This window comes from Enoplosus armatus, chromosome 9, assembly GCF_043641665.1.
Source record: "Enoplosus armatus isolate fEnoArm2 chromosome 9, fEnoArm2.hap1, whole genome shotgun sequence".
NCBI lineage: Eukaryota > Metazoa > Chordata > Actinopteri > Centrarchiformes > Enoplosidae > Enoplosus > Enoplosus armatus.
The window spans coordinates 23,110,534-23,181,687 of record NC_092188.1 but is presented as its reverse complement, the minus strand read 5'-3'; the positions used below and the strand labels follow the sequence as shown (position 1 = coordinate 23,181,687).

Sequence of the window (71,154 nt, the reverse complement as noted above, 5' to 3'; positions counted from 1 at the left end):
ATAAGGGGTTAACAATTTGGGACCTTGCAAAGAATTTATACTGTAGTTATTCTTTAAGTGCTGGGTACCGATTCGATTATTACAGAGCATGTAGGCTCTGACCCACTGAGCAATGATCTGGACGTTTTTGGAGGCAATTCTGAAGTTGTCGAAACGCCGAAAATGTCTCCTCCCTAGCAATTGTGCATTACAGCTCCTCAACGTCTCTGTATCTACAGACTTGGATATATTAAACAGTGGTAGCCGTCGCCCCCATTGCAACTTCTCGTTTTGGCCACCATTTCTATCAGCTATGACGAGATTGCAGCACCAAAGTAATTGCTGGGATGAGGCAACGCGATCAGACAGGTTGTTTGCAAGCCAGAAACCCCTTTTTATTATCTACAACAGACGGTTTGGGTAATGATTTCATACAGTTTGCCCAATTTCTCACGCCTCTTGTTTTCAGCGATGTTGCTACGTCCTCAGATCTTGGTGAGTGCAGTGTTGTTGTCACTGATGAGGATGACGGCTGAAACCAAGAAAGCGAGACTCAATTTGTAATACGGTATACCCGAATTGTCTTTGGAGGAGTCAGAGACCTTCAGAAACCTGGATACTGTTGCGGTGACATACAGGGAGCCGAATAGCCGCGGTTCTCTGTGTTTCATGTGAAGTGTCAGTTCTGATGAAGTATACGTGCGAAGGTTACAGCCGCTGATGTTCTTCCCGCAGACAGCTGAACTTCACTGGGACTGAAGGGGTCAACCGCAAAGTCGACAGGGATCCTGCCTCTAATAACGGGCTGGGAGCAGACTGAAGCGGTTCTGGTGGTTTGTGTGCTTGTCTAAGTAGGAGACACCACACGCTCTCTATAGTCAGTCTACGCAACAGCTGTGTTCGAAAGAACAAGGCAGGAAAAGCCGATGAGAGTGCGCCGATGTGGCCGCATGTGTGCATGCATGTATACTGTGTATCTGCGTTTGCTCCTGGATTGTGGTCGTCGGTTTATTCACCAGTCTGAGCTGATCCACCCACACACACACACGACACAGTGAGCATGTGCGTACGCGTGTGTGTGTGTGTGTGTGTGTGTGTGTGTGTGTGTGTTTGCTTCTGGATTGTGATTGGCAATCATTAACCGAAGACACATCTGCTACTACTGTCCAGTTCCTCCTCATCAGTACTGTCACATGCTCTATTTGAGTGTGTACGTTGTATGTGTGGGTGTGTGTGTCTGTGTGTGTGTGTGTGTGTGTGTGTGTGTGGTGGAAAAAGTATTCAGATCCTTTCACTAGCTGTGAATTAAAAGCAGAACGTAAAAGTAGCCACATGAAAATACTCTGTTGCAAGTAAAATCCCTGCATTAAATTCAACTTCAAAGTTTGACTTGAGTGAAAGTACATAAGTATTATGAGAAATTTGAAGACAGTAGTAGTGTTTCCGTAAAAAGCATTTTTGTGCGCATTTTGAAGTATCGCATGAGAAAAGCTGCGTGGAAACTGCAGTATAAAGATTCAATGAAACTTCCTCAATTGTGCAAAAATGGTGCAATCAAGAGCATTAATGTCGGCTCTGTTCCATCTGAGTGTCTCAGTGAGCCAGCGTGCCCAATACCAGGACCCGGAACACCCAATTGGAATGCAGCCTCAATTAAGTTTATTTCAAGTACACCTGCGTTTCCAGCACAGAGTCAAGGCAGTTTTATTTATGCGGCCCAGTATCACAAACTGGGGGCTCTACAATCTGTACAGAATACGACATTCTCTATCCTTAGACCCTCCATTCGGATAACACCCCCACCCCCCCAAAAAAAAAAAAAAAGGAAATGAGGATTTACTGAGGAAATGTCCAAATCGCCGCCGTGCCCAGATGCCCCCTGCCCAGTCCCAACACGATGATGACTTAATCCCCTGCTCATTCATCACATCATTTCGTCCCCACCCGTCGCTCCTGACCCGCCCAGTCACTCCAGCATCACGGTCGTTAAACCGTTGCTTGACCGTGACATAAAGAGCCCACCTCCGCCCATGTTACTACACTCCACGGGGGGGGGGTTTGCGCTGCCCTTGCTGCTGCTGCAGAAAACACATTTTCATCCTGCTTTGTTTTCTGTCTCTTTCCGTCTGAACACAGGATCTGTGTTGCAAAATAGCGACCAAGTGTTGCCGTGCAGAGAAAAGCGGAATACATTAGCATGCAGCAAATCATCCTCCACCAGTTTAAACAGGGAACAGATGGGGGCTATTTGAATCTCAAACGTTACGGAGCCTATACCTATTGAACCTACACATCCTGTATAAATCATACAGAATGTATAACTACGGTCCCGGCCCAGAGCACACTGTGTCTTATTCAATGTGATGGCTGGTTAAACCCCACTCTTAAAAACACATGTACAAGAGGGAGGAAACCTTGTCTACACAGAAAGCATCCAGTGTCCGTGCCAACAGAAACTCAGTGTACCACAAGAGCAGTCCTCAGAGGACCTGCTGCCAAGTTTGCTCTTGGTCGGCTAGAGAAAGAACATGAGAGGAGTGTGGATCAGTTTTCTCCATGTTAGCTCTGTCATTCGCTGAGGATCCGGACGTATGGAAGTTGCACAGTGACCGACAGTGGCACTGACGGCTATGCAACGCTCACTTCACCGCTCCAAATGAGCAATACTGAGTTTGCGTCTGGTCCTTTGGTTTTACAGCCCGCAGCCATCTTGGGTTTGTCGGCATCTGAAGAGCAAAAGTTGAAAAAGTAGGAGAGCGGACGGTGAAGAAGACCTTTCTCGCTGAAAGAAATGAACTACTTTTACTGTTTACTGTAATTTATGTTAAAACTAAAAAAAAAAAAAAAAGTATTAGGACTCTGACACTGTCAGTTACTTAGTTTAATAGACCCTTTCCCCCAGCATACAAGCACGGGGTGTTACTAATAACATGAATGATGGCTGCATGCCATTTTGTTTTGGTGTGCAGGTGTCAGGGCCCTTGTGCATGTTGGTTGAAAATGTCTGCTGGGACAAGGTCCATCGCAAACTGTGTCTTTAATGGTTGTCTACATGCGCCGATCCCGTTGTGTTCCGCCAAATTGTTCGACCGATTTGCGACGACAAAGTCGGCCTCACTCTGTTACGGTGCTCGTCGCCGTGAGTCGATATAACTGGCCGAAAACACATCAAAGAGAAGAGAAGAGAAGAGAAGAGAAGAGAAGAGAAGAGTTGTGTTAATCCCGTCTGGTTCTGTCTTCCTCCCTTGCGGTGTGATTGCAGTCAGCTGATGGTTATGTACACAGGGCTAATTGAGCTTTGGTTTGTCTTTTCTGGTTAAAGCGAGTGTTTGATCTCCACTAAGCCTTTGACCACTGTCACGGCTCGCTGCCAGGGGAGATGGAGCCTCTTGGTCAGCAGCACCAGAGGGACTGACTGTGCTGTGTGTTGTACGGCGGCGTGCAGACATACGGGCGAGGGCTGTGACTGAGCGACGTGCGCGCTCTCCGTTAACGCCGGCGCTAAATGCCCACCAGTCCCGTCTGGCTATGTAACGCGGGCTTGTTGTGTGGCACCTTGCAAATGAAGAGGTTTTAACATTTGTTCTATGGCAGGCAAACGCATTAGAAAATGCAATATACACAAAATACTACACGTGCAGTCATGGGTTGCCATATTTCAATAAAGGAGTTAGAGAAATAAATCAATTGATCAAAGGCACAGGAAAACGATAGTGGCTGAAACTGGCCAGGTCCAAATGAGATTTTGCGTAATTTGCCACGGGTCTCTGGTTTGTGTCTCAATGTGTCTAACGCCCAAATGGATCCAAGTGGACTCACTATCAGCCCTAATGTGTGTAATCATCACAATTGGCGGCACATCATGCTGCCGGTTTTCTCTCTCTATCGGGTCCAATTTCTTTTCATGCATTTTCGGATCTGGTCTGAATGTCCCCGGGGTTCTTTTGGATCACAGATGTGTAGGTTCAAACGTTTGGACCCGTGAAGATCTCTAGTTTGAACCCTTAATAGTGGCATTACATCAAGGGTTCACCCCCCCCCCCCCCCCCCCCCCGTCCACATATTTCTAAGTGCTTTTGGTCTGGGTTTGTTTTTCATGGTTAGGCCCTTTAGTTCCAAAATAAGACAGATCTCGTACGGTGACGTTTCAGTTTCACCACTTCGTGTTTGTCCCCTTTCTGTTTGGACATGACAATGCCCTCGTGCACGAAGCCAGCTCCGTGAAGAGACTTTTTTCTTTCTTTTTTTTTGCCAGTTTTGGTGCGGACTTGAACTTGAACGAACTGGCCTGCGCAGAGCCCTGACCTCAACCCCCATCCAGTTCCAGTTCATCCCAGCGCCTTTGGGATGAACCAGAACGCCGACTGCGAGCCAGGCCTTGTCACCCACCATCCGTGCTGGACCTCATTAATACTCTTATGGCTGAATTAGGAGCAAATCCCTGCAGCCCGGTTCCAACATCTGGTGGAAAATGTGAAGCCAGAAGAGCGGAGGCTGTGCTCGCAGCACATGAATGCCCAGCGGCTTTGGAATGAGACGTTCAGCTATCACTTATGGGTATTCGGGGTGTCTACATGCTTTTGGCCATGCGCTGTGTTTCTCAGTAGATTTATTCAGATTCATCAGTAATGTACCGTCAGGCAAAACAATGCAACTTGTAAAAAAAAAATTGCGTTTATTCTTCCCCCCCTTTGGCCAAGCATGTGATTTACAAGTGTGTTTATGCAGTAATATGACCGCGTTTATGTTTATGAAGTCGTGCCCACGCTGTCTATATATCGCAGCCCGGAAAACACATTAAATGTGTAGGATCAATTATACAGAGGCTACTTTCTGTAAGTCCACCCATTCTGCTGAATTATGGCCACGCGTACAGTCTTTTTCTTCACACACACACACACACACACACACACACACACACACACACGCGCATACAGCAATTGCTTCACAGGCAATTTGCAGCCAATGACAAATCCATAAAGCACTCGACCAAAAGTGACATTAAACCAGCCCAGAACAGAGACGCACAAACACACAGGAACCGCACAAAGGAATGCGCATTCCATCTGTTTTGCAGCGACTGCAGTGGGAGAATGAGGACGAGGGAAGAATGAAGGTTTTCAGGCCGTGATTGGAAGAACATGTCGGAGGGAGTCAAAAGAGGATATATATATCGTGAGGACACACACACACACACACACGCACAATTTATTGAGGAAGCATTATTTCCTGTTTTTATACAACAACAAAAATAATTTCTCATCACAATTACAAGCATCAATCACTCTCACAGCCGAGCGAGGACCATAAGGACGAGTGAACAAGAGAAAGCCCGACATGGCAGGTGACTGTTGGCTCTGCGGCTCCGACTGTGTGCGCAGATCAAATGGCGTCCATTTCCTCCGTTGGTCTTTTTCAGAAACCCACCCAAACCCGAAACGCTGCTGACAGCATCCCTGCCTCTCGACATACTTTCCAGACCGCTGGGTTTCATTAGAAAGAGAAGACGCGCCCCAAAACAAACACTGCCCACAGCCACTACTACCAGCGCCGGTCAGCAAGGGGAAATAAATTCTCTCTTTCCTGTTGGGAGGGAACCTTCCGCAGCAGCAATCTGGCGGGTCGAGCGTAGGGGAAGCGTGTGAGGCGAAAATGCAGAACCGTGATGATATGTGGCGAGATGAAATGATATTCACTTTCCTCTCTGGGTGTTTTCCTTCGCCTCTCACGTCCCACGCGGGCTTCACTCCGGGGCCCCAGCGCGGGTGGGGCGTTCAAGACGTTCGTTCTCATCTGCGATTTTGACATTTTGCATTATCGGTTACTATTGTTTCGCACCTGGAATTTCATCAGAGCTCTGGCTCCAGAATCAGAATCTGGTAGCTCTCGAGTAACCGGGGGTACTTCCACCTGACGGAAAAGAGTATATATATATATATATATATATATACATTATTTCTTTTCACTTTCACCCAGCTGAAATATGCAGAGATTTCCGATTGCGCAGGTTGCCTTGAATGCTCCGTAAACACTTTAGTGTTTACTTGTTGATCTATGCAGGTGTGACAATACCTTTCAATACAACATGCTGTCATACTCATATATGCAATAATCTTTACCAGCAAGTGTTTGTTTTTTGGGGGGTTTTTTTGCCCGGGGGTTTCGTCCCTCAGGCTACATCAGGCTGCCCTACCCCTGAGGGAAATGGGCAGACACTAGACATGGCCGATATCTTCTAATTTTTTATTTAAAGTCTGACATAACATTCTTCTATAAAATGCTTGAACATAAAAGACCGCCTTTTAAAGTAAAGATGCACCTCGAAGGGATACATGGCAATTATGAGTTTTAGTTGGTTTTTCATTTGTTACATGCTCTTTTTTTCACTGACATGACTCATCAGCCTCTGATCTGTGATATGTCTGCTTGGACGTATGATCTAGGATCATATGAGCATGATTCCCAAGCACAAGGTCAGTTGTTATTTAAAGTCTGTACTTATCTGTACTTTTTTTGTTGTTGTTGTTGTTGTCCTAATTTAAACTCTGGGTCAGCCCCGAATACAGACGTTGGTCGTCTCGTTCCTAAAGGCCTTCTTTTCATCTGCGCTCCTCTTCTCAGCAACCGACAGATGAATGATTATCTCAAGCGAGCGAAGAATCAAAAAAACATAGAAGAGGAGACATGTAATCCAGTGTAATGCCAACATGCAGTGTTTAATTAACCACTACTCATTCCTATAACCCCGCCTGTACACTCAGGAACAATACAACACATCATTCTAATGCGTGGAGATCTTTTGCTCTTTTGGGGCAGACACGTTAGCGATCTAGAGACCCACACCTCTTGGACTCCGCAGGCTGAGGCTGTGACACGTAACTACTCCGAAGGGAAGCTGAGCTCCATGTGTGCTCTGCGACAGCCGCAACAAAGGCTTGTCTCTCATCTGTTTCTCATGAGGGCACTGTTTGATCCGCTTGTGAACATTATGACGGCAACACGGCGCTGCGTGTTAGCACAGTCCGCCCGTGTTTTAGTGTTTGTGCGTGTGCCGCCGGTGGACGCCGTTCGTGTTTGCTGGGAGAATGTGAGAACACGTGACATGCAATTCAGACAAATATAATAAAAAAAACAACAACAGCAACAACAACAAGAAGAGGAAAAACCACCAAAAAGACACTGATGGACGCTGCCATGATATATTGTCTTTCATTCGTACTTTTCAGTCTCAAACTTCAATGTCGATGCCAATGAACTGTCTGCACAAACCACCTATTGCAGTCCAAAATCGTTTGAGAAAATCAAATCAAAAGGCAGAGATCATTAAAGGCAAACTCAAAACCCATGAATTACATCAGCCCACCCCAACACCCCAAATTATAACAATTGAATCCTGCAGAATTGAAGGCAGCGTGGGAACAGCCTCCCCTCCCTCCTCTCTCATCTCCTGCCTTTCTCCCCCCCTCCCTCCTCTCCGGGGGTTTTGTTCTGGCTGCAGACGCAGGGCTGCTGCAGAGGTTAGGAAGTAGATTAACAGCGGCAGCGGGGAAATCACAGGGCGGCACCGTGCACAGATCATGTTCTGCTGACTGATGAGCCCCTGCCTCCCTGCAGCTCCACTGGTCTCCGTTGATTGTTAAACATTTGCGCAACCTGCAGCGTGCACACACATAAAGCTGTCTTTCATGTTATTCTGCATCGGCACCTTTCCTTTTGGGCCTCTATATTTTCCTTTTCAATCTTCCTTCCTTCTGCCTGCACTGAAAGTATCGAGATTTCTGTCTCTCAGATCAAAACATCTCTTGATTTTAACTCAGCACCATGTAGGGCGAGTGTTTGAGCAGATGTCCTTCTGTGTGTGTGTGTGTGTGTGTGTGTGATGGCTTCGCCGGCTGAGCACAGAGCACTCCCGTCCTGCCAGCTTGAGAAATGAGAGGAAGCATTTTACAAGTCGTGCGGTTGCACTTCCACAACCCGCCTCGTGCCGTACATCTCAGCCACCACGGCTGAACGCGGCGATTGTTTGGCACCAAGAGAAGAACACATCTTACCTTCCAAACAGGACAAGGGCCGTCATGTATACACCTATCCACGTCAGGTGAACGTAGTTTCAAGAGCGGCCAGAGCCCGTGTAGGGAGGAGGCTGGGGTCATTAGTTACATGCATCACATAACGTACTTATATTAACCCAAACCATGATCCTCTCCGAAAACCTAACCAGGTAGTTTTGTTGCCTAAACCGAAGTGGATCTGCGTGAGACTCCGACCAACCACGTGAGGAGACGATAACGGCCCCTTTCAACCCATGTCTGTGAGGCTGATGACCACTGACGAGGGCCTATTGATTAGCAGCGACTCTTGTTTGTGATCTCTTGGTTGCTCAATAACAGGCTTAAGTCTACTCGGGTGAAAAAAATAAATAAATAAAAGAGAGAGAGACGTCATCTGATGTCACCTGCGACCACAGTCACACCCTTTAACACAGGAACGCACTTTGCAGAGCAGCGTGAGCTGTCAGGGTCGCCCTAACAGAAGGTCTGACCTCTCTTTAACTATGCTGGTAGGTTTATCGCGCATACACACACACACACACATATATAAGCACGTCGGCTGATTCCCCTTAATGTCCGTCAGCTGTCTTTTTTTTTTTTTTTTTTGTATCCTTTTGTCTCCTCTCCCCGTTTGAACCACAGGCAGCTGGAATAACTTGAGCCGGGGGCCAGGCTGGTCACACATGTTTAAGGTCTGTGTGTGTGTGTGTGTGTGTGTGTGTGTGTGTGTGCAGGCATGTTCATTTGTCAACACACAGTGTGAGTGCAAAACTATATCGTATGCTCTCTTCTCTATGAGTCAAGCCTGAAAGCAGACCACCATCAGTCTTGTACTTCCCTCCCATCAGGACTCGCAGCAACACAGCAGAGGCGAAAAGGCCAAACCTCTAAAAGCAAAGCTGAGACGTGACATCTGATGTCGGAGGTACACCACAGACACACATTCACACAGCCCTCAGCCAGGGAGGAGGAGGGGGGGGGGGGGGGGAATCGAACGGCGCCCAGCGGCCAAACCGAGGAAGGGAGAGGGTTGCAGTCCAGGCTCAGGTTTAGTTAACACTGACTCATTCAGCAACAAAACAAAAACAAGCGCGGCCTCGCCGCAGTGATCGCACGGCCATTTCCCCAAGAGTGTCGGTGTTCATTAAAATCGTCTCGGTCGTACCCTGAAGATCAAACTCACATCTGGCCAGAGACTGTGTACACGCGTTCCAACAAGCTGATTAATCCTGGATTCGCGATTACATAACACGCGCAACAGTAACGATCCGGATCGTGACTGCAGTCATTTTCAGAATCATAACCAAAAGCATTTCACAGATGGAGCCCAGACACAGAATTGCTTAATAACTGAGTTTATTTAATGACTTTATTTACAACATAACTGCCTGCTAGGAAATTACACAACCCTAAAGCCTGTGCTTTCTTACCACAGACACAATCTTCCTTTTTAATTCAGTGCTTACTCTGGGATAAAAGGTAGAATAAGTTGCCCACTCAGTAACCACGGCAGATCTTTTCGCTGTTATATGTTTCACTCTGATACAGTATACAGTAGGGGAACCCCAGAGTGTTCCATAGACAGGCAAAAAAGATGGCTCCTACATTTTGACGAATCCGTGCACACGAGGGGAGTGAGGCGGTGTTTCGTGAAACAAACTGATACGGCGCGTTGTGAGCTGTGAGCTTTCTACCTCTGGAGAACATGTTGCGCATCCTCCTCGGATAGCGCTCCACTGAAATGAATATTACTAATCAAATATGCAAGAAAAAATACGCCGAAATATGTGAACGTTCTAACGTCTGCCGCGTCGCCGGTATCAGGAGCGACTTTCATTATCTCAGATCCCTGATCCAAATTTGAAAACTTTACAAATGAGAAGAAACCAACCGCTGGACCTCCGTCCGTGCACGACGGGACAATATCGTCCATCAACGCCACAAAGGAAATGAATAGCTGAATGTTATACATCAATAGAATAAAAGTGTTTCTCATTTCAGATACAGAAAGATTCTTGCAGTTCACAGGTTCGCTTGAATCGGAACTTCTTTCTAGGTTCTGAGGAACGAGGGCCTCTTCTCTTTTCCTTTTCCTTTCCTTTCGCCAGTCCTCTTCCCCCCAACTCTTTACCTCCACCTCCACCTCCACCCTCCCGCCTTGCCTCTCGCTTGAAGTGAGGGAGAACAGTTTTGACAAGCGCGCCGTTTCGCTGCGATTTCAATCCATTAAGCTTAATGATAATAGCCCTTCATTTTGCATCCAAGCCCCGAGCTTCCTCCCGCTCCCCATTTGCTGTGAGTGATGTAGTGTTTGGCACTAAGTACTCCAATCTATCTCTGTCCAAAAGACCCCGCCCTTCTCGCAGCCTTTCCCCAACAACGCCTCGCGCTGTGCTGCTGACGTCCCTCTTTCCTGCGTCCGTGCCAGGAAAACCCAGATAAGTGATGAAGTAGAGGAGGAAAAGCAGGAAGAGCCGAAAAGAGATTATGTCGAAGGGCCTTTCTCCTCGCTGACGTGCAGGAGCCTGTTGTGAACAGTTGAACAATGGCACGTTGTGCGCAGATAAAGATGATTCCGTTCATATTTGACGTTTCTGTTTTTTTCTGTCAAACACGTTATTCACTTGTGTCATTAAGATGATGTTCTAAAATGATTTACTGGCAAAACTGCTTATAACCTGGATGCAAATGTGACCTGTAAATTGCTTTGCGGGTTGTTAATGCACTGTGGTTTTTGTGTGTGTGTGTGTGTGTGTGTGTGTGTGTGTGTGTGTGAGCGAGTTGATGGCATGTGCAGTGCAGTACAATGGAGGCACATTCCATTCTTGCGGGGGCTGGACGACTCCTGCAAGAACAAATGCTCGCCTTCTACGCTGACACACACAGCCTCACACCCACACACACACACACACACACACACAAATGCAAACACATGCATAACCGCGCACGCGCGCACACTCCGCATGCTCCCCCGCCCACTCTTATCAGCTGTTATTTGTTCCCATGCTCACATTAATCCTGTAGCCTTACACTTGCTGCTGTTAATCATTAGGGACTAATATCTGAATGGGCTCCGGGGTGAAAACAACAACAGGAATTATGAGGACAGTACCAACAAATGAAAGTGCCACACGTGTTTTTTTTAAAAGACCGTGAGCTCCTGAGTTTATAACGCATGTCAAGGGCTGATGTGTTACTTAAAGGTCCGGTTACAGGGACAGCCGGGTGGGCGGTAATGGGAGAAATTCAGCATTAACAGTGTTGCATGTCAGGGAAGGATGTGGTGTTGTGACACTCACATTAGAAGCTGGATCACAGAGGTGACAGGTCTCCGTTACGGGGGCCTTGACACACACACACACACACACACACACACACACACACACACACTATGACATTGCCATGAAATTGAAGTTAAAGGAAAACTACAGTTTGTCACGACTTGGGTTTAATTTTTGTCCAAAAAGCCCACTATATACGTAGGGGTCACCGTGAGGTTGCCACGCAGCCCTCAGAGATGCCGGGAAGGCACTGCGCCCATCCCGCACATTAAACCACACTTTATGCTTTTTAAACAAACAAGATATTACATGTTGATTGGCGAGCTTTAGAGGTGTCTGGAGGTATTTTCAACGAGTCCTCCTAGTTGTCTCCTTGCTGTAGCATCATATTACTATACAGATACGAGAGAGGTATCAATGTTCTGAGCTAACTGGCAGCTGGCAAGAAAGCCAATGAGGGTATTTCCCAAACTGCTAACTACAGTAAGAAGAGAAGGTCAAAGTTGAGGCAGGAAGTCAGTCTGTAGGCTGTGATAAGACAGCTTGGTTAGTCATTTTACTGTTCGTCTACATGCTCTTTCTCTGTGCTCCGTGCAGTGTTTCCCCGCAGGGTTTTGTCATGCAAAAGAACAAAATGAAGAGGCTAGATCTATGAAGTGCTCTAGAAAAACAATTTAATCATAAACACATTGGTCGTATTGATAGGAAGTACGGCACTGAAGAAACTTTAACCCATGCCCATCTGCTGTAAATGGTAAATGATAAATGAGCTCACTTATCTCTCGCTTTTCAACCTTCACGGTTCCCAAAGCGCTTTACAGCTAAGTCTCATTCACCCATTCACACACCGATGACGACCGAGCTGCTGTGCAAAGGTGCTGGTCTCCATCGGGGGCAACTTAGGGTTCCATGGCCCCCCTGGACAGGTCTCACCCTCGTGTATAAATTAGACTGAGACTCGAAAACAGCTTTTTGTTGAGCTATTAAAGGGACCAGTGAGGCCCAGAGCTCAGAGGGCTGCTCAACACTCGGAAGTTCTGATGTTCGCAAGTTCTTACGTCACCTCATTTTGGCCTATGGTCCCTACAGCCACGAAGGAAACGCGTTTTATTCATTGTTTGAGACAAAAGTACAAATCTATACAATTAACCGCTTTAGATAGGAATGAAGGCTACAACTACGCAAATAAGACCAAAGTTGTGATTAACCAAAATTAGGAGTGTTTCCCAGCTCATTATGATGGCCGCAGGTTTGTCCGCGTGTCTCAGAAAACACAGAAACACGTCCGATACACAGTTCCTGCTCTCCAGTAGTTGCCAGCTTGCTCCGATCCCAAAGAGATCTGATCAGAACATTACAGAGGAAGACACGATGATCCCTGGATTACTTTTTCAGGGTTCCTGTAGAGACAGCTGCTGGATTACAGTTGGACCTTTCCCCAGAAAGGCGGAGCGGAAAAGGCCTCTCAAACAGAATTCAAATTGTTTGGTCACTTAATAAACACCGTGAGCACGTAGGTTTCATTCCCTCCAAACACAGCTCATTTCACCCCTACATTTTAGTATCAAGAAACTGCACCATGCTCCCTGTTATTCATTTTTTATTCTCCATCCTCTTTACCTTCTTCTTCTTCTTCTTCTTCTTCTTCTTCGGCGCTTCTCCTGTTTCTTGGCTCCAGGTCTTGCCCTTCCTGTCAGCAACATTCCATAGGGCATAACAAGCCTCTCCCCCCTGCATACGATGATGGCTGTTAAGAAAAACACTCTCCTCCACGGACAAACACTGCCAGCACACGTGGTCAGGGTGTAAAATCGAACGTTGTTAGTCTCTGGGTGAAAAGAAATAGCTAAAGAGTCGGGGATTGTGCTTGAAAGATTGTACGTTGAACTTTTAACGACCAATGCCGATCGTATGGCAGTTTTACAGTGGCGGCTTCGGTTACATCCTTTACCTTTGATTTGTTCAGGTTTCCCCATGCTAACACCTGTGCTATGAGTGTGTCTTTGCCCCCCCCCCTGGCCACCACCTCCAAGCAGGACGTTTGGACGTGTTGTGTAGCAGGGACAGGGTGGTCTTTCCACTTCCTCTGCTGCTCCCAGATGATGCATCATTCATTCCTACTGTGTGACAGTTACTCTGTCAGCTCCATATACAGTATTCTCACAGGGGACCTTTCAGCTTTTTTTCTGCCTCCGTCTGGATGTCAGTTGCAGAATCACCTTTGTATGTTTCTCTGCTGCTCTGTCGACTTTCTACAACATGTGCGCCTGGCAACTACAGTATCTTCAAGGTTAGGGAAAGATGTGTTTAAATAAACTATGGTTAATGTATGGTTAGGGTTAACGTTTGGTTAAGGGTAGCGAAAGATCATGGTTATTGTTAACAAAAAGGCAAAGGATGATATTGCAGATTTGTGACTGAACACAAACCTTGCTCTTCGGCCGTCCACATAAAGGGCACAGCACTTCCTGCGATGGATCTGTTGGATCGTACCATTTTCAGGCTGACCCTGGCATTACGTAACCATCAAGAGGCTCTTCAGCCATGTTTGTGGCAGGTCTCTGGAGATGGCGTGTGCGTTGGTAGGTTGGTCTGTCGGTCTGTCGGTCGGTCCGCCAGTTGGTCAAGACCTAAATATCCACATATTTATGGGATGGATGACCATGAGATTTTAACATCTTTGTATTCTGTCCTCATGGGCTAAGGTTAGCAAGATGCTAAACCAAACAAAGATGGTGAACATTGACTCTGCCTTTGGTAATGGCCATCAATAATAGCATGTTTCATGTCATTTCATTATACATTCGGTAAACGTAACTGCTAAACATCATCTTGTTAACACTGTCATTGCGAGCATGTTAGCACACTGACTTTAGCATTCAGCTCAAGGCAACACTGTGCTCAACTGCAGCCTCTTAGTCTTGTTTGCCCCGCCTGTCAAACGCCTTGGTTGAGAGCAAAGTCAAGCTTGCACAACACCAAGGTTGCCATAAGATTTCATTTGGATATGTTTCCTATTCTGGTGACCCCCCCCCCCCCCCCCCCCCCCCCCCGACCTTTCTTCTGGCACTGCCATCTGGCCAAATCTTTCACTTGTGCACAGGGAATGTCCAAATCTAAGCGGAGTGCTATGAAGTTTCCTAAGCACATTCATGCTCCCCAGAGAACGAGCCCATGTTGGTCATTTTATGGGCTTTACTCTAGCACCATCCTCAGCGCAAAGTGTGTCAACTGTGCACAAAAGACATCTCATGATCTATTAGGCATTGCTGAGCACAGTCATGGCCCTGAGGGGACAAATCCTTTTTTGGATTTGAATGACTTCATGACAAGGGATGCTCGAAATGGAATTGAACAGAGTACAATCCCTTTCAGTGTCTAACTGTGTCCCTCATAGTGTTACAAGAGGAGTCATTTGACTGAACAATGCCCGATGCTCGTTCCTGGATGGAGGGTACCGCTGGGTGGGAGAAGAATTAGGGGAGTGGGTGGAGGGTACTTCCCTTTAGCATTAATAACTGCTGAGTGAGGATATGATGAAAGGGTCTTGAGTTTCCACTGGGGCCAATGTGAAAGGAATGACCTCTATATTCTTACGGGGAATGATTCAAAACAGCGCAATGAACAATGGACAGAGAGGCAAACCATGGGGGGGGGGGGGGTTTGGGGGGGCGAGGGCAGAAAAGCGAGCAGTGATGGCAAATGTCAACTGAAAGTAATAAGAGTCCATTGTTGGGACAGTAATGAGCTTCTATTGTGCAGTCTTACATAAAATTACCACTTAGGCTTTTTCCAGTAATCCATAAGGGATGTGGCAGATTGATGACGAGTTTAAGATGGGAGAATCTGTGTGTGGACAAGCTGCCGTCAACAACATATCACGTCTTCCTCTTTTCCCTGTACTCTGGTTATGGAATGAACACTTCAGCCCAGAGCCATATGCTGCAACATTAGCCCCCCCCCCACCCCTCAATCCACGAGACAACAGGTGGACAGGCACACACTGGGAGTTTCAGCACGCTGCAAACGGCTGCTTTCAATTAGCGGTGTGAATGTGTGTGAGAGACTGGGGTTTACATACGCGCCCATTTTCGCAACCCCACGTGTGGTACTAATCACCTCAGGATGTGTAGATTAAAGAGTGACACAATTGTGTGTGTGTGTGTGTGTGTGTGTGTGTGTGTGTGTGTGTGTGTGTGTGTGAGAGAGTGTGTGAGAGAGCACTGTAGGAAATGCTGGTGGAAAACAGAGCTGTAGAGTCTCTTTACAAGATCCTACCGAGTGAGAATAACAACACACAGAAAGCTGAAGGAAAATGTTTTTGTTTTGCTTTTTTAAATTCCTTCGAAACACTCCTGCTCCCTAGACCTGTTCAGAACCTGAAGACAAACGGTGACAATATGGCATGTCGGGACTAGTCTGGAAGAGTGAAAGAGAGTGAAAGAGAGAGAGAGAGAGAGAGTGAGTGAGAGTGAGAGTGAAAGAGAGAGAGAGAGAGAGAGAGAGAGTGTATCGTTCTGTTCGTTTCATCCGCTTTGTCTTCATTTTTTATGCCCCATGTTGTGTGTCGCACATTTCCTGTTTCATTTTTTTTGGTAGCGCTGGCCTCTCCTCCTCCTCTCCATTCCAGGCGCTTGGCTTCCTGCCCTCGTGCGTTTCCCCCCCGCCCCGGCCGGTCTCACCTGCCCCTCATTAGTCACTCACCTGGGTGTGCTCCGTCCGCGTGCTCCCCTCCTTGGTCTTTGTCCTCCGTGATATTATTTGGGTGTTTTTCTGTTTCCTTTCACATGGAGTGTATGTTCATTGTGTGTTCAGAGATAATAAATATAGCCTCAGCCTTCATGTCAGTAGAGTTTACTTGACTTGAGAAGGCAAAACATCATCGCCAGCAATTGTGGTAATCACTTTATCAACTCACTCATCAGTAGGAACGCCCACGTTCTCTGCTTCCAGCTCCTCAAAGCTGACGGCCAGCTGCTTTTCTCTGTTTCATATAATTATATATTGTAAGTGTTGGTTGGACAAAACAAGCCACGTGAAGATGTCTCCTTGGGCTCTGGGACATTGTAATGGGCTTTTTTTTTTTTTTTTTACTATTTTTAGGCATTTGAAAGCCTTAATTGAAAAATGACTGACTGGTCAAGACAATTGTTAGTTGCAGCCCCTGTTCCTATAGCAAACTATTTAGCAATGCGCTGAATTATTCAAATAAAACTGGAAACCACGACTGAAGGAGCGTTATATATTCTAGCTGATGGATTGATGGATATTTGCCCCTTTTAAATATTTGCACAGACTGAAGCGTGTGTGTGTGAGTGTGTGTGTGTGTGTGTGAGTGTGTGTGTGTGTGATATCATCATGAGGTTAGGTTTCTGTGTACATTCTTTTACTCATGTCCACAGCTGTTCTCAACATTCCATACTGGAGTCTGCTGGACTTCCAGGAGCTGGCACTAACACACACACACACACACACACACACACACACACACAGCAAGAGTTTAAGCAATTCCACTTAGACTCTAGTTTACCGCGAGTGTGTGTTGTTTTATGGGCCAACAGTGGAGCACAAAGTATTCACACTTTATGAGGGACAACTGCTGCAACTGTGTATTTGCATGAGCTGCTAACATGTAGTACAAGGTTTGAAAACAGTTTTGGGCTCAGTTAGTCACTGCTTGTTGAGCAGGTTGTCATGGTGACCAGTGATTACAACCTATAGGAATGCAAGTGTGTTGATAGAGAGAAAAAGAAAGAAAGGGGGCAGATCTGACCCACTGAAAAGTTGTTTCTGTGATGTGTGACGAATGTGTGTGTGTGTGTGTGTGTGTGTGTGTGTGTGTGTGTGTGTTGATTTATGCCTGTGCAGCTGTCAGTTGCGTGGGTTGCTGTATATTTTGTGTTATGAGTAGCACAAATAGGTATCCGTGCCTCACCGGATCGACACCAAAAAAGACTTACAGGCTTTCACCCACTTCTTACAGCACACACAGACACACACACACACACACACACACCTCTCTGCACCCAGCCGTGAACCCGTCATCTTCTTCCTCCTTCAGCACCTCACAAGAAAAAGTGCTTTCTTAGAAGCCGATGTCACACCCCCTCTGCATCAGCACTGCGGTCCAAAACAAAACTCAGCGGGGGAACGTGCAGTTTCATGGCTGTAGCGAGTGTTTCCTGTACGCCCTCTAATACAATACAAGCATGTGTCCTGGCCTGAAAGAACTACACACTATCTATAACAACGTGCAAATCAGAACCATACTCTAATCCGTCTGATCAACGGGAACACACTTACAACATGTATTAACCGCTCCCAGTGTCCGTTGCCTCTGCCCTCACTGGGAAATCCCTTTGGCCAGCGGCTTCACCTCAGTCAGCAGTTAAGAAAACAGCACCCAGCCATGACGTCACCCCGCAGAGCACTCTGAGCACACGGGCGCGAGAGCAGACAATAGCCGAGGTGGAGCGCGAGGACTCAAAAACCGTGACTGTCCGAGTGTTTCAGCGCGGACAAGTTCTGACATTTGGAATAAACACGAGCGTGCCGAGTGAGCGTGAGATCTGAGAGCTCTTTTGGCCAGCTCACCCGGCACTGTTGCACAACGATGACGGAGAGCATCCATCATTTCACACAGCCTTTAAAGATTTAGCTCCGTGTCGGGAAAAAAAACCCTCCCCTTCGGTAATTAATGATGACCAGTGACTGCGAAATAGAATCATTTAGAAAACGTATTCTGAGCTCAAACACGTCTGCTAACATCTGCATTACAGGTCCAGTTTAGCAAGACTTCAGCAGACCGAGCCCTGGTGAGAGGAGGGCACAAGGCATGGTACAAACATTCAGATGACGTATCCTAACGAGTTTGGCGACCCCCCCTGACTTTCCCTCTGGTGCCACCACGAGGTTCACTTTTTTTTATTTTCAAGTAGTCTCAACATTGGATGGATTGCAAAAGACGTTTTGCGGGACAGACATTCATGTTTTGAACTTTGATGACCCTCTGAATGTTCATTTAGCACCATCAGAACACCTGCAAAACTAACTAATTTAATTCCCATCAGTGAGCATTGTAAACACAACACCTGCTAGCACGTTAGCATCGTCATTCTGAGCATCCACTATGTAGTGCCCTCAAAGAAATCCACAATGGAACAAAAAATGGTTCGACATAACCGATGGCCCGATAGCCCGGGGCCAGTAAACATTTCTGCAGGGCAAGTTGATTGGCCCGTGACTGGCAGAGAGACTTTAGGGAAGTCCATCCATGACCTTGCTGTTCGTGTCCTATAGGAAGCTAAATTCATTTGAACCCAAACCATGATCTTTTCCTGAACCTAAACAAGTCGCTCTTTAGAAAGCCTTTTCGAACGTTGACGTTGTGAGACAGTCACAGTTCAGGCAACGACTTGGTTCGGCTTTCGGGCAGAAAGCCCCGGGGGGTTAATTTTCTGTGTGGGAACCATCCCACTGGCTTGCGTATTTGATTTCATGAGTTTTCATAAAAATGTTGAAATGGTTACAGTTCACTGTAACACAATGTTAGAAATGACATTTATTGTGGTTTTTACTGTTTACTGCTAGTATTAAAGACATAAATCAACATACATAGGCTATTTGAAGGATTATCATCTGTGGTTTTCAAAAACAATACAAGCTTTACAGTAGGTGTACCAATGCCGTCTTCCATCACATGACTGTCGGCTCGCAGGTCGCAGCAGTCCCTTGAGAGTGTCCCATGCAATGAGGGATTCTTCGTGATACTTTGGGGACACCCACTTTAAGTTTTACCCCCAAACAAAGTGGCTCAAATTACCTGGCTAATGTTTTACAGATAAAATATGGACATTCTTAGATGTCGTAGGAACACATAATCCAGGCGCCATTATGTTTCCCCCAAAATGTATCATTGCTCATGGTGTACAGTTGCATGTTAATGGATCTGGTAGCAGCTTCAGTTGTTTATAAATTGTTCTTTCAAAATGTCTCAATCGACGCCAAAGACCCCAGATTTGCATTACTAAAAGTCTTGTCCTCTGACTATAATGTAACCACCATGTTAATTAGCTTGCACCACTTGAGCTAATGAACTAGGGGGGGGCCTACGTGGACAAATTTGTCCTAGAGCCAGTCCCCCAAAACATGGTGCATCTGTTTATACGTCTCCTGGGGCCAAAGACACAAAACAGATACCACATGAATCAAAATGAAAATATTCCTTTAATGGCTCGCTCAGCCAACATGACAGCAAAAGGTCTATCCCATCTGGGTCCAAGTTTCCATTATTGTGAAACTCCCCTGGCCCAAAGCGCGCCTCGCACAATGGTCCAGGGAACGTCAGGATGTGGACTATCACACACACCAAGAACATGACAAACTTCATGTCCTGATGGATAATACAGAACGTTTAATGAGATTAAGTGAGTTGGCAAGTGTTAACCAGCATTTACAGTCCGGTTTAGAGCTCATTGGGCTTGTTAGAGACGGACAGCGGCTGGTGTTGACAGTTGGAATTAATAATGAAGAAATTACACACACACACACTGTATACACATTGTATACATCATTCTAGCTCTTGGGAATCAATTTATGCACAAGAAACCTCTTAATTTGGAACTTGGACGCATCCAATAACACCCATGATCTCAGTATACCAGTAACGACCCTGGCTGATCCACAGTTGGAAGCTTCAGGGAAATAAATTGTTCCGTGGTTTCAGTTTCCCTGACTGACAGCAGGGTTCTGATATAATGTTGCAGCAACCCTGCCTACTCCCCTCCATCAGCAATTATCATTAATCATATCCGTCAGCGGTCAGTGAGATTTATATTGCACCGTCTTGTATCATTTACCAATTCATGCTTGTTAGGAGATCCAGTTTGGCTATCAGTGATAACATTTGTCGGGGGGGGGGGGGGGTTTCATCGTCATGGTTGAGGTGTCAGCATAGACTGTATGTGAAGATGGCCGACGTGTCTCCGCTTCCTCCCACTGTACAGAAACGAAGCCAAACTCTCCCGCTGGTGACGCCATTTGGAGCCAGAGTCTGCGCATTGGTGATCGGGGTGGGGGCGGTAATCGAGGTCCCGCCCATACCCTCGCCTGACCCAATCGAAAACAATCATGTCAATCACGACGTCTCGCCCCCCCCCCCCCTTTTTATAGCATCAAATAACTAATTAAAACTGAACTTATCAGAAAAACGAACACTTGAACAGACATCAGCGTGTATCTCATTCCTCCGTGCCGTAGAGCTCCATTGTCCAAAAACTATTAAAAACACATCAGTGAGCCAGACGGTGGCACTGAGTGACACGTTCCTTCAATACCATGAACACACACCGTCCTGCTGCCCTAAATACTCACGAGAGCACCAAATGTGTATTAATCCGCTGCTGAAAATAGTCCACAACAAATACAAATTTCCTCCTGTTTGAGTATCACTTGTTTTAGGAAATTGCTGAGCTTTTTTTTTTTTTTTTTTTTTTTTTAAATGAAACTGTATATTTGTGAGGTGTTCTTCAGAAACCCCAATGACCTGCTGGTGGGATTACATTCCTCACACTCAAACCCACAGAACTTTAATTGAAATACAAGTGGAGATCCAATATTTCCAAAGACACCAAATATGGATTTTGGGGAAATGTGTATAAAAGGATGCACAAAACATCGAAAACATTTTATGGAATGACGTCTTCGAGCTGGTTGATGCTACCAGTGCATGATAATTAAAGCCACTTAAGGTGAAATAAAAAAGGGGGAAAAGGGGGGCAAGGCACACGGGGAATAGGACCCAAATGCAGACCACTGAGGCAGAGCCGATCCGGGTAAGGGATTTATTAAAACGAAACCAGGGCGACAAAGACTCAGAGAATAGCAGGCAAGGGTCAAGATTGGGCAAACAAATCCAAAGTCCAAAAAATAGGGTCAAAAACAAAGGCAAGCAGAAACAGGGAACTGGCACAGGAGCTAAGGACGTGGACCAGTGCAAGTAGGGAACGAGCTGCAGGTGAGCAGGTGACTGCAGGGCTGATGAGGGAGGTGGGAACAGGTGTGGGGGTGAATGAATGAGGAAGTGCAGAGGAAAAGCCTGGGGGCATCTGGTGGGGGCGGCTCGAGGATGGCAGGTCTGGGGAGTATGAGGAAAGAGAGGGTGTGGCCGCAGGAAGATACTCGGGGGCAAACTGCGACGAAGCTGGATATCGTGCAAGCTCAAATCTTAGCAATAAGTGCGGTGACTATCATCATGCATGTATAAAATATGGCCACACCTACAAAAGGTTAGGTAACACTACACTTGAGAACACTGTTGGATACTATCTTAATACCAACAGAAAAAAGAGCCTGGTTGTAAACCCCAGAATTCCCCTTCCTGTCTCTACTTATTAAAAAGGGATTTCTTTTTTAGACATAAAGCCAAACTCAAGTTTATTTGTAGTCCCAGGCTATGAAACATATTCTACTACGGCTGTCATGTGGGACCCAAAAACAACCAGAGCTCCGACCCGCTGGGCCCTGACCTGCGGCCGAGGGAGCTGGACTCCGGGGGACTGGTGGGGGAGAGGGGTCGACGTGGGACTGTGAGACTCCAGAGAGTGCGTGGCTGGGTTCCAGACGTTTGGGAGAGAGCGGCATGTCCAGACCTGCTGCCCCACATGACCGGACAGACGGGGCGAGCTCAGCTCCACTATCTCTCTGCGGGCTGGGCTCAGCCTCTGTGCTGCCATCAAAATACGGCGGAGGTCGCCGCCGACGCTGCCACTCATCAGTCAATCACACATAGTTGCAAATTTAAATATGTTGGCTATAAAAAAAAAAGAAAAGAAAAGAAAAGAAACGTACTGGAATCAGCCACCATCTGTAGGTTTTGAAAATCGTTCTTAAAGAATACAGACGACATGACCTCAGGGTTATCAGTGGTGGCTATGAAGCCATGTTCGAGTCTTTTTTGGACACTTTCCATCAATAATATCTTCAGAATATACCAGGGAGCCAATGCTTTTCACACTCACATTGGGTCTAAAGCTCATGTCTTGACAAGTGATGAGTATTTATGGGGATTTTAGTCATTTTTGTGTGTTTTCAAACTAATGGTGAATGTCTTCTAAAGTGTGTGTTCAGCTGCCCTGCTGCTCTGTTAACTGTGCGCCTGTAGAGGCTCTGTGATGTTTCGGGAAGCTGGCTGGCAACATTTCATGCCCCTGAGTTTATGTAAATGTATACAGAGCTGTTTGCTGTTCCGATTTCCAGTATTTGGATAGGTAATTACACACACACACTAACACACACACAGACGGAGCGAGAGTCCTCCCTCCCTCCTCCGGTTTCCTGTCAGAGCAGTGTACAGTATGTGTGTGTGTGTGTGTGTGTGTGTGTGTGTGTGTGTGTGGATGGTTCAGCAGTGACTCTCCAGCTGCTGAGCGGAGTGGAGCGCACAGCAAGGCGGACCCGCCGAACTCCTTCCTCCGCCGGACTCTCTCAGTCGACTCGCCCCCCTGCTCTGAATGAGAACCTGCGGACGAGGGACACAAGAGACATGGAGGGACCGCGCCGCTCGTCGTCTTTACGGGGAGCTCTATCCGTCTTTTTCTTCGCCGCGCTGCTGGAGCCCGGGACTGCCGGTGAGTTACGCATATCCTTTTTTTAACAGCTCCAGCAACACCCCTGCCCCCCCCCCCCCTCCCAGCCGCTGGTGTCGGTCTCGGTGTTACCGAGACCTGAAGGAAACGGTCTTCCCCGGCACGTTACGCGGCGGCTCCCCGGAGAGCCGAGGACAGCCGGGCGCAACAGGTGACTGCCGCGTCTCGTCGCCGCTGGCCGCTCTCACTATTAGCTGACGGCGTGGGGGCTCGTTTCAACTGTATTTCCACCGAGAGCGCGTTAGAGAGACCCCCCCCACATCCATCCCACTCCACTCCACTCTGAAATCAACTTGAGACACCAGCTGTAGGACTCCACAAAAACCTGGTCCCATCAGAGGACCTCGTGGTGTTGCTGAGTTATTGGGACAACCGGACAACCGATCACGTGTCGACCAGCGCACATCAGAAGGTTGTGAAAACAACAATAGAATATGGAAACAAACAAACAAAACAAACAAAACAAAACTGGAGCGGAAATTTAAGTCCAGGTTGGCTTTAAAGGGACACCCGTGTGAGTTGACGTGTCTGGACTTGTTGACGTTGGGTGCAGTGTAACGTCACACTGCCGCTGTGAGAAATGAACCCGGGTTGAGGTCTAACTAAATGTTAGGGACTAAAATCTTAAAATTATCAAAGGGCAGTGTGTGGAATTGCAGGAATACCCCTTTAGGGTTGTAAAGATATATATATATATATACATATACATATATATATATACAAGTATACATTCTGTAGGTACATGATGAGTGAAATATTCCGACCCAGGTCTCCATGTTCTTATGGCTGCACTATTCCAATAATAATAATAATAATAATAATAAATAAATAAATATTCCGAAAAAAGTTGCAGCTTGATGTATTTGGTGTCTTGGTGTGCACGTTTGGATCTCCACTAGAGTTGAAAGTACACCCCCCGCGGGCTTTGAACAGCGCCTGGCTGCACAGTCCATATGGTGCGTCCCGCGCTCCCGGTTCCTCTGGTTCCTGGACTCCGGGCGCCGTATGTGCATGTCGATAGTCCCACTTTCCCTCCTCTGTGACTGTGATCCCGCGTGCTGACAGTTGGCAGTTCAGCAGACTCTGGCCGCTCTCTCCGCCTGTCATACCGTGACACCTCCCATTTCGGCAAGCCGCGGAAACTTCCCCTTGTAGACAGGTGGGTAGACTGAACACAGCGTTCAGATGAAAATGACGAGCTAAACGTTGCCTCGGTTGCTGTGGCCGTGCCCCCGTTCTACCCCCCCCCCCCCCCCCCCCACCCACCCACACACACTCTCTCTCTCTCTCTCTCTGCTGTTTGTTCCTACCCTCCTCCCACGGCGAGCACTATTTTGAACCTGGAAATCCCACATACCAGAAGGACTGTGTGGTCCCGCTGAGTTGTATGTGTCACAAACGGGCACGCACATACACATGTCCACCCACATGCCCCCACGCTCCCCACCATTTCACATTAACACACACACACACACACACACACACACACTCCCCTGTTATTCTGACTTCTCCAGAGCACCTCCCAGTACCGCGGATAACCACTGACATTGTGGTTATCCAAACACCAGTTGTTTTTAGCTCGTCTTTCTTTGTTTGCTTTCGATTGATGTTGATAAGCGTCTGCTCAGCGGGCTGCCACAGGAAGGCTCCCTCTTCCTTCCTTTTCCAGGGAATCTTCATGTCGGGGCAGAGGGCGCATTCCCCAGTCCTTGTGCTTAGCCACTGTTTTTGAAGGTGCCGATCGAAAAATCAAAGAGTGAAAGGGAAAGTTGTCGTTTTGGGGGGGATCAGTTTACACGTGTATTTGAGCCATTTCAGCCCCCAGAGAGCTCTTCTCCTGTTCAGTCCCCCGATCCCTGCTGTGTGTACACTGAACTTCACTGTGTGACTTCGGTGCGTACAGTGGGGAGATGGAGAGACGGGGGTCACCCACTTCAACCTCCCTGCAGTGTCTCCCTTTGATTTTCACCATATTAGTCGACTTCCCCTCCCGCGCACCTCCCCTCTGGAGTCGCTTCGCCGACTCTCCGGGTCAAGAAGACGGAGGAGGAGGAGGGATGGAGGCGGACAGTTGCAGAGGGAGAGAGAGGGAACCTGAGGAAGTTAAGGGGAGGGAGATGAGGACGGGAGGAATGACAGAATTACAGCCAAGTTGGAGAGAGAGATGGATTAAGAGGGAGTTGGGAGAGGTGGGAGGATAACTTTCAGGAGCAGAGGGAGCGAGCTGAGCCGCCTGCTGTGGCAGTTATGTAGCCCCGCGCAGCCTCTTGCCAGTCGTCTCCCCTCATTTTAGGGACAGGATCAGGCCCAAAGAGGAAGGATTCCTATTCCCGCCGAGATACTCTCAATTTTCTATTTGCTGCGCTGCGTTGCTCCAGAGAAGTGTCGTCTATTTTAGGGGGTTCATAGGCTTAGATTTGGCTTAGGGTTAGTTTTACAAAACCGCCACTCACCTGCAAAGCTCAGCGTCAGAGCCAACCTGCTGCCTGCAAGTATCCCCCCCCGGGCCAGCCTGGCACCTCCAGATTGCACAGCAAATGTTTTCAGCCTCTCCAACCGCCCCCCCCCCAAAAAAAACAAACAGCTGCCACCACATTAACTGTATAGTTTGCAGAATTACAGCACCAGTGTGAGCTACATCAGCGGCCTGCTCACTGTCGGCCGCATTTTCTGTTCTCCTCCTCAACTTTAAGTATTTAAACATGAAAAAATACATTTTATAATATAGATAAATACAAAATTGATTCGTATCCATTGAAAATGGATTTTGACACATACGCGTTGACTATGCCCCTAGCTTTTTCGCACGCTGAAACAACCCCCGCAACTGTCACCAGTTCGTGATTCAAATATTGCAAAAATCCGGATTGATGTCGCCTTTTTCCGGCCGAGCCCTGCCCACTCAAATCAATGGACAGAGCACAGGCACGGAATCTCTCATGTGAAGGATCCAAAACTCTTCTAACTTTGGCAGAAACCTTTGTGTTCATGTGGGACCCCACCGGAGAACTGGTTTTCAGGACCTCTGGGTGACGCTGCCTGCCTGGTGTGCAGACCTTTTCACTTTTTCCATTTTCCACATTTGTGCAGTTTGGAGCAGTCTTTCCTGTATACGGGTGATAAACTGCAGTCAAGTTTCCTGTCTGTCCTCCCGTCCACTGTGAGCTCACGTTTGTTTGGAAAAGGAGGGAAAGGGGAAGAGGGGAGACGAGGAGGGGGGAGGAAGTAGAGGCGGTTTGTTTCAGCTGATGGGGCAAGGTGCTCTGTTTGCTTTTCAGGCAGCTTAAAAGCGGATGTGCATAGAAACAGCTAGCCTGGCTCTATAAAGCAACTGTAAAGCTCACTAGTCAACGCGTTACTGCTCGTTTGTTTTCCAAAAACTGAATTGTAGAAATGACACGTTGTGGTTTGAGGGGGTGTTATGTGTCGGACTCTTTCTTAGCCAGGTGTTTTACACCCTGCGCAGAATAAACAAGCAAGATATAATGATAGAAGTCTTAATTTGTGAGCCTCGGAAGTGATGGTAGCTAGAATTTGTTACCTTTGGACCTTCCCCCTGTCTCCGAGCCTTTATGCTATGCTAAGCTAAGCTAAGCGTCTCCTGACTTCATATTTACTGTTTGGTATCGATCTTCTCATCTGACTCTCGGCAAGAAAGCAAAGAAGCTCATTTGTTAATTTCCTGTCAGGGGGTAGAATTCACCAAATAATGCTGTATTATTTGCAAAAAGTACATGACAGAGTGCATGTTATGGTCCATCCAGGACAGGAATGGGCTTAGAAGGCAACTCCTCAACCATGTATAGAAATTGTATATTGTGAATCCTATACCAGTTTTTATTTATATTGCTCTATATCTACAAAATATGTACCCATAAAATGTGTGCCACATGCATAATTTGCTGTCTTGCAATGTCACAGTCTCTGGTACGCAAAAGTGAAACAGGTATTTAACAAGGTTATTCATTGGTCTGACGTCCAGACGGGAGCAGGTCGCCGCAGCATGACTTCGCCCCTGCAGTAACGGGAGCACAAAGAAATCTCGACATTTCGATTACAGCCCCTTCAGGAGCCATCCAGAGCACGGCTAATGACAGTCCACACTTTCCTCCTCCGCTCTCTCCCGAGGCCACTTGGGTGTTTTCGTACTATAATTCCTACACGTGGAGCAGCGGCGATAAAAGAGAAAGGCAAAGTGCTTCAGCAGCTGGAGCAATGAGCCACATACCACCACGGACCTTCATGCACAGTCGCCCTTTAACTTTCTGCACCGGCACAATCTGCTGGAACTTCAAAGTAAAGGCTGCACGGCTGCAGGCTCTGGACTGCCTAAGATCAACAGCGCTGCTATTTTATCATAAATCCAGAAAAGGAAGTAAATGGGGACGTTTAGTTTGGTGTTTTTCTTCGGCCTTGGTTTTACCCTTTGAACCACTGGGCGCAAAGCTCACATCCCCTCTTCTCAGAGTCTTAACTCATATCAAATCAAAAGCACCGTGCATATTTGCAGGAATCAGCAGAACCGTTTCAGAATGCTAACAGTTTGTCATTAACGTCCAGAAATCTGCTTTTCTTTCCAATCAAAATAAATAAAAACGGTTGTTGTGCGCACATCCGTCCATGGCAACAGTGTAAACAGGCACTGCTACTTGCTAATGCAGCATGGCTTTACATGGCGCAGTAATATAATATAACAGTGTATTCAACCTCAGCTTAAACCACTGGGCTCAGGTGTGGCCCACAGCTCAGTCATGGACTTCCTGTTTATATTACACAAGGCATGATGGGAACACTGCACATATTTGCTGTGTGTTGAAAACCTGTAGACATACAGGCGACAAATGAAACAAAGCCATTTCAAATTACGTAAAAACCTTTATTTCATAGTGTCCTAGAACGCGTACTACAGAGCTATGGACGTGCTAATCAGTGCCATATCTCCGTATCTAAGGCGTCAAACCTATTCTGACGAATGTCCATATTGGATAGATATATTAAAGGAATAGCTTGAGGAACGTTTTTGTTTCGCACTTTCTGCACTTGTGGAACATGGAAGTGAGCGTAGTCGACTGCGCCGTGGATTGCGCCTCATTCGTACATCACTTTGGACAGAAGCGTCAGCCCATCAATCAATTCAATGTCAAACGTAAAAACGGCGAATTTCGAGGTTTTAGAGGGAGTTGGCTGGCTGACACTCAAAGAGCTGACGGGTTAATGAGCTCTTAATGTGTAATCAGTATCGCACAACAGCACAAGAGTGATTCATCCACGCCATAAAAGACTTGCTGAGCTCACTGGCCGTGTAACTCTACCTCCGTTACTCACTCCGATTCACTCGGCCTCGGTGGCACTCCGCCGCACTAAATCAGCAGGTTTTATTTGTCTCTGAGGTTGTGTGTGGGTGTTAGCGCTCTCTGTCCTGCCCCAAACGAGACCTTGTGCGAGGGAATGTGTCTTGAAAGTATATTAACTGTGCTTCCTGTTAAATGAATAACCCGGCCTATGCAGACTGTGATCGGCGTCACACAGGCACACACGTCTGAACATACACTGTTAAAGGAGAAGCGGCGTGAGGGAGGGCAACGAGCCCTCCTCCGGCCTGGTTTTCACACTTCAGCTCTGCAGGCGCGCTGCCGTGTCAGTCGATTCGCCGATAGCGCGGGCTGCCCTGCGTGCAGTTGTTTTGTCTGTGTCTTGGATTTCAGACGCGTCAGGGCTGTTGTTGTTTGTAAGAAAGGATCTTAAGTCCAAAGATGTGCGAGTATGTACTTTACCTGGATGTCTGGCCCAGATACAGCTGACTAAAATCTCAGTTAGTTCAGTCTGTGGGAACCAGTAATAGAGCATAGCATTAGTTCAGGCAGAGAGCTGAAGGCGTGCTTGCATGGGCTACTCAATTCATTAAGTGAATTCATTCTTTGTATGATTTTGTGACATCACAACTAGCTTGTAGGTTTAGATGCACTGGCTTAACAGGTACGCATGTGCTTGATTGCTATGTAAAGATGAGTTCTTTATTATTTATTATATTCCACAAAATGTGCCGCTTTTGTTTTCTCCTGGCATTTTTAGATGCGAAGCCTCTCCATGAGCTGTAGGTGAAACTCACTCGCAGGATCACGATTAGCTCGGCGCTCCAGTTCGTTGTTTGCGGTCACGTGATTTCGGTGACGCGCCAAATTCAGAATGAGGCGGGAAGCGAGAGGCAGAGATGGTGGAAAGCCCGTACTGTGCTAGTTACTGTTCACTCATTGTGTCGTCCCAGTCATTTCAATGTGTGTGATATCTGGAATCGCCCAATTCATTCTTAGATTGTGGCTAAAAACCTATTTTGAGGCCACAGTGACCTTTGACCTTTGAAAAGTGTCACCTGTTCAGTGTCCGACCAGCCGTGACCTGTTCTGTTCCTCAGTGAGCTGAATAATGGCCAAAAAAAAGACATTATGATGTCACAGTGAAGTTGACCTTTGACCTTTTGGGGTAAAAAATGTCATCACTTCATCATTGTATCCCATCTGTGGGACATTTTGTCGTAATTTGTAATCAATTCTTCAGTTATGGCCAAAAAACGTGTTTTATGAGGTCACAGTGACCTCTGACCTCTAAATTCTAATCAGCAATTGTTGGGATGTAATTATTTTAATAATGTTTTACTGGGAAATGTAGCCTTCTTTTTTTTTTTTTGGTTGAATCAGACACAAATTTTAGATTTCTTAAAAACGTTTCTTGAGTGGATCTTTAAGTTCCACAGTGCAATCAAGACGAAAGACAATTTGATGGCGTGTCCAGTAGAGCAGTGTATCCCATACGTCGGGCTCACGTCAGTATAAAGAGCCTGAGGATGAAGTGAGAGATCGCCTTGACATTTGTAATGGTGCTGAAAAAAAATCAGGTTGCGATCATCGTTTCCCAGAAGGCCAAGATTGTCACTGATATCACGCCACCAGCTCAACAGAGCGAGGCTTCACAGAGGAGTGTTAGTGATATGACGGAGGAGGGAGGAACACAGCAGCGCAGCAGTTTGCGGGAAAAGATTGAATGGGACTGGCATCTTTTTGGATGCGAACAAGGTAATTGTTTGAAATCACAGAGGGTTTCAACCGGAGCAGCTAGTGCTGTAGTAGATCCAGTAAAGCCCCGGGACACATTTCACTTCTTCAGGAAGAAACTCTCAATGAAGCATTGCGTTGCGCTAAAGAAGCCTGTGGAACAGCTGCTAGCCCGGGCGTCGTCAGGACTTGAACCAGAACCCGGCGCTGCTGCTGCTCATTTCAAGTGTGGGAAAAGCTGATGTACGCGGTACATGGCTGGAGGGTATTCAGACGCTTGGCGACACAGAGGCTTAAGCTCAGACCTCCCAGCTGAAGGAGGGTTTCTCCAACTCTGAAACCACACTGCCGCACCACAACACCTGCATGCTACACAAACGGCTTCTATCCCACCCTGTAAGTAATCCTTATTTGAACACAGACATCACATGGGGAAACCTCCCCGTCTTTCTCGGTTCAGAAATGTAGTTTAGTCTCTTACACGGTCTGTCCTAGGCCAGCAGCAGTCAGGGGGCTTGGAGTCAGAGAGGCAGGCCTGAACAGGTCACAGACCAGAGGGAGATCAGAGAGGCGACGGCAGCTCAAGTCGTGCAAAGGAGACCGGCGGGGATAAGATTGTACTGATTACTCTGCCAGCCCAGGCAGCACGCGACCAACCCTACCACGTGCAATACCTTCCAACCACCCAGGGCGATGTTATCGAACACTGTAACCGCATCTCATTCCTTTGATATGAGGCTCGGGATCATGAATGCTGATTTCAGATATATAACCTGTTAAACACCAAAAAAAAAAAACAACATCCAGTAAATAGGGGGAGAAAAAAAAAAGGTCATGTGGAATCATTGCCTCTTCTAAGTCTGTGCCTGTGTGTATAATTAGCCACGTTAGTCATGTTGGTCATGTTCTTTTGGAGACCTTGTGAATCATTTGTTTTATCGCAGATATGTCCAGTCTCTTACGCCACATCCCGTCTTTGATGCATGAATTAATTAGAAAAAGATGGAACTTGGATTCATTTATTGCTTCTTTCAGGAAATCCTCTTTTTTTTTTTTTTTTTTTTGAAGGCATCTTAAAAGATTCTGTGAGGTTTTCGGGGTCACGCATCCAGCGCTGTTGGATCTAAAGAAATTGCTGTAGCTTGGCACGGGCCGCCTATTGATTCAGCCGTGGTTTTCTGCGTTGATGGTTCGGTGCGGCTCTGTGATTTCCTGAGGTGGTTGATCAGGGCCCACAGTGGAGGCGTGACCTGGTTAACTTCAGGCACGCCGATGCTTTCCTGTGGTTCCAACATGTGCAGCATGTAGTTGACAGTATCATCGAACCTGGTTAAATGTGTCCCCGGGCCTTATTCACACCTGCCTTCCTCTAGCTGTCCACCAGATGTCCTTGGTCTTATCTCATCCACCTGGCTGCCCCACCCATTCACACACCTGTTCCCTTTTCTCATCAGTCCTGCAGTCACTCACCTGCACCTCATTCCCTCATCACCCTTCACTACATATACCAGTCCACTTCCTCTGTTCCTGGTCAGATAGGAAGTCACATGCTTCATGTTGTCAACGTCTGTATCCCGTTTTGCCCTTGAGACCCCGCTACCTGCCTGTTTTTGGACCTTTGTTCTGCCTCACCATCCTGTAAGCCTTGGTTCCCGTTGCCCCGCATACCCACCGTGACACTAACCTAATTATTTTACACTAACAGTGGATCAAACGAGTATAAGTGTAAAGTGAAAGAAACTACATTCTACTCCCTCTGCGGAGCTTTTGTTTTTAAGGCCCTCTTTGCGCTCTAATCGACCTAATTTCCAGCAGCAGCAGGCAGCTGTTTTCAGAATAAAAGCTCTGATGAACCCACTGTGCATCACCTGCCCAGCACAATGCAGCAGACGGACAACGTTGGCGGCCAGCTGGTGAACATGGTGGAGCATTTAGCAGCTAAAAGGAGAATGAATGTAGGAATTGCGTGGTGCATAGGTGGCCCCCGAAACACGGCTCCAAATGAATGCCGCTCCGTGTCGGCTGAATGTGTTAATAGGCAACTGCTATCGCTTTGCCCACATCGACTTTACAAGGTGTTAATATGTCAAGGTTGTGTTTACAGCTTGTGAAGAACAAGTAATAGAAGTTAAAGTCAAAACTTAAACGGTTTCTCTTTCTGTTCAGCTGTCCATTGAATTTTTAAGCGATTTAAAAAAAAAAAAAAAAAAAAAAGTTTCAAAAATAGGTTGTCATTGTGTTTGAAGTAAAGTGTAAAACAGACCAGGTCCTGCAACAATGGTCCCCACAATGTGTAGGCAGCATACTCAAAAATGCAACACTTTAGTCAGAACGCGTCTTCACATTTGATGAATAGGAAACACGGCGATATCCACTGAAACCACACGCCAGATGCTAATGCTGAAGGAAGCTGAGGAGGCAGCGGGTGGGTCAGGAGCACTGACGCGAACAAGACAGGTTGTGACTTCCACGCTTGCCTTGAAGCGCCATAATGTTGCGGTAGTGGGGCTTAAATTGTAAAGTTTGCCTCAAAGTGGCCCTCAAGGAAAACCCTGAATCCTCGTGAGCATGAATACATTCACAGGTATGAGGTACTTGCAGTGACACAGGTGAGGCATGACAATGGCCTTAGAAGAAATATTCATAAAATGTTGCTATTTCCTGTGCAGAGGTGGAACTGCTAGTCGTTGCTCAGCTTATTTATAAGCCAATCCACATTTTTTGCCGCTTCAAGTCGGAACAAGAATTTTGAGAACTGGCACTGACTGACAGCAGCACTCGCTTGAAACGTGAAGCCGACCTGACGGATCCTTTTGTGTGTGTTCTGCAGGCATGCCCCCTTTTTACCCCATGAGTCAGCTTTGCAAGTTCTGTGATCTGGAGCTTTCCTCCTGTGGTGGCACAGGGACCTGCATGTCCAACTGCTCCATCACGTCCATCTGTATGGACAGCACCGAGGTCTGTGTGGCCATCTGGTAGGTACCTGAGAGAGAGAGAGAGAGAGAAAACGGCCTTCATCTCTTAGATAGCTCTTAACATGTGCATTATTTAATCATGACATCTCTGCCCTGTCTGTCTGCCTGTCTGTCTGTCTGTCTGTCTGTCTCTCAGGAGGAAGAATGAGACGGGCTTCTCCATTGAAACCCTTTGCCACGACCCGTCCAAGCCGCTGTACGGCATCACGCTGGACGACTACAACAGCTCCACCTGCGTGATGAAGGAGAAGAACACGACGAGCGGGATGGCTCACTTCTGCTCTTGCACTGACGAGGACGAGTGTAACGACAAACTGTTATTCTCCCCCAGTGAGTACATGAGCCAGGCGCCCTCGAATTTGGCTTAAGCCCCAAGCACATTCATTCAAGTGCTCACAAATATATAGTTTCAGCTTATTCATTTCCTAAAACAAAGTGCAGTATTTTATTTTTTTTTTTGAACTAATGCACATTTGGTGTGCTAGTGAGTGCTTAAACTATACATATACACATGTAGATATCCTGGTTAGCAGGACGGATACATGTATTGTTGGGTTTTGGTCGTTTCAGGGGATTTGATGACAGCGAGAACCATATAGAATACAGCAGCTGCTCTGAATGTGTCTGATGGGACTCTGCCTGTGCAGGACAAAAGCAGACAGACCGCGTTGACCGCACCCACTTTCAGCAAATGCATGAGTTTCACATTGTTTGCACGTCCGTTACAGCGTCTTTGGTCGACCGACCACAAAAAAATCAGCGGGTTATCTGTTCAGACAGCTGTCCAGTTTATCAGAAACTGCCAACATTTGCTTAAAGAAGTGCCTTGTGTCAGTTCTCCTTTGCCTCTTCATTTCCTCTACGTTTAACCAGTGGTCTATTATTAAATCTCTCCCTGACTTTCTCTCCAACCAGAGACAAGGACACTGTATTTATTTTTTTTTCCAGGTCACATGCGTTTCAGAAGGTGTTGCTGTTATTTTTAGGTTTCATTACAGTTGCCACTGTCTTTTTTTTTCTTTTTTTTTGACAGTGCGTCATCATCACAAACAGGAAGTGGAAATGTGGTGTTTGCATCACACGTAAACAGCGTGTGTGTGTGTGTGTGTGTGGGGGGTCCTCGTCGCGATCACTAGACGCGCAGCTGTATGCGTCCTGCGCTGTGTGCTGTGAGAAGAAGCGTCTGTGTGTATGTGTGTATGTGTGTGCGGTTGTGTAGGCCCGCCACGCCGGAGAGCTCAGACATATGGTTTCCTGTCTGTGTTTAGCTCAAATCAGAAACATCTCCGCCACATGGTGAACAGGCCCCATAGACACAGAACACCTCTGCAGCGAGGTGGACTGCTGCTATTATTGAAGCAGAATAGATCGTTCTTCCTCTCGAGACGCCACCACTCTGGAGAACAACCGCGTAACAGTGCACTGTCACGGAAGTTCAGTAGCTCGGCTCGCGGAAGTGTACAGTAGTTTGTGTAAATCATAATCTATCTTTGTGTGTCAGTCTGTGTCTATCTCACTGCAACACACACACACACACACACACACACACACAGGGCCCTGAGGGTAAGGGTTGTGGTTCCTTCCTCCCATGGAGGACACATGCAGCAGGAAGTCCTTGTTTGTTTATTGGACCACTGCCGTGGCTTATTCCTCTACAAATGCCTCACATTGTTCTCCTCCAGCGTTACATTCTCATGACGTGCCTGTAATAGTGTTTGTGCACGGGGTTCATGTCTTGAGGGTCATGCTTGTGCGAGTGTGTTTGTGCGTCCAAACGTGCGCTACAAATGTCACCATGAGGGCGTGAACATTGTGATCCCCCAGCAGCAAGCGCTAACGGGGCTTGCTTTGGGTCTCAGTAGCAGCAGAGGTCAGAGGTTAATCAGATAGGGAGGTGCGCGCGCTGTGGGTCGTCGCTGTCTCAGTGTGGCGAGATGACAATGTGGGATGCACGGCCGAGTCCGGTTTAGAGACGCAACAAACGGAAAGGGCGCCGTGTTTTTAAGCTGTCTCGGCCTCCTTGCTTCAGCATCGTGCAGTGCTGATGCTGCACGTGGTTTGGCCTTAAAATGTTGCAATTTAAAGCTGCATTCATCGACGCTTTTATCTTTATAAATGAATTCAAACTGACTGTCAACTCAGCAGTTCCCTTCTACGAAGCGCTTTAGCGTCTTTCAGCTCATTGTTTTGGTTTGGCAGCCCGCAACTTTACTGTTTTGGCTCACTCTCAGCGCTCTCATCGGCCTCGTTTTTTTTCCAGCGGCACCGAACAGCAGACAGACAAAGTTAGCAACTAGCCGGTGAACATTATGGAGCATCAACGCAGAGCCAGATATTTCCCTCCGGAGTGGTTGGAGACCTAAACAGAGCTAGAGTCCTCAATAACGTCTTCAGAAATTCCATAATGAATGCTAATGTTGGTCTGTGTCTGCTCTGATGTGGAAACTGTGCTGATATGGCAAAGTAGTGTTCGCAGCTTGTTGCACCCCCCACCCCCCCCCCCCACCCCACAAAAAAAAATTACCAATACATCCAGCTTTATTTGTCTAAGTGATCTATTCTGCCATGACGATGAAAACATGATGGAAATATGGCAATTACTCAAACCTGGAATCAACAAATCACGCTTCCCGTACGTCATGATTTATTCGCCAAGTCTGTTTTTTCATATCATAGACCGCCAAATTCGCCTCGATCTTCCAGTCGCGATTAGCAGTCAAATTTGGGCGACCAGATTTGGATGACCGGTGCTCTACTAGAGACTGATGGGAATTTCACCTTCAATTAGAGCTACAGAGCAACACGGTGAATTTAGATCACAACTGAACGTTCATTAAGTCAATTCTGTACAAAGTAGAATTTAGGTATTCTTCAAAAATCACATCTGTCGCAGCCAATCAGCTCCATTGTCAGTATGTGACAACGTCGTTGCTGTAGGTATGTTCTCTCTCAATGTGCTGTAGTTTTGTTGTTTTTTTTATTTGGCATTTCAGTGTGGACAGTAAGTGCATTTGACGCATTTCCAAATCTAACCACACTGGCGCGGCCGATGGTTTAACTACTTTAGAATCCTCATTTTGACGACCTGCATCTCCCCGTCGGCTGTGCCAAGAACATAAAAAAAAAACTGGTCAGAGATGATCCCTCTCACTCGGAGAGACCTGGACCTTTCGTGACACAGCGTGTGTTTCCAATTAAGATCCTGCAAGGCGATTGGGAGCCGGCCGACGTCGCCTCTCAGCCGGCGTCGGTTGCACATGGTGTTTTTGGAGCTTGTGAACTGGTTTCGGTGGGGAGGGGAGGCGCTGCTAGTAAATACTGTCTTGTCGTAGTAACATGCTATTTGTTTTAGTGCTGCATTTACAGCTGTGCTCTCGAGAAAGTCCGTTTTACATGCTTGGAGGCACGCTATGTGTGGAATGAGATGAAGGTGGAACTAATTTGTTCCTGACATGGATTCCTTCACTCCCCCAGTCTGTGTTTTTACACAGATGTTGCCTGATCTCCTCCAAGTCATTTTATGGGTTATTTTGGCATCCCTCATGATGAATGAAATGCTCCTCATGACATGACGTGGGGGCTTTTGATGTCGCCTGTTTTGACGAAGAAGAAGAAGAACGACGAGAGATAAAAATGTGAAAAAGAGGGAAATTAATTATAGAGACGCCTTGATGCAGCCGGCAGAGAGGAAGAGGAGAGGAGGACGGGTATGGAGCGATATAGGAAAAAGTGGCTCTGTGCATGTTTTGTTTTGGGGTTTTTTTTATTCTCAGTTTTTTTTTTTTTACAGTTCCTCCTTAACTGTGGAATCTTGGCTCGCCGTCAGTGAGTGATCAGTCATGAAGTCACGCAGCAGACTGCGTTAAAGAGAAATGACTCAAGCAGGCCAACTCTTAAGACGCAAAAGACACAGCAGAAGGGGCGACCAGGACAGAGGACATTGAGATGGGACGAGGAAGTAGGTGGAGAGAGACAGGAACAGAGCGACGAGGAGAGATGGAGGGAGGGGAAGGGGGTGAGAGCTGGGGAGATGTGAGCCGTGTCTCTGAAGCAGCCTGGGCTGTAAAGGCAGTGCTGTTACCATAACAAGTAAATAGTGAGTGTGATATTCACTTTTGGTCAGTGTCGTCGGCCTCCCTGTGGCTGGATTCCTCCACGCGCCGCCATAATATGATACCGGCCCGGATAAAGGCGGGTTATTTATATACATTTAGGAGGGTAAGGACTCCACAGGGACAGATGATAAACAACTGTAAACTCTTTTTAATGTGATTCTCCGGCAGCGCAACCAAAAAAGGCGCAAAATGATCACCTTATGAGGTTGCTATGGTGAACATGTTGACAACCAGTTACCTGCTCACGCTATCCATAAGACATGAACGGACGTAGGTGTGCCACGTGAATCCAATATTCACTCTCCTTGTTTTTTTTTTAAGCTCGGTTTGGGTCTCAACGTTGGGTAACACTTTTTTTAGATTTAGCGTTTAAACGCAGTATATTGTTAGCAGATCCTGTGGACACCCACGAGTGGGCGCTAGTAATATTACTGAATGACAATAGAATGTGTCCTCACACGTCCTCATAGGAGAAGTTATAATTGTTGACAAATTCTGCACATTAATAAACAATTGTGTGTACAGTGGATTCACCAGAGCCTTTTCACTGTCAGTGCGCTTACATGCGCGTTTGTATCCCGGTTTGGAGCCGTGTCCTGCTTTTGAGCCGAGGTTTACCTGGAACATGAGGAACCTGGCTACGCGCGTGCGCGATGCGCGCATGATTCTGACAGTACCCAGGTTTCTGACCATCTGTCGCGTCCTGGTTTCTCACCACCGTAGTCACTATGTTGTGTACCAGCAAAGAAACCTGGATAAGGGTGTTTACGTGCCACAGTATCGTGGTTTCTATCCGAGTACTCCAGGTAGTATATCCAGTGGGGTTCGTGATGTCTGCAGTGAAACATCGCAATGGGTGGTCGTCTTATGGGCTACTCCTATAAAGCTACTAAAATGTTTAGATACTTTCTTTAATACTTTTTATATGTATGTAGGTTGGATATTAATGACATTTCAGCCCATTCACAGCCCATCCTCACCTGCTCTTTCCTTACTTTTGCGTAGCGAGTTGAGCGAGAGTGTCCAACCTTAATATCCAGGTTTCTCAACAAAAAAAAAAGAAAGAAAAGAAGAAGAAAATGTTTACATGCGCCGCACATAGTTTCATGCATTTCATGATAGACTTTGAAAGAAATCACAGAGCCACAAAGTCAGTCGCAGAGCTGCTATAGCAGCGTCTTATCAGCACACAGCTGGCCTATTTCTGCACATCATCATAAAGCCTTAAACTGCCAGACGTGACATCATCCTTCACCTGTTAGCCATTATCGTCTCCATACCGCTGTTACAGTGGGTTGACGCCGGGTGTGCTGCAGGGAGCATATAATGAAGAGCTCTTCATTATATCATGATATTTTGAAAGATGTAAGGAGAATTTAGAACACGTCCGAATATGCCGAAATCTGAATCCGGTTTACACGATTTACTTGATTCATCCATGATGCGACCAAGTAGTTGATAAATTATCGCGTCAGAACATGAGCCGCTGGCTTTCAGTGGAAATATCTGATGAAGTCAACATCAATAATGATATTCAAAGCCCCATTAGCAGTGTTTTGCCAGCGAATAAGACAAACTGGCACAACGGAGGCCTGTTGGAAGTGTGCTTCAACCTCCTCTGCGTTTTTATAATTGCTTCCATCTATCCACCCATCACCTGTTTGGAACATGAAATCATGTCTGGCTCTGTCGTTTTTCCGTGGAAAGTAGTTCCTCTTTAATATCCAACTTGCAACTTTGTTATTCACCAAACACTGTGAGGGTCCAAGTAATTAGCAACCGGTTAGAGCATTAAGAGCGTGAGTCAGAGATGGCAGTGTTTGAGATCCCAACACACACACACACACACACACACACACACACACACAGCTGATGTGTGTGTAATTGCAAGCCGTAGGCGAGGATCCCTCTATTAGTCCGAATGATGTGTCAAACCTCATTGGACACTGCATGAGCACACTCTGGCATCCTGATCGGAAAAGGCAACATGAGTCCTATTACCAGTTTGCCTTGGCACCGTCTGATTGGTTGTGTTTCTGCCTCAAACACACACACACACACACACACACTGGCACACTCGAGTCATGGCGGAATGACAGCAAGGAAATAAACCGAAAACCTCAAAAACCTCCGAGCAATCTTAAAGCCCTTAAAGCATACACACACGTACAGACACATGGAATTTGAGAAGAAGTGTCTGACTGTCTGGCAGTCGTATTACGCAACCCACTTTTACTACCAGACCGTTGTCTCAAATCTAAGAAATCTCTCTCTCTCTCTCTCGCTGCGTGTGTTTGTGTTGAGTATTTTTGATTTATTGCATCCGCGGCTGTGCCCAAAGCAATTTCAGAAAGATTTACTGCTTTGCAATCACACACACACACACACAGAGCCACAAAATGAAGATATTACTCATCCCACTGTGAGTAGTTTTACCTTGCATGATCACACAGCCAGTACGTGACGGATTCAAAGGCAGTCGCTTCTTTAAAGAGGAAGACAGTTTAAAGCATGTGACTCAGACGCACAGTTAATGAGGCTGCATAATCCTTTGACAGTTTGTTGCTTTGGGCGCAGCAGTTCGAAATAGCTACGACCATCACGGCGCACACCATAATAAAGGTTACCCAGTTGGTGCATGTGTCCATGTGACTGCCATGGAAATAAGTCTTGGACTGTGTTGTGTTATTCTTCACATTTTGGACATGTGTGTGATTAAGCGTCTCCTTCCTCGTTTTTGTCAAATAAACCAGAAAAGACTTAAAAGCAGTGTTAGCGAGCTAAAATGCTGTAGCCAACTGGTGGGAAGTTTATATTTGTTTGTGTTATTTACTGAGTTTTCACTTGTCTGGTGACCTTTGATACTGTTTTTAGGGCTCAGTCAGGAGCACTATGCTTGCGGAAAATCTGAATGCAAAGTAGATGAAGGGCGGCGCGACTTCTCCGATGGCCAGTCCTTGGTCCGAGCTCCGCTCAGGATGGTAATGTTCCCCTGAGAGACTTGAGTGAGACACTCTTTGAAAAGGTGCCCAGCCAGCCAGGGCAGAGCGGGCCGGTCCGGGCCAAGCCAGAGGCAGACAGGCTCTCGACTGTTTTCTCCCCGCCGCTGGAGCTCTGAGGTGTTGGCTGCCGTTCCGTCCGGGCTGGCAGTCAGAGTCAGAGGAGGTAGTTAATGCTGCAGCACATGAAGCTGCGAAGGCGGCTCACGCTGTTGGCAGTGTCCACTGTGGGCCTGCTGACTGGGTACACAGTCAGCTCCCTACAGAGATCACAAACTTTAAGATACATATTTTTTGAAACTCATTGTTAACGATGGAAAGAACATGATTTACAGCACTCCGTGGAGCAGGGAACAGCATGTTATTTTCATAGCACAGGCCTCAAGAATGACTTCCCTGTGGTGGGCTGGCTTGTGTTGAACAGTTACTGTATGAGTAGTGGGGGGGAAACTGTAGCATGCTGCTGCTGCTGCTGCTGCTGCTGCTGCTGCTGCAGGCAGCGCCAGACACACACAAATTAGGCTGTGTGTCTTTCAAAAACATGTCTTAACACCACTACCTTCCCTTTGAGTTCATTTTAGTTTCAATTTCAAGTTACTGCACAGGCAAACCAAGCTCTTGCTCTTGCTAGAAGCTAAATACAATCCTGGCATGCCACAAATGCTGTTTGGTTTTCCCCTCCAATATGTCACTGTTTGTACATACTATATGTTTTGCTCCAGCTTAGTCTAAATCTTGTATGTTATCCAACATCAGTGCTCTCATTTGCTTTTGTCTTGGTCTTTAAAATCTTTAAAACTGGGGGGTTTGACCGCTGATCAGTTTTAAATGTTGCAGGGAGGAATGGAAGAAGACGGGGCAACCACAGTGAGCTGTTAGACGAAGAGCTGCATTGTCAAGCGTTGTCAAGATTAAAGTGGATACGTTGGTCCTTAGTGATTGGTTAGGGAGGAATCGAATCCCCCTCTGAAGCACTGAAATCTGAAGGTCTACAAATTGATTGAATCTTGGCTATTTTTTGCTGCACACAGAACAGATTTATCAACAGCCACATGTTATAGGAACAGAGTATTTGTGTTAGAGGCTAGAGGGCTTATATTAATAACTTATTTCACCCATCTTTCAAAGACCATACTCTTAGCAATGTTAAGTGTGCCTGGGAGAAAGAGCTTGGCGATGACTGGTGGGAGAGGGCATGTGTCAACTCCTCTTCCTCCATTGCCCGTCTGGGTCTAATGCAATTTTAGGCTCTACATCAAATCAATCTCAAAACTTTCAAAACTTTCCCCCTGAAGTAGATGACAAATTTGACCTCTGTGCACATTCCCAAGCTGACCCTAAACTTTCTGGCCCTCCTGTTTTGAAACCATTTCTCGGCTCCATCTCGGCTTCTGTCTTCTTTTCCAGTTGTGGATCCAACTCCGGATGATCCATTGGTGTCGGTGATTCTGGTGAGCCTGCTGCCCCTGCTGGTGATGGGGACCGTGGTTGTGGGAATGTTCTACTGGTACCGAGCCTATCGGCAGCGCATGCTCAGCCAACAATGGGAGAGCAGCATTAAGAAGCGCAAGCCAAAAGCGGGTGGGCTGGACTGCAGCGACGCCTGCGCCATCATGATGGATGACGACAGGTCAGACAGCAGCTCGACGCACGCCAACAACCTGAACCACAACACTGAGCCGCTGCCTATAGAGCTGGATCTGCTGGTATACACACCTAGTGGTATTTGCTTTGTGGGGCTATTCTGCTCTCAGCCATCCTAACTTAAATTCTAACTAAAGTCGTAACTTTTGATCCTGTCCCAGGTGGGTAAGGGTCGCTTCGCGCAGGTATACAAGGCTAAGCTGAAGCAGACCACCTCAGATCAGTTCGAAACAGTGGCTGTGAAGATCTTCCCCTATGAGGAGTACGCTTCCTGGAAGAACGAGAAGGACATCTTCTCCAATACAGACCTCCGACACGAGAACGTTCTCCACTTCCTGACAGCTGAGGAGAGGAAGGTGGAGAAACAGTACTGGCTCATCACTGCCTTCCACCCCAGAGGAAACCTACAGGTGAGACTGACAATGTCAGGTAATCCAACTTGAGGGCGGCAGCGTTACCTCACGTTGCAAATTGCTTCCTTCACAAGTTTCAATTTGAACCTGTTTGAAATCATCCAGCCTTTGTCACTTTTCACAATGCCACCAATCCCATCGTCCCTCTGCCCTCCAGGAGTACCTGACGCGTCATGTGATCAGCTGGGAGGAGCTGCAGGTACTGGGCAGCTCTCTGGCCCGGGGTGTCGCCCACCTCCACAGTGACCGCCTTCCCTGTGGACGCCCTAAGGTAGGACTGTTCGATTGTGCGATATCTTGGTTGCAAAGTTAACATTTTGGCCCTGAGGTTGGTGCTCGAGGAAAGGTGAGCGAGATGCCAATCGTGTGGAGATATCCAGCTAGTTTCCATGACCTTGTGTGCAAATTTGAATTTGAGGGTGGTGCCACAGGAAAGCTTGTGGAGTGGTTACCATTTAATTGTTGTTGTTAATTGATGCTTAAATTGTATACTTTTACTTTTATTGTGCCTCAAGGTGCCCATAATCCACCGAGACCTGAAGAGCTCCAACATCCTGGTGAAGAACGACCTGACGTGCTGCCTGTGTGACTTTGGGCTGGGACTCAGCCTGGACAGCAGCCTGTCTGTGGATGATCTCGCCAACAGCGGACAGGTCGGATGAAAAGTCTCTTTTAGTTACTTTTCTTCTTTGGCGTGTCACTTGATCGTCTTCCTTTTTCAATCAAACATTCTTTTATCCAGAGACTAAGTTGAAAGAGCACACTTGCTCCTCTGTATTTGAGCAAGGCACTGAACCTCTACCTGCAGTCGGACTGGCAGCAAATGACCCAAAGAGAGCTAGACTACCTACAGCAAAATATACAAATATGACCAGTGGTGGAAGAAATGCTCAGATCCTTTACTCAAGACTAAGTAGCAACACAACAATGTACTTTAAATGGCTTGCATTCAAAATTCTCGTAAGTGTAGAGAAGTATTATCAACAAAATGTTCTTCAAAAGAAAAGTACTTGTTCTGCAGACAAATGTAAGACCCCTGTAAGTCGCTTATTATTATTTAACATTACCTGATTATTAATACTGTTGATAGATAGAAATACACTTGATAGATCAACATGTTCGCAGCATTTTACCGTTGTAACTGTTCGAGGTGGAGCTACTTTTAACTATTTTATATACAAGGTAGTCCAGTCTAGGGGTCAGGCCCCCATCCAAAAGGTCACAAGATAAATCTGAGGGGGCTTGAAATTATTAATGGGAGAGGAAAAAGGAATAAAAACAAAAACAAGAAGTTCTGCTACACACATTTCTATTCATGTTTTGGACTTTTCTCTACGCTCTTATGTAAGAGGTCCCAAGCTAAAAAGGTTGAGAACCGCTGGTTTAATCTGTAACAATGTATTGTATTCAATATCTTTATCATATGTTGTTTTTTTTTAAATGTAAAATCTTAACCTGAGAAGTAACCAGTAAAGTTATCAGCTACATGGAGCGCAGTAAAAAAAAAGATGTCCCGCTGAATTGTACTGGAGCGGAAGTATAAAATATCAGAAAATGGAAACACTCCAGTAATGTACAAGTACCTAAACATTGTGCTCAAGTAAAATACTTCCCGTCAGTCTTGACTAACAGTGCTTACAAACCGACCGTACAACTGCCAGGTGTTTACTTTGCTGCTACAAGCTGTGGGTTTAAAAGAGAAAGCTCATTATCTGCTGCTATGGTAACTCTCTCTGCTTGGAGACATGAGCCGGCTGTGTTTGTTTTGCCCTCCTCTATCCATCTGTGTGTGTGTGTGTGTGTGTGACTTTCGATGGGATACACCTCGTTTGCCGGCAGAAGAAATCTGACAGAGACAGGCAGGCAATTAGGGGGATAAAGGGGGGAGGGAAAGGCTTTGTTGTGACATAAAAGCTCCTCAAGGGCGCCCCCAGAGCTCACCGGGTAGAACGCTTACCACGTAGGCTCTTACCACAGCGGCCCAGGTTTGTCATTCTTCACTGTCACTATCCAATAAAGGCAACAAAAAAAAAGTCTTAATAATTAAAAGCTCCTTCTCAGTTATTTATGATTTATGATTCACTGGAGAGGGTGTTGACTAACTTGTCAAACACACTCTTCTACACATGTGCACACCAACGCACAGATACAGAACACGCGAACACAGAGAGAACCTGGCCATGGCTCCTGCACGTCGCCACCTGCAGCAGAATGCACGCTGAGATTCTCCACGTTTGTTCCCGTGCCCTCTGTGGCGCCGTTTTATCCAGTCAAATGTTCAAATAAAGATCCGTGGCAGTCACGTTGTGTTCCGTTCACAATTGGAGGCTGGAAAATCCCAGCTGGTAGGTCATAATTTTAACCTCCGTGTATGTATGTATGTGTGTGTGTGTGTGTGTGTGTGTGTGTGTGTGTGTGTGTGTGTGTTCATGCGGTCCAGCTCGGAAAAAGAAACCTTCGAAGAACATGGGCAGCCGCGACATTGTCTTTGACCTGCATAAAAAAAAAAATGTGTTCTGAATGCAACGGCAGATATTATGTCAGCAATATTTTAGCCAGCAAGCTTGTTTGGCTTTGTGTGTCTAACCACTTAGGTGTTTTTCGATAGATTTAAAGTTATGCAAAGTTCTTTGAGGGTTATTAAAGCAGAGGTAAACGTGATCCTGTGCAACAATATTTTAGTTTCCTACTCTCCTAATTCTGTCGTTCGGTCACAGCTTTCTGGTCGGAAAGTGCTGATGAAACGCAGCTGCATCAGGCACCGCTATGCAAATGAATCCTGATTAATGAAAACACATTAGTCATTAAAGCTACTAAGCCGTTCTCTGTGCATTTGTACAGCACATTTACTTGACTTGGAACTTGCTGATCCTGACTTAAAACGTACTGGTTTTGAGTTGGGACTTGTTGAGCTTGACTTTGGACCTATTGACCTTGACTTGGGAACTGAATTTGTTTGACTTGGGATTTGTTAGTCGTAACTTGGAATTTGTTGGTCTTAAGTCGGAACTTGAATTGAGATTTATTGATTTTGAATTGGGACTTGTTGGCCTTGACATGGGACCTACTTGGTAATTTACTTGGGACTTCATAGTTCGGGACTTGAGACTCGACTTTGAGACTTGCAGAACAATGACTTTTTCCAGCCTCTCATTGTGCAGAGCGTGTGCTGAGAGTCTCTACCCTGTTTTGGTGTCACGCTGCTTCTGTCCTCTGTTGTCTGTGTCGGAGTTTGACACACACACACACACACACACACACACACACACACACACACAGACAATTTACAACCACGAAAAGCAAGCAGGCTAGCTAGGGCTTTATTTATGCTCGCGTGAGCAGGCCGCCGAGGGAAAACTAAACTACATGACGCGTTCTGTCTGTCGGCCTCCGTTTCAGTACTTCTTCTTGCTTCTTGGGCAGTGTTGCCAGGTTGGTTAAAAAAAAACGTAATTATTCGCCAGAAAATGATATCAGTATTGAAAAAAATAAGAAAAAGACATCTGCACCATGACAAATCAGGCTAAAGTTTTGTCAACCCACCCAAGCTCATTTTGACAGACATGAAACCATCCTACAGCCACCTAAGTGGGCGGAAAGCTGCTTAATTTGGCAACATTTATCCAGTTATTTTCTGCTGCCGTGTCAACCAATCAGGGGCCACCAGGGAAAGCCGAACATATCACACACATACCGACTGTAGGAAGAGCTTTTTTATTAGTCATCGTGAGAGTAACAACTTAAATGTATACACACACACACAACACAACAATAACATTAACGATTTTCAATAATATACGTAGTTCACGATTGGAATTGCAGGAGGGGCGGCGCCCCCACGCCCTTAATGGACCACACGATTATTGTACACTTGTTATTATTTTATTATGTCATTTTCCTCTGTCCACCTGATTACAGAAGCAAGAAGTATATTCCTATGCTCAGTGTATGTGTGCTTACCACTCCTGGTGTCTATGTGCTGCAGGTGGGTACGGCGCGTTACATGGCTCCGGAGGTGCTGGAGGCCCGACTAAATCTGGAGAACACCGAGTCCTTCAAACAGACCGACATTTACTCCATGGCCCTTGTGCTTTGGGAGATGACGTCGAGGTGTGAAGCTGTTGGAGGTCAGTGCGCGCACACACACACGCCACAAACACACGCGCTTTCAGCGATGGCCTGTTTGACTCAACAGTGACGCCTGTCATAAGTTTCGGGTTATCACTACGAACGTCGGCCGTGACGTCGTCATGGCGAGTTCATCAGGCCTCACATGTAGCAGTGGAGGCGGCTGTGATGTAGAGTGATAAACATGACTGCTTAGCCTCTACTTCTGTTGATAACTCCAGTGCCCAGCAGCATGAAGCATCATAAGGACATATTTCCCTTAGCATATAGCATATTTCAGATATGCTAATGGAACACGTTTCTGTTTGTTGAGAAACAACCTCTGTGCAAACTAGCGCAGTCTATGCAGAGCCTTCAGCCCCTACAAGCGTTGGCATTAATTGATTTTGGCCACCTGGTGGCAAGCTGCCACACAACTGGAGACCTTGACACATTGCCGGACAGGTAGTGTACAGTGGCTCTTTCGAGCTGTTTTACTAGGAAACAGCCGCCTGCCGCAGTTTTTAAAGGGCATAAAAACAAAACAATGAACTAATAATGATTAACACTTAAGACTCAAGACCTTCGTTGTCAACTTATATCAACTGAAAAGAGGCAGTTTTGTTGCTATTTTATCAACGAACTAATGCAAATATTCCAAAACAAACTTTTGACAAGGAAACCCAGTAGACACCAACTGGAGTGGGAGAATCGGTCAGCATTTCACACAACCGTAGGAGTCTATCTGACAGGTTTCTGCCAAAAACCGTCCAAACAGTCCATTTGTCAGAGTGGGAGAAAAAAAAGAAGCATCTTAGCGTGACTCTTAAATTGGAAAACGACAACGATGATAAACACTGAAAGCGTGAGTAATTGTCGACAGAAATACATCACAGACAAAACGCATAATGTGGGTTACGTCAGTCATGCAACTTTATTTAGTCAGGATCACGTCTGTATAACTGTTTAATTCTGAGGAGCACTTTCATCCAATCCCTCTCAGAACTCCACATTCTTCTGGACCCTAATTATCATACTTGTATGTGCGCCTGTGACCTACATAGTGCCGACGGGAGGTTCGGGCTACTGTTTCCTGTTAGGCAGTGACTGGGGGTTTGTGCGTCGACGGGGAGTCTGGTGGTCGTGTCCGTCGGACCACACCTCCACACCAGCTCCAGGTCTGCAGCAGGAATCTGAGGAATGTCTGATATGTGAGGGAGACGATCTGAACTCCGCTGCTGCCCTTCTTTGGGCAGGAAATCTGGGCGAGAGAGAGAACAGGAGCGGACACTGTACCTTTTTCAGCCGGCTGTGTGTGTGTGTGTGTGTGTGTGTGTGTGTGTGTGTTTATGAGGCTTAAATGTCCTCACAGGAAACCACTGACCCTACTTCATCATTACAACTACATGCAGATCTAACCCTCACCTTTAGGGCTCACTTGACATTCACACAGTATCTATGAGGAACGGGGCAAGACATATTCGCTGCAGGCTGATTGAACTCTGAGGCTATTGACAATTTATCCCTACAACAATACTTTTCTTCTGTCGTCTGATTTTTGCTCCTGCACACTCGTAAATTCCTTTCATTCGTGGTGCCTTCGCTGTCCCAGTGTCCCAAGCTAGTAATGTTGCGAGGCCGGTGCGTTTTATGAAGTTTGAAGGCGCAGCGTGTTGCGCTGACGCACTCGGAAGATCAAGATCAAGATCGAGTGGACATCTTCTGCAGACAGTGTTTCCTTGCTGAGCCTCAGCAGAACACAACACTTTTGAATAAGAATCAGAATCGGATTTATTGCCAAGCAGGTTTTTCATATACAGGGAATTATTCTTTGCTATATTGGCGCATGAATAAGCATAGCAGAGAAAAATATATATCAAATAAAAGCAAATAAAAAGCAAGTACTGTAAAAGAGAAAAGAGCAAGTCAAGAATATAGATAGGAAATAGAATGATTTTTGATGATTGATGAACTTTTTTTTATGATTTATGGCTGTTTAATACTATACAAAATATATTTCTGAGTTCTCCCAACTTCTAGCCCTGATTGTGCAGTCTCCATAGAGAGTGAAAATGTGACAGGGGCACAAAGACGCCCAGAAGCTGCTTGGGGTTCTGAGGGTTAATATAACGTCAAAGATGCCACTTGAATTTAGAGTGCCGAAGCCCGAAGTTTAACCCTCCGACAACCCAAGTCCTCACTTTCTCAAAACATTCTCAGTTCTAGCACTTAAGACTTTCAAACTCGACCTCACATAGATGGAAGTACACACACACACATACACACACACACACACACACACACACACACACACAAACTTTTTTATTTCCTCCGGCCAGAGTCTCTCCGGTCCACCTCCTTCCCTCCTCCTAGTGGGCTTTTCTAGGCGGTCTAAGGCATTTAGAACTAGACAGTCACATTCCAACGTGTGTGTGTGTGTGTGTGTGTGTGTGTGTGTGTGTGTGTGCGTGTGTGTGTTAGCGAGGTACATAGAAACAGAGGAAGAGAGACGGAGGCACTACACAGCCCTGTTACTACGCCTCAACCCAGGACTGTGTGCGTGCGTGTCTCTGCCTCCACCCCAACAACAAGGGACAGAATAGAAATGGAGTGGATAGAAATACTACGCCTGCGCTGGCATTGTTGTTGTGGTCAGTCATAGTGGATTCTCTGTGTGTCTCTGAGCATTTTATTTACATATCCTGAATTAGCCTGCAGGGCGCGGCGGGGCCTGCATGTCCTGTCTGAGCTGAAGGTTATGCAGGGTAATGGAGCGGGGCGAAGAGTTTGCACCGTGCCAAGCAAAAGGCTTGTGGTCCATGAAGGGAGACGGCCTTTGGCAACAGCTGCTGGGGGGGCTGGGGGGGGGGGGTTGTACCCCGCTGGGGCAAAGGCTGAGGGTCAGGAGACATTTCACAGGAAAAAGAAGAGCTCGATGTGATGTAGTCTGTATGCCATACGCCTGTTGAGTTCTCGTGAACACCAAACATGGAGCTGTGTTTCTTTTCAGATATGGCAGAGCCCAGACAGTGTAGCCAGCCGCAGAGGTTTCCGCTAACCTCCAGGCCACAAAGGTTTCAGACAGATAATCTGAAAAGGAAACTGTCGTAAACCGCTTTCCGCCCCTCAGGTTGGATATACGGGGGCTTTAACTACGGGCCCCAGACAGCGAAGGGAAAGTGAGTCCGAGGCTCTGGTTGCATCCCCTTGTGAAATCCGTCCTCAAACCACGGATGAAATTCTTCTCATAGCTTTCGAACGTCCAGAGCAGGCAGCGCTAGACTGTCTGTCCACCTCTCTGATGTCCCAGATATCATTCAGAAACGCCAGGACAAGGGTGTGGGAGCCAGATCGAGATCATAAATTGAAAGGAGACCTTCTCCACTCAGTCATGTCTTGATGTTTGGAGAGCACCCCCTCCCCCCCCCTCCTCCTCCCTCTTTATATTTCTGTTTTCAACTTTCTCATTTTAGGTCGGCCCTCGCTCTCCGTTGCTCTGTGTTTCAGCTGTATCCAGTCCAGGAAAATGTGTTGTATTTATACCAGCTCCGCAGCTGGAGATCTAAACAGCAGAGAGCTGAGGACAATACCAGCCCTGGCATAAATAACCTCCAGGGGAATGGGCCGGGCCCCAGCCGGGTCCTGTTTTAAAATACTAAAAATGGGGGAAGTTCCACATGTCAAAAACAGGAAGTGTGGGCCTGTAGAGTCAGCTTCTCCGCACACAGTCCCGATCCCAGTCCTCCCAACTTCCTGTCCGGGGATTCCGCTCGAACCTTCCCACTTCCCGCGGCTGAGACCACAGGGGCCTAACTAACATGAAACTACTGCAGCTTTTCCTAGATTTCCTCAAGCCGTCCTGCTAATTACCATGGACAACATATGTCCTTATATAGGATATATTCGCAGCTGCTGAGCCAGATTATTTAACTCACAATGCGCATTCATCCCTGTAAATGTGCCAGTGTTAACCGAAAGGCTAACTTTTCAACTGTTTTCCCTCGGCCTGGTGTTTAGATTAACCACTAAAATAACAAGGACGAAGGACTAATAGCATCGCTGCTTGGTACGGAAACAGCACCGGACAAGGCCCTGCAAGGAGTGGTTCGTTCAGCCCATCCTGGACTGGTGGTGGCGCCCAATTTCTTTTGCCCAATTTGCCCAATACCTGCAAAACTAACGACATGCCGCCAGCGCTTTTGTCGTACTTTGTGTTCAGTGCTAATTAGCAGATGTTAGCACGTTACATTCCTAAACTAAGATGGTGAACGTGGTACAAAATGACCTGCAAGGGGCGGCGGGTAAGAATGTAACGAGCACTACGCGGACCACAGTCATGGAGGCACGAGAAGCAAGATGTAATGTCCTTTTGGGTTGTTTTCATGCAAATTAAACTTTAGTAAGAGTGAATGCTTCCCAATCAATGAGGAAAAAGCTGGGGGGGGGGGGGGGCTTTTTGCAGTGCACTACAGGTCCATTCACACCGCTTCGCCATGTGGAGACATCTGAAGCTTGGTCATGGTTTGCTAAGGTCTGACCGGACAGTCATACACTCGTTCAGGGGGGGGAGGGGAGGTTCAGCATTTAAGTCCCCTTACGGCTGGGCAGTCCCCGCCGGGTGATGAAGATCGTGTGATATGGCTGAAAGCTCCAGAACCGAACGGACCTTGAAGCCCAGTTCTGAAGGCGGACTCTCTCATCCGTGTATGTGTCGATGCAACCTTTCAGCCGTAGGCGCGAGAACACAGGTGGAAGGATGCTCGCTGTGTTTCACTGAAGTGCCGGGACGTGGTCCTCTAGTGCTGCAGTGGTGATTCTGTTCATTTTAGTGGACACGCCCAAATAAAGTGCACATAGGGGAATAATACGAATCGTTCGACAGCTCGTGAATGGCAGGACGCAGAAGTTGTTTAGCGTAAGAACAAGACGAGGCACACAGAACACGATGCTCGCACTATTCGTTAAATGTTTGCGTATCATTTTCTGGCTCCGGCGGGGTAAAGGGAGATTACTTTGCAGGAACTAGTGTCTCATTTCACGGCAACTGTGAGATCCTGAGAGCCCTCTCTTTGGCGCTGAGGACAGACTGCAGCTGTTAGTGAGTTCGGTTTCATGAGGTCTGGACCCAGTCCCGGAACTTTGTTTTCCATTTTTCATGGTTTCGACGTTACGCTCTCTATTTTTTTTTTGTTTTTTCTTTCCTCTGTTAGTTCTTCAACATGAAATAGTAAAAAAAAAAAGAAAAGAAAGAAGAAGAAAAATGACAGATTGTGCTCTGCTCAGTCTGAGGTTGCGACTAATTGCTTGTTAGCCAAAGCTGATTTGTTGTTTTTAGAAGCAATCGTCGTTCAAGTGCCCGAGCGAGCACTTTCCTTCCTGTGCAGACATCATGAAAGACTTTTTATTTCCTACTGTCAGCGTTACTGGTGCCAGAGCACAACGCTGGCAGCTCAGTGGTTTGGGGTGGAATGACCTCATACCAGGATGCTTTTACACTTTCTAATCGCATTAACTCAACGGGCCACCTGTTTCACTCTGTCTTCCTCTTCAACGTTTTTTTTTTTACTATTATTATTATTATTATTGTTATTATTATTTCTTTTACCTTGAAATGTTCACTGTGTCATCAACCGTGCCAGGAAACGTGCGCTTGTTTTGTGTTGAACTCGTCCACATCTTCATCGCGCGCTTTGCCCGGAAGTGAGGCGAATAACGTAAAACGTCGCGGCACAGACAGGGATGGGTTCTGCCCCCAGGTCCTTAGCTGATCCACGGGTTGTGTTTTGTGTTTGCAGAGGTGAAGGACTACGAGCCTGCGTACGGCTCTAAGGTGCGAGAGCACCCCTGTGTGGAGAGCATGAAGGACAACGTGCTGCGAGACAGAGGAAGACCTGAGATCCCCGACACCTGGCTCAGGCATCAGGTCAGATATACATGCTGCTACACTGCAATGACATTTACGTACCGCGCTAACTATAGCGTGGATGTGCACCGTTATTGATCATTGTGTGAGAATCATTCATCTTTGCATGGACAAAGCACGTTAATCAACGTCACTGTAAACATGCCAGTGTCGGCCAAAAGGCTCATTTTCAACAGACACCATTAACATGTTAGTTTTCACATGGTATTGCATTATGTAGCATCATTATTCTGATTGCATTGAATATTCAAACTACATGGGAACATGCACGCACTCTTCTGAACGAGGAGTAGAAGAACACATGTTGAAATCAGCGGCTGTGGCTAAATCGTTTTTTGTTATCAAATCAAACATTTTTGGAGAAAGAGAGTGCTGCTGAGAATTTACTCTCTTCAGGTCAGTTAAAAAAAAACAACAACATGGTGATTGATTTAAAACGCACCCCTTCTTTCATCCCTTGTCATCATGTCCGTCAACCTTTTTTCAAGTCGGTGCTACAGAGGGTTTGATTTGTGTTACGTTACCGCGATGGAAACACACGCAACCAGGATGCTCTGATGCATGAAAGTCAACAGTCCCAGTTTTTAGTGCGAATGACTCACATCCCGGCTCTCTTCCTCCCCCCACAGGGCGTGGCGGTGATCTGCGCCACCATCATGGAATGCTGGGACCACGACCCCGAGGCCCGCCTCACCGCCCACTGCGTCGCCGAGCGCATCTCCGAGATGGACGACGAGATGGACAAGCTGTCCAGCCGCAGCTCCTCGGCAGAGAAGATCCCCGAGGAGCTGAAGACCCCGACACAGGTGGAGATCCCGGAGGAGGTGGCGAAAACCACGGGAATACAGGACATCATAGCTGTGGACTGCTCCGTGAGCGACGAGAAGTGAGAGGAGGCCCCCCCGCGTCGTCACGGACGGACTCTGAGCTTTGACGGGACTGAAGAGGGAGTTGAGCTCCCGCGTCCCTGGACCTTTGAGTCGAGTCACCGCGTCGTGTCTTATTCTAGCCCAGCAAAGACGGACTCTGGGTGTGACGCTTTTGGACTTCACCGCTTCTAAAACGCAACAGCTTGCCTTAATCAGCTGCAAAGCTAAAGAGCCAAAAAGCCAAAGTTTTAACTGGAAGCTTCCAAAGATGTGCTGAGCATGGAGACAGGACTTTCTGCAAGAGTCAGACGGGCTTTCTTTTCTGAGCAGTGAGGTCACTGTCTTTCTGAAACAGGGCGATAACTATTAAACCAAAGACATTTGATGTGCACTTTACCATGTGATACTTATGCCGTACAGATGTGCTCGTGTATTCTAACATGTTGCAGTTAAGGGGAGTTTTTCGCCCCCTAAAAGTGCCTTTGTGTGTGTCTGACTTTTGAGCCAGATATGCATCCATAACACTAATGATGCCGTGGACACCAGGAACCCAAAGGAATGTGTGTGCGTGTGTGTGTGTGTGTGTGTGTGTGTGTGTGTGTAACCTTGTTTTTTTGACCCAGCTACACTTAAACCTTGTTTGCCAGATAAACAAGCGCATTGTACATAGAGACAATCACTGTACATAAGAGTCAAATCAGCCCATAAAAACAAACAAAAAAAAGGGAAAGTGATCCTGCTACTTATCTTTGAAAGCAGAGGTGAAAAGACTTCATAGAGACGTATTTTTTTGAACCATTCTATGTGTTTTCTGTCTGTATCGACGGGAAATGGAGGAGCGTGCCAAAGATATTTTACCCTGCCTTACACACAGTACGTGTCATATGTAAGATATTGTAAATCTTTTATGAATTAAAGATATTTCTGTATACTGAGATTCGGCTCTTCCTCATTCTGTAACCCAACCAAACCTGGGAGAGAGACGTGAGATACTGTGGACTTACACATAAGGAGGCCTGATCCCGGCCTCATTTCTAAAGCACACCTCAGCAAACTAGCTAAGTGGTTCCTTGGTTTCTTGCCTTCTTCCTCCCGTGTGTCGTTCCATTTTTCAAGGCCTTTGCGACTCTAAACTGACTGAGGCGTCATCTCATTTTTTTGAAAACACGGGAGAAGACGTTTTAGTAGTAGGAACTAAGGCTTACAGTAAGAACTGCTTGCTTCTGAGCAAAATGAGGCCATGTTGAAAACTGCAGTGCACCTGTTACGGTTTGGCCTGATGGTTTATCGAACCGCTGAAAGTGACACCGGTGAAAGGTGAAAGTAAAAATCCTTCACTTTAATTCCCACTGTCGTTTTTTTTTTTTTTTTTTTTTTTTTAAAGCAGCACTTGGTTGACTTTCTTATCCCCACGGAACAAAAGCTGTAAAGGACCTTACTGACATATTATGACCTTATGACGTCGATATGGCTAATGTGTTAGCAAACAGTTGCCTATTCAAACATCCAGCAGACATTAGGATTCATTTGGAATCACGCCTCAGTTCACCTTACTCATGCAAATGTAATGTTCACACTCATTTTAGCTCCCTTCATAGCAGCCAACTCCTGAGGAAAAATATCTGGCTCTTCGGCGGCTACTTGCTTTGCTAAAAACAGCTGCCTGCCCGCGGCTGGCAATAAACCGAAACAACGAGCTGAAAGATGCTAAAAAAAAAAGCTCTTTCAGAGCCGAGGGAAACTGCAGAGTCAGGCGGTAATTCTCCGCGACCCCTTTCACATTAGTCACTTTTTTGTTCGTGTGAAAATATCGACGGGTGCAGCTTTAAGAGAGCTCTGGAGGTCTTTAAAGTTGGGTCATACATGAAGCAAAGGTGAGGCATGTTTTGAAACGTCTGGACCATAAATCATTGGTCATGACTGACAATTAAGAGTAACAAATTATTTGCAGCCGCTGCTTTCTTGTATCTCGATCTTCTACCATTCGCAGGGCTGAAAACGACTGATAAAGCTGCCACCGGTTTTGGCTGCGACCCCCTTCTATGCGCTGGGCTTGTTGGCAATTTCACACATTCACACAGCAATTGCCTCCGGAGATTTCCCACAAATGAAATCAACTTTTCAAAACATTAGAATCACATTCACAAACAAATACAAGGCTTGCTCTTGTTCTTCAGCCACTAAGAACCTCCAGTCTGGCTCCAGTGGTCTTCACTTATATATCGCTTTTCAACCTCAACGGTTCCCAAAGCACTTTACAGCTTGGTCTCTCACACACACACACACACATTCGCACGCCGATGGCCTCCATCCGGAGCGACTTAGGGTTCAGCGTCTTGCTCGAGGACACTTCGACATGTGGGCAAACCCCCAACCTGCTCTACCCAGCTCTACCCCCCCGTGCAACGGTGCTAACCACTGCGCCTGCCATGCCACCCTCTGTCTTCGTCTGTCTTGCATTATTTTGGTCCCAGCCTGCTCGTTCCTCAGCTCGTTTTAGTTCCCCCCTCCTTATTTATATTCTCTCTCACGCACATTGTTCCATCCCAGGTTTATGGTACCCTTTTCCCGACCCTTTGGAGTTACTGCATTGTCATGTAGCTGAAAGCTGGGCTGTTCTCATAGCTCTGAAATAGTAATATTTTCGAGATTGTGGGGTTTTCGCGGGAACGCCACGTGTAGAATAATAATCCAAGAAACGTCGCTGCATTGCATTTATATACTGTGCACCCGATGTCATCCTCCCCCACGTGTCATTAAAATACGATTTAAAGCTGCACGATGCAAAGTAGAACATCTCGACTTCAGATTGTAAAAATCATGTTAGTCAACGTGAGTTTCCCTAAACAAGCTTTGAACAAGTCTAACAGTCTCTCTCCTTTTAGCTCGATTTTGGTTTCCACCATCTCCTGAGAAAGAACCACATCCGGCTCTCCGGCAGCTAAATGCTCCAGCTGGATGCAAACTTCTTGCCTGTCCGCTGTTTGGTGCTGGACGGGCGGCACGCGGCGGGTTTGTTGTGAGCAGTTTCCCTTAAAAAAAAACCTCTGTCTCCTGTTGCCAAAAAAAAAAAAAGAGGTGGAGGGGCCGAACCGAAACGGTGCATTTGCAGGTCGGCAAAGCAAAACTGACTTAAATCTTGGATCTATAAATCTGCTTCACACATCTAACAACACAGCCAGTCTGGGACCGTTATTTTCAACTTCCGTACCGCAAGTCCTCCTCAACTCTGAGGAAACCCTAAAACGTCCAGAGTCAATGGCTGAATGAAGGCACCGGCCTGCAAGTTGAGTTGAGTGTAGAGGGTCAATTGAGCGGACTGACCCTTTTATTGAGAGTGTGTTGCCTTGCGTGGAAATGTCTGTTTTGTAGTGGAATAAGTAGTGAGTCAGAGACAGTGTGTGTGTGTGTGTGTGTGTGTGTGTGTGTGTGTGTGTGTGTGTGTGTGTGTGTGGTGCAGACATTCCTCTGCAGATCAGAGTTTGTACCAGAGAAATGTAATGACAGGCCTGCTGGGCCCACGAAGCGGCTCTGGTATATGGAGCAGGGAACAGAGCGTACCACATCACATGTTCTCTCTCTCTCTCACACACACACACACACACACACACACACACACACACACACACACACACACATATACACTTCCCCTCTCTCCTTCCTCTCCCATTCCCCTCCTTCTCTCTGGCTCTCTCTTGTTCTTTCCATCTTAAAAGCCCCAGTTCTCCTCCTCATGGCAGTCTTTGTTGGTGTATTCCTGGCATCACTGACTTCTCCTCAGGGGCAAACATCTTGTGTCCAGAATTAACTCCTGGCCTCTTTTCCGTTCTTTTATGGGCCTCAGTAGTGCCGGCGTGTTTTGTTATATATTCCCGAGGCCTCTCCCTGCCTACTCTCTGGGCCGGGCCTGCCTCCCACACTCACTCTTTCTGGGTTATTTCCAGGTGTGATGCACCTGCCTGGCAGAGACAGTGGACGTGGGATCACAGCCTCACTTCGGCAAACGTGGCGCGTGGAACAAAAACAATGTGGGCACATCCGAGTTGGATTTGTATGTCTCCCTTCAGGGTGTAATCACAGAAACAAATACTGCCATAGTATTATTTTACTGCAGTCCACAGGGAAACAGATGTTCTCTCATCTTAGTGCCTCATGACTGCTGCGCTGCGTGAGATAAAGAACATGTCCGCCCTCTAGTGGACAAAGCACTTGCCCACAGTCAGACCTTGACTAATGTTCTTTGCAGCGCGCATTGATTTTTCAATGAGAAGTGAGTCAGTAAGTACTGTTCAAAAGTAACCCCCCCCCCCCCCCCATACACACACACAACAAATATAAATATCCAATATCCAGCTTCAGTCTGCAGCAGTTTGAAACACAGGCAAGTGGTGATGTTTGGATAGTAATTGCTGTTTTCATTATTTAAATTAAAATCTTCTTTTGGATTTAATGTACTTTTTATTGTAAAGCACGTTGTAGCTTGTTTTTGAAAGGTGCTACATAAATAAAGTCATCATTATTAAAGCTATTACTATTAAAGACATCAAAAATACAGTTGCAAAGGTGAAACATTTGTCCAAAAAAAAGAAGACAACTTTTTACAGATCGCATTACATTGCAAACAAATCATTTTGTCTCTCAAACTCAGCCGAACAGATCTGCCACAGTAATGGCTCCCTCCCTGAAACACAACGACAGTTTTTATCAATCATTCAACCAGAAAAACTCTTGACGGCCCTTAAATCATCTCATAATGAACAATAAAACATAAAATGGACGTTGTCCTCCATCTCACCCAAATAACACAAGTCTCCTCCTGCTTCACATAAGTGGTGTTTTTTTTCATGAGCTAAAGTGTAATTTAGCTTTGTACCAAACACCAACAGACCACCTTTCCTTAAAACTACGCATGAATATTATGCTGCAATTTGTTTTGTAATATCAAAAAAACAAACGGGATGTCCATGGATGTCCATGAAAAATGTCCTCCTCGTGGGCCGCTGCTCAGGCAAATTCACATGTCCGTTTCAAAGTTTCGTGTCGGATGTTTGAGGGTTCCCGTCCCATATCGCCACTGATGGCAACAACTGCTGTAAACTTATGAACGTTCCCTGAAATATCCTCAACCAGCTGAAACACTCGTACCCTTAAAAGACAAATGCTCTTGTTCTTTGTCCTGGTTTGCTCACCAGTCTCCACGTCCAGCACCGTTCGGCCACAACATAACCTCTTCATGCTCAACTAAAACGCTTAAAGTAACATGCCGACAATCAAATGATCTACTTTATCGCCCACATTACAAGATTTAAAGGGGCTAAATCATTAACATCCACACCCTGTCATGTTGCTGTAAACGCCTCCACACTCGTTCCCGAGGTTGGCCACTCATGTTGGGCAGGGGTGTCCACATACTTTTGGCTGCAGTACATAGTGTCTCTCTGTGGACTCAACAAGTCACTGGAGAAAGAAGAGGTCGATGGCTCTTGCTCCGAGCCAGCACTGTGATGTCTTTCATGAAAAGGTAATAAGGATCATCTAGGCCAGGTAAAAGATCAGTTTCCGGCCAGTCATCAGGCCAAGTCTGTCTTTCTTTCAGGCTTTCCTCAGCCTCAGTGGCGAGCTCGGCCCCCCTCTCCTCCTTCCACAGCCTCTGGTGCTCCTTCTGGAGGTCGGTGTAGGTGCGGTGGAACGTGTGGAAGATAGATGTGGAAGGGAAAGACAGAATGAGGATCCCGCATAAGATGCTGATCAGTGCCACCAGTTGGCCGGGGATGCTGCGGGGCACCATGTCACCGTACCCCACCGTGGTCACCGAGATGATGGACCACCAGTATGACGCCGGGATGCTGCTGAAGCTGAGGTGGGGGGATCTGGCGGTGTTCGGAGCCAGCTCGCTCTCAGCGAGATGTACCAGCGGGGAGAAGAGAGTCACAGCAACACACACGAAGAGCAGCAGCAGGCCAAAGTCTGTCATGCTCCGCTGGATAGTCAGCCCCAAGGTCTGCAGACCCAGAGAGTGGCGGGCCAGCCTCATCACGTACAGGATACGCAGGGCCCTCATCACACGCAGGATTAGACCCAGTTTATCCAGGGTGCTCTTTCCTGCCCCGGCCGCAGCATCCTGCGCAGACTCGTCCCAGAGCTCCAGAAACAGCGACACATAGTAGGGCAAGATGGCGGCAGCATCAATGAGGGTCAGAGGGCCACGGGCAAACTCCAGCTTGCTCTGTGCGTGGAAGAATCGCACCAGAAACTCGAAGGAGAACCAAGCGACACAAACAGACTCCACCACAAACATGCGGCAGCCCTGTGGAGACAACAAAAGACAACTGAGTAAGTTTTACAGGCTGATGAATGAAGTGAGGTTTCAGCAAAAAGGTTTCTTATATTGCTAAACTACCCTGCATATTTCAGCTCCTTAACTCCCCTTTTAGTTCATCCTAAGTAAGGTATGGAAATCAACTTGTTGTCAACCTCCAGGTGGGGGGGGGGGGTTCCTATGTGTTATCCACCTGAGCGTGCCCTGTGCCCTTAGCTAGGCTAACGTAGGCACGCTGAACAAGCAATCATGACACCAAAACCTTCTGGCGTGGATAAAGTGAGTAGTGAGACATTCCTTTACGACGTCGCCATCTGCAAACTGTTTTCCGTGCCATGCTACGAGTCTAACCACTTCATAGCTAGCCCTTGTAGCATTTTCCCGAGCGGGGTTGGACGAAAACACTGGCTTCGCTGAGATGACAATTTGTGTCACCTTCTCTTCTCACTCTTTACCCTTGGGAGACTTAAAGGACTTGTTCTGTTTCACAGCGTCTTCTTACGTTATATTCATCACGCCTATGACTCTTGGCAAATTAGTAGTCAAGTAGTCATTTTCTCAAGGGATTCTCGGTCCACGTTTTGCTTTCTTTGTGCTGCCGCCATGTCTACTGTGTGTGACTGGCGAAGCCTCTTTGGTATAGAGAGAGCATGAAAGCAATGGACACAATAGGAACTGTTAATATAGTCAGCGGGCCAAATTTAATTCCAATTTTATGATAACTCATGGACCATGTAACTTAAGGTGTCAGGCCACACATGGCCCATGGGGCTGTAGTTTGGACACCTCTAGGTTCCCTTTACAGTGCAAGCTCCTATCTTAAGCGGTGATCATAAATATGTCCTTAAAAGACATCGTATTGTTTGTACAGATGTTAGTAAAGTGCAAATGGCTCAAGTGATACCACTTGTGGGCTCAGAATTTCATTTAACAACTGCGAACAGGTTGGGTGCTTTGTATTTTGGCATGACTCTACAATACAGTACAAAGCATTGCTTTGGTTCATACATACCGTGGGTTCTTGCTGCTGTTGGTCTGACATGGTGCTGATGCACAGGCTGACCACAGTGACCACCACCATGGTGACGGACAGGAAGGCGAACACTTTCCCTGCTAATCCTACATGAGGGTTCTCCACTGCCTCTCCCAGCATGTGGAACAGGCTGCCCTCTGCCACGGGAGCCCTCAGCGCCCTCCTTCTCTGCCGCCACTCGTTTTCCTTGCGCTGGTGCTCGGCCACCTCCTCCACAGAGCACATCATGCGGTGGCGGCAGCAGGGCTCCATCTGTCCTATGTTAATGCCCCAGTACAGCAGCTCACTGTGAAGGGCCACATTGCAGACCTCCTGCTGCAGACGCAACTTCCCTTTTGCCAGGAGGTTGAGGATGGCCCGAAAGGCTAGCGGGTCACGGTCGAAGAAGAATTCGTGTCGCATTTCGTCATAGTCATCACAGAACTCCGCAATCTCCCTCCGGGTGGTGCAGAAGCGCAGACGACTCAGGCGGCTCTGGGGGACATCCTCCAGGGTGCTCCAGGGAAAGGCGTACCGGATGCCCCCCACGTTGACAAGGGCCTGCTGGGAGGGATCGAGGTACAGGCGCCATGCCTCTGACCCACGGAGCAGCTGAGCACGCTGAAAGTACAAGCCCTTGACTGTGGCGTTCTCTGTGTCTGTGAAGACGTGGTTGTAACCGCCTTCACTACTGAAGGACTCGTCGTCAAAGTCAGAACCGATGACGGCCATGGTGGCAGTTTGGTATTTGACAGAAGGACTGCACTGTAGTTACAGTATTGTGTCCTTTTGGAGGTTTGAAGAAAAACCTGAAATAATGGAATATATTGGTAATTTATACAACCTTCTGGATGAGTATCAAACAAATTTCGATCCCAGCAACACAGCAGCAGCAGCAGGCAACTATTCTCAACAAATACACTCTGACAAACCCACTGCAACTACTTGCATCAGCGTCAAACTGCAGACCGACAAAGTTAACGTGTAGCTGGTGAACACAGTGGAGCCAGATATTCCTCTCGGTAGTTGGTGGAGACCAAAAACAGAGCTAAAAGGAGAGTGAGTGTTGGTCGCACATTCATCAGGTGACCATACACCCTGATCCTCGTATCTGCGGAGATTATTTTAGCCATAACAGCTTCGTAAGATTACAATATGTCAAATGTTGTGTTCTCAGCTTGTTCCACGTTCCTCAAGTGGCAACAAAAAAAGAATCAAAAAGCAGCTTTAAAGTTGTTTTTACTTAAGTGTATTTTAACATTATTTTTGTCAGTCATCGTTTCAGCGGTTGGTTACTTAAAGTTTCAGTAAATTATTTTTACCTCAAAAGTTGACACTAACAGTCATTATATACAATCATATCATATATATGCCATCACTCATGTACGAGTACACTTTCACCATGTAAAGATTCCCAGACTCCTTGACCACTGGCAACTGAAACTAGCAATTCATTTAACAACTCAGCTCTGTTTTGCTAAACCGCTGTCACTTGATAATAGTTTCAAATGTCATGACAAAATGTTGACTAACGTGCTGCACTCATAAACTCACCTCAAACTGGTGTCAGGGTTTACAACTCCATGCGAAATGACGCTCAGAAGATTCCAAATCCTCCTGTTGTCTCTGATTCATTTTCAGAATGTATGGACAGAAAATGCGACGTGCGGCAACATCATCGCCATACCTGCAAATTCTGTGAGGCGAACGAGAAACTCAGAGCCAGAATGAGCAAAACTCTCCCAGATGATCCGTCCGTTCATCCTTTCCCGCCTTCCTCTCTTAACTCCAGAGTTTGGGTGACTAATGGATGACCCTGTGGCCAGTCAGAACATGATCAGGGTGCTTTGTGTCCAGTTGTGGTCTAAAACAACCATCCATTAACTTTGTCGCACTCCAGGCTTTTAGCTTTAATGCATCGAAAGCCCGGCAGACAATGTCAGACAAAGACTGACTCATCCACGGGTGGGGGGGGGGATTAATGAGATTAATATCAGGAGGATAAAGAGCCAAAGAAAAACACACAGATGTAACAGAGTGCGTAACGGTAGACAGATTGTGTATTTGGGAATTGTAAAGGGAAAAAGTGAGAATGTACTGTGTTCAAAGTGAGTTGAGGATTTGAAAATATTTGTGATAAAAATCCATTATTTGCTGACTATTGTATACATCAATTGGGTATTATTACATATATTTTCAACATTATTGAGACTATCTCTATTTAACCATTTTCACTCCAACTACAGTAGATTGACTGATGGGACCTTTGAGAGAAGATTGGATAAAGTGTTCAAACCTATGCATGCTGGAAACCATTAGAGTCCTGTGGACCAGGTTCCCAAAAAGCACCTGAGCACTAATAAAGAGGCGGGGTGGGGTGGGGTGGGGGGGGTTGTACGCGCCCTTGTCCTACTGCACACTCATTACACTTATGTAACAACGTAAAACTACTATTAATTATGTAACCAGTGGAGCTCAGAGCTGTCCCGAACATTTTGCTCTCCCAAAACCTTTTTTTTTTTTTTTTTGGCTTTTTCAGAAACTAAAATTGATCTCAAGTATGTCTTAAAGTAATCCTCACAGATGTACATTAAAAGCCCTGTTGGTCACTTTAACTTTTAACTCCATCACACGAGGCTTCAGCAGAGTTACACATATCAAATGCCGCTCTTCCAAAGTTACAGTCTTTTCAGTATGACATTGCCTGGTCCTGTTACCTCATACTCACTTGATTTGTCTAACTCAGACTGCTGAAACCTCATCTAAGCATCAGCTGAAGTCTGGCATCTTTTCAAAGAAAGAGGACTGTGGATTTTGCCCCGCATTACATTGAAATCCCATTAGAAAGGGGTCTCTTTGAGGGCAGCTCAAATTCTTTGAGTTCAAGTTATTTGTCATATGCACAACACTTACAGGCTTGTCAATGCAATGAAATTCTTTATTCTCAGGCTCAGACAATACTATAAAAAATAAAATCCACCTATGCCATAGGAAGTTAAGATATAGGAATAAAATAGAATATATATAAAATAGAATAAAATAAAACATTCTGGTTATCCTGGAACAGGATATAGACAGGTAAGAGCAGGATATAGACAGACATTTTGGAAGTGTATGTGGAAGACCCCCAAACGGTGTGATAGTAGTGACCCAAGAATGTTATTTACAGAACTCAAATAGTGCTGGTGAACCAGAGAGGGGTAGGACCACAACATGCCATTAAGATGGCACCTACTATCAGAATGTCTTGTGCAAACTGAGGAGCGGTGTAATTTGCACTACTGAATATCTGGAATATACTAAAAAACAGGGGTGGAGGGAGTACTCAGTGCACCAGCAACAGTGGCGCGGTAGGTCACAGGTCGTACAACCAAAACAATGAGCTGAAAGACACTAAAATCCATGCAGCTTTAAATATATATATATATATATATATATTATTCATTTATTTAAACAGCTCAAACACCTCAAATGTTGAATGTTAAACGTAAGTAAAATACATTCTAACCTTTGGCTCATGGACTGGTTGATCCAAATCCAGAATGTACAGTGCATGTCTGCCCGGCTGCCATGTCTTTAGGGTGGGATGGTCCCCTTTAATGTGGGTTTTACTGTTTTTCAACTGCTGCATATGTTTAGAAAGACCTGGGATGTGTCTCATTATTTGTTATTCGGGTTAGCCTGGTCCATACATCTCTCTGAAGACTTCTAATGTCAAATACAATCAAATATAAGCTCATTATGTCTATAACTGAGGTGGATGTTTATTTTTGTAGCCTCTTTAGCCACCTGTCCACCCTGCTGCCTCACTCATTATGTGCTTACGGGGGCACAAAGCTTATCGATCCACTACCTAGTCAGTGCCCAAGTGTTGATCCACGTGTGATTTCTGTCCAAGTGTGTGTAGAAGGTCTCTGCTGACCTGCTGCAACTCAATAATCAACCTTTTTGTGTTACTCAGATGGATTGTGTGAGCTACATCACTCCGGACAGCCAGAATAAATAGTCGCAGAATGCTTCAGTTACATACTGATGTTTCTGTTTGGAGTTTGAATACAATATACGGGCACTTGACTGAGACCAGCGTCAGTAGATGTTTTGCTTCATTCAAGAGCCTTATGAAAAGGGTTATTCACCGCGGAACTGCACCTATCTGCAAAAACAAAACCCAGGACACACTTCACAGAGAACAATGATAATAAAAAAAAATTAAAATTAAAAAAAGACCAGGTGATCAGGTAGCACACAGTAGCATTTTAAAGCAGTGCGTGCAACATGGAGGGGGGGGGGAGAAATGTACAGTGGTGGTAGTAAGAATGACCCGATTGTCCACAAGTCCATCCATGACAGATGGGTAAAGTCGGGGAGAGAGGCACTGACGACTCATCACAGGTCTTTTCCCAGATTGTGTATCTCATCCAGGACAAAGTCCATGTCCTGTCGGCTGGCCTGAGGGCTGATGATGATCATCCTGAAAAAGTTGGCCTTGTCTCCGTGCACCTGGTAGCCCACCATCATGCTGCCCTTCTTCATCATGCGCTCCTTCACCACCGGGGCCACCTGAAGGAGGAGGGACGTCGCACCGTCACGACTGACAGCACTGACGACAAAATGTGAAGACATACACCTTCAGTGATTCATTACTTACAGCGTGGAGTTTTTGCCAGAGCTCAGGGCCGTCCGGGAGGCTCCTCAGACTTGGTGGAATGTACCAGAAGCAAACATTCGCATATTCAGGCTTTACATGGAGAAAAAAGCAGAGTTCAAAACAGGGAACATACTCCAGGTATAACTGATTATATAAATACATTAAAAACTTGTAACATAAATGTAATATAACAGTGGAATTAGCAAAACAGCCGGCTGTGAAATGTATTGGTTTTAGTGATAAACTTACTTCCATCAACAGACGAAACCCTTCTCTTTTCTTGATCTCTTGTGCAAGATACCTGCAAAAAAAAGCACATTTAGCTTCAGAATAACACACTAATTGGGGTTAGGGTTAGGCTAGTCAGCTTTGGCAAGTATTAGCACTGAATCTTAGAAACTCATTCTAGGATCATGAACATTTTCTGTACTGGGGTTATTCACAAAACGACCACTAGAGTGCAATGTTCAGCCGACTCCTCTAAACCTACCCCAGGAGGTACTTTGATGTCACAATGACCTGTGCATCAGTCTGCATGCATACTGATAATACATTTAATATACAGTGTCGTCACCGAGTGCTGGCTATAGCCCTGCAATGTGCCTGTTTCCTCAGACTAACCTGGCCATGGCGAGGGCTCTGTCCACCCTCTTCTCCAGCTCTCCGGTTCCCAAAGCCTTCCACATGAGCCAGAACTTGAAGGCGTCGGGCTTCCTGCTGCACTGGACGGACTTGTCCCCTGTGTCGTAGCTGACATCATAGAACTTATCCTGCTGGAAGAGGTAGGAGGCCTGGGCAGAGTGGCAGCGCCGGAGGAGACTCTGAGGAAGCACAATGACGAGGATGCTTTACACAGCGAATATATATTTCACAGGGGATAACATTTTTGTATATTGCTTTAACGCTATGGAGGGCACTATATAATCTATAACTTGTTAAAATGTCAATATGGAAACGTTTCCTGTGTTTGCAAGTCCATCACTTCTGCATTTGAATGCATCCGTGTCACCGTTTCTGTACATTTTTGTCCCCCTTAAAGTCACAGTTCAACATTTTGGGAAAACACTTTATTTCCAAAAGTTAGATGAGAAGATACATATAGATACATACACTTCATACATAGCTACATACATATGTCTGTCCGTTATATATATACATATGTATAAAACTGCAACCAGGAGATGTTAGCTTAGCTTAGCTTAACATAGCACAAAGACTGAAAGCAGGGGGGAAACAGGTAGCATGGCTCTGTCTCAAACAAGACAATAACATGTTAATCAGTAAGCCTTAGCTGCTGCACTGGTAACATTTTGTTACTTTTGAACAGAGTCAGACTAGCTGTCCCCCACCCCCACCCCCCACCCCTCCATCTTTATGCTAAGCTGAGCTAACAATCTCCTGGCTGTAGCTTCATGTTTAGCACACAGACATGAGTGGTATCAATCTTCTCATCCAACCTTTGGCAAGAAAGCAAAGTATGCCATATTTCCAAAATGTCAAACTATTCCTTTAAAGGGTGGCTGCTAACGTGACAGGACTTCTTGCACTTTGTATAGTACAGAACATGTCTGCACGTCTGCCTGCTGTCCCTCAGACTTGATGCGAGCTGCCTCTGACAAATCTCTCTCTCTCTCTCTCTCTCTCTCTCTCTCTCTCTCTCTCCAGCTCTCTGACAGACCAAACTGCTCCGTCAGCTCTGCTTCGGCCCGGTAATGTGAGACTACAGGGATGGCTACACTCTAGTAAACAGTGCCCAGTAGCTGAGGTGAGGTGGGGTGAGGTGGGAGTGGCTTTCCCTCCACCTTTAAGATAGGGTCGCATTATGTTTCCATTCAACAACATTGACCCCAGCGGTTCTCCAACTCTCTTTCTCCCTTGGTTAAGCAAGCGAAGAGAAAATTGAAAATTGAACGGCTTTTCTATTGTTATATATTTAATTGCTTCCTAATAGTGAATCAAATTGGCCCTGAAAGGGTTAATTCTGCAAAGCTATAGCACCCCCCCCCCCACACCAAAACAAGTTAAGAATCACAAAGTTGTAGGTGTTGTGAGCTTGTCTTACCGTTCTGTCCCTGATCAGGAAAGCAGAGCACTGCAGACATGCCATCAGCATCTTGTGGGGGTTCCAGGCCACGGAGTTGGCTCTTATCAGACACAAAGCAACACAGCAGAGGGAGAGAATTCACAGTCAGCATGTTACCACTGAAGACCATCTGAGCACTAGCCGTCATTCCACTTCACTATGCGCGCAGATGGTGGCGCTTTACATGCCACATACATGCTCTGATTTGACCAAAGTGTTCACCTGTGGATGCCCTTTAACAAGTGTTGATGCTTCTTAGACATCAGAGCTGCTCCTCCCCAACAGGCCTGAGGAACGCGGAAGAGAAAAGACACATTCATGCTGATAGTAGGACTAAGATTACTGCAGATGAATGAATGAATGAATGAATGAATGAACGAATGAACTCACATCCACGTGCAGCCACAGGTTGTACTCATCACATATATCTGCGATTTCCTCGATGGGATCAAAAGCTCCGAGCACCGTGGTCCCTGCTGTGGCGTTGACCATGAAGGGCACTGCGCCCTGAACACACACACACACACACACACACACACGCAAGGAGTTTTTCTTAATTAGTGACGTCGCAGTGTTTTGTGCGATACGTAACAGCGTCTCTGTTCTAAGGCCTGAAAACAGGTGAGATGGCTTCCTCACCTCACTTTTAGCGGCCTTTATTTGCTCCTCCAGAGCCGAGGGAACCATCTTCCCTCTGACGAACACACAAAGTCATTCATAATTCAGAGAGAAGCCTGGATATCAGGTTGCATTGTTAAGTGTGTGTGTGTGTGTGTGTGTGTGTGTGTGTGTTTGTGTGTGAGAGAAGCAGTTTACCTCTGATCAGACGGAATCACGTACACGTTCTTAGTGCCGATGCCCAGGAAAGCCGCTGCTTTGGAAATGGAGTAATGACACTGAGGGAGATGAAACAAGAGTCCGTCAGCACAAACATATGCCCGAGTAGGTATTATTTTTTCAAGCGCAACCACCAAGGTGAGCATAATCACACATAATAGAACTCATTTCTATTTTGCCGTGTGAATCACCGCTTAAACCGCAAAGGTCTGACAGAGTGTTGAGTTAAGCGTCCCTCATGAGAGGACCGAGTGAGTCGTTCGTCTCAAGACTCACTTCTGTGGAAGGTGAGCTGCTAAACCGTTTTTTTCTCTCTCATGAAGAGAAGGGGTGAAGACGGAGGAGAGCTTACGGCTTCATTTGAGAGAGAGTAAGTTCCTCAGGGCAGTTTCATATAGAGCAGGTCTGGATGTTGTTGAGAGAGACCCAACAGTTCCCACCATGAGCAAGCACTTGGCGACAGCAGCAAAGGAAAGACTCTTTTATATATATCTCAACTCAGTTCTACGGTTATTACAATGTGTGTTCTCTTAGGTTCGATACGCTTCCGTAAAGCCCACCTCCTGTGATGTGAAGATGACCAGTCGTGGAGCAGCAGAGAGGCCGGCCTCTTTAATGTCCGGGCAGCGACTGTACCTGGCCAAGTTCACGGCGTACATGTTGGACATTGAGCCGCCTGGAAGGAAAGCATATGTCAGACTCTAGGTTTGGATGGAATGATTCGCGGACAATGAGACAGAGGCTGTCGAAGCGACAGAGGCGCAAACGTCAGCAGCTGTCGGTCATTGTACCTGCATTGAAGATTCCGTCTCCTCCCTCGTCCCAGCCGACCATCTCCATCATCTTCCTCAGCACAGCATCTTCCATCAGCGTAAAGACTGGCGCCACCTCATATGTGTACCTGAGGAAAACCGTGTGAGTCGCAACATTGTTCCATTTGATTTAAAACTTTGATTTGACACATTCACAAGAATGGCGTGACAACTGTGTGACTCACAGACTGGGTTTGAGGGCCTCCACGATGAAGCTCGCCACCATGGAATAGGGCTCCATCCCCGCATACAGCTGGTTGAAGAAACGAGGATGGGCTACAGGGATCATTCAGAACAGGTAACAATCATGTCAGTTTGATGTTTGCATTGTTCTACCTTAACTAGTTTACAAAAGATGGCTGCAGATGGTTATCGGATCTCTTTCTGCAAGTAGGTGCCATAAGCATTAAAACATAAACATAAACATTTCTTGAGTTCGACTCCCTGAACTGAAGTCTGATCTTAATTCATTAAAGCTAGAGGGCTTACTGGTCTTGACACTGTATCTGATGGCATCTCTGCAGCGCTGCAAGATCTGGGCCTCGGACTCTCCTCCGTCTCTCAGCTCAAGGTCCAACAAGTCCTTCAGCTGCTCAGGGGAGCGCCACTCACAGACCTGGTCGGCATGGACAAACATCTCACTGTCAAGGTCAACTGCAGCAGCAGTAGTGAACTGCAGACTTTTTACATTTCATTTTGTTTACGTGGGTCTAAAAATCGACACCTTTACCTTTTCTCTGACATCTGTGGCCTTTTTCACTGCGTCTTCCATGATGATGGACATGGATCGGTGAATGAAGTTCTCTGCTGCAAGTACGTTCAGAGTGGAGCCGTTTAGGGGGACGCCGTCTATGACAACCGGGGAACATTTCGCGGGATGTTCAGGGTCTGCTTTGGGGCTCTGACTTTCGCTGGGATTCTCTTCTAAGGACAGGAAGATCAAAATGATTTGAGATCTGATCTGTCTTGGAAGATACTAAAAACATGATCCAGCCTTCTTTGTGAGCTAAAGATAAATTGCAACATTGTCCCCCATGCTGGTAGAGTGGTTTGTTTCTTAAGGACATAAGAATACAAGAATACTTGTTACGCCAGTTTAATGGTTACCTAATGACCCACTAATGAATCATTCTCCTGGTGTTTTCCACTTTTTCATACTAAAATGCTCAGTTCCTCTTTCCTGTAAGACATTGAATTGACTTTAAATATTTTACTCTAGAACCTACATGGTTATAAAGTACCTCCAATGGGTACATTCCATTGGAAAGAGCTGTTTTGCAATCTGATTGGATATAATGTGCCTAGGGCTTAATAGGTGGAAGCAGCCATGTCTGTTGCCTATAAAATAAATATGACTAAATGAATGACATTATACTTCATTATATGTGCCCGATAGTCTGAACCAACAAAGGTTTTGGGTTAACCATTCACTAAATAGCCCATATGGACATACAGGATTGCTATGACATTTGTATGGTATTTGATGTATGCATCATCAACAGTAGCGTGGATACAACTGTATAAACAAGCATGCCAGAACGATATAGCCCGAAACAAAACGAAAAGGTGTTTTCGGTGTTTCATCTGAAAGTCATTTAATTTTCACTGAATGATGTTATCTATGATATATATCTATCATTTGATTGTTAAAGGCAGAAATAACGTTTCTAAATCCAGAGTGATTAAATCATTTTATCATCTTAATTGTGTGAGGTAAAACACACACAATTACCTGTCCAGTGAAAAAGGTTTTCCTGTGGAGGCTTACCCTTCAAGTGTCTCTCCATGGTCGGTGCCCTTCCTTTGCGTTGGTGCTGCTGTATTGCCCGTGCAGTTTATTATGCAGGAACAGAAGGAAGTCTGTATTTATACACCTCAGGTCCTGTCCTGATGACTTGATGGCTTTCAGCACAGCATTGCGCCATTGATTGGCCAACTCCCAGTAACTTTCCTTTTGAACGCTCTGTACTCATTGAGAAGGATTCCAGCCGTTTTATGGCTGATTTGTTTCGAAACGATTTCTGTTTATTTTCTGTTTTCATTAAGCTGTTTAAAAGGCAATTCTGTGCAAGTGCGGCCATCGCGTCATTGAGAACGGCATTGAGAACGGTATAGAGTGGAGGGCTCTGTCTGCTGCTACATCTTCAAGTGGGATATATATATGTGTGTGTGTGTGTGTGTGTGTGTGTGTATATACAGAGATATATAAGAATATATATTATCTTTTGTTCTGTGCCAATTGGGCATTCAGTCATACAGTATTTCTTTGGTACCTTAATTCTATTGAATTTTAACAACTGTGGGTAAGGTGTGTGTGTGTGTGTGTGTGTGTGTGTGTGTGTGTGTGTGTGTGTGTGTGTGTGTGTGTGTGTGTGTGTGTGTGTATTTTCACT

At 46.3% G+C, this 71,154-nt stretch overlaps 3 protein-coding genes across 5 annotated transcripts; 1 reads left to right on the top strand and 2 right to left on the bottom strand.

The window, feature by feature from the left end:
- The first annotated feature begins 22,743 nt into the window (after positions 1-22,743).
- On the top strand, positions 22,744-53,987 carry LOC139289680 (TGF-beta receptor type-2-like). Of its 3 annotated transcripts, none has more exons than XM_070911290.1 (11): positions 22,744-22,938; positions 32,836-32,980; positions 33,117-33,310; positions 33,945-33,947; positions 41,502-41,800; positions 41,900-42,148; positions 42,309-42,422; positions 42,667-42,804; positions 46,137-46,278; positions 52,054-52,181; positions 52,811-53,987. In XM_070911290.1, the coding sequence occupies exons 1-11, from the start codon at positions 22,854-22,856 to the stop codon at positions 53,069-53,071; spliced, it is 1,758 nt and encodes a 585-aa protein (XP_070767391.1). In that variant the 5' UTR covers positions 22,744-22,853; the 3' UTR covers positions 53,072-53,987. The 3 variants fall into 3 exon arrangements, with proteins under 3 accessions (XP_070767391.1, XP_070767389.1, XP_070767390.1); XM_070911288.1 differs by lacking the exon at positions 33,945-33,947 and adding an exon at positions 40,917-40,961 and having other exon boundaries at positions 33,117-33,322; XM_070911289.1 differs by lacking the exon at positions 33,945-33,947.
- A 4,509-nt stretch (positions 53,988-58,496) lies between these two features.
- LOC139289681 (voltage-gated potassium channel regulatory subunit KCNG2-like) lies at positions 58,497-61,113 on the bottom strand. Its single transcript, XM_070911291.1, has 2 exons — positions 60,382-61,113; positions 58,497-59,357 (listed from the first exon to the last, which is right to left on the bottom strand). The coding sequence occupies exons 1-2, from the start codon at positions 61,111-61,113 to the stop codon at positions 58,497-58,499; spliced, it is 1,593 nt and encodes a 530-aa protein (XP_070767392.1).
- A 3,624-nt stretch (positions 61,114-64,737) lies between these two features.
- LOC139289646 (acidic amino acid decarboxylase GADL1-like) lies at positions 64,738-70,548 on the bottom strand. The gene is made up of 15 exons (XM_070911245.1): positions 70,530-70,548; positions 69,492-69,685; positions 69,251-69,377; positions 68,947-69,037; positions 68,741-68,850; positions 68,510-68,625; positions 67,929-68,008; positions 67,752-67,806; positions 67,503-67,619; positions 67,335-67,399; positions 67,092-67,173; positions 65,651-65,850; positions 65,279-65,330; positions 65,030-65,119; positions 64,738-64,941 (listed from the first exon to the last, which is right to left on the bottom strand). Exons 1-15 carry the CDS (start codon positions 70,546-70,548, stop codon positions 64,768-64,770), a joined length of 1,572 nt encoding a protein of 523 aa, XP_070767346.1. The 3' UTR covers positions 64,738-64,767.
- Positions 70,549-71,154: the final 606 nt, after the last annotated feature.

Bases quoted from the DNA above. Each gene is read 5' to 3' on its own strand.
- LOC139289680 (XM_070911288.1), top strand. From the start codon at position 22,854: ATGGAGGGACCGCGCCGCTCGTCGTCTTTACGGGGAGCTCTATCCGTC. The intron at 22,939-32,835 runs GTGAGTTACGCA...TGTGTTCTGCAG, and splicing joins GCTGGAGCCCGGGACTGCCG to GCATGCCCCCTTTTTACCCC. The intron at 52,182-52,810 runs GTCAGATATACA...CTCCCCCCACAG, and splicing joins ACACCTGGCTCAGGCATCAG to GGCGTGGCGGTGATCTGCGC.
- LOC139289681 (XM_070911291.1), bottom strand. From the start codon at position 61,113: ATGGCCGTCATCGGTTCTGACTTTGACGACGAGTCCTTCAGTAGTGAA. The intron at 59,358-60,381 runs GTATGTATGAAC...TTGTCTCCACAG, and splicing joins AACAGCAGCAAGAACCCACG to GGCTGCCGCATGTTTGTGGT.
- LOC139289646 (XM_070911245.1), bottom strand. The intron at 67,807-67,928 runs GTAAACTGCTTC...TGTGTTCGTCAG, and splicing joins GTGATTCCGTCTGATCAGAG to AGGGAAGATGGTTCCCTCGG. The intron at 65,851-67,091 runs GTAAGACAAGCT...GTGCTTCCTCAG, and splicing joins TCCTGATCAGGGACAGAACG to AGTCTCCTCCGGCGCTGCCA.